The sequence below is a fragment of the Procambarus clarkii genome, chromosome 28 (assembly GCF_040958095.1).
Source record: "Procambarus clarkii isolate CNS0578487 chromosome 28, FALCON_Pclarkii_2.0, whole genome shotgun sequence".
Taxonomy (NCBI): Eukaryota; Metazoa; Arthropoda; class Malacostraca; order Decapoda; family Cambaridae; genus Procambarus; species Procambarus clarkii.
Genome location: NC_091177.1, coordinates 2,595,594 through 2,667,682, shown reverse-complemented (window position 1 = coordinate 2,667,682; position 72,089 = coordinate 2,595,594). Strand labels below are relative to the sequence as shown.

The 72,089-nt window shown below is 46.4% G+C and overlaps 1 protein-coding gene and 1 long non-coding RNA gene across 2 annotated transcripts in view; both read right to left on the bottom strand.

Moving 5' to 3' along the window:
- The window catches only part of LOC138369331 (uncharacterized), a 10,308-nt gene extending 2,940 nt beyond the window's left edge, over positions 1-7,368 (bottom strand). Inside the window, exon 1 of the mRNA XM_069332566.1 lies at positions 7,328-7,368. Within this exon, the coding sequence (XP_069188667.1) occupies positions 7,328-7,368 (41 nt within the window). The remainder of the gene's footprint in view (positions 1-7,327) is intronic.
- A 29,917-nt stretch (positions 7,369-37,285) lies between these two features.
- Positions 37,286-71,710, bottom strand: LOC138369367 (uncharacterized). The gene is made up of 5 exons (XR_011229813.1): positions 71,499-71,710; positions 67,601-67,691; positions 65,660-65,704; positions 39,216-39,411; positions 37,286-37,414 (listed from the first exon to the last, which is right to left on the bottom strand). It is a non-coding gene; the product is annotated as an uncharacterized lncRNA (long non-coding RNA).
- Positions 71,711-72,089: the final 379 nt, after the last annotated feature.

Below are 72,089 nucleotides of genomic sequence, written 5' to 3'. Positions count from 1 at the left end.
ATTGTGGGAGGGGTGCTGGGTTTGGGAGGGGTGCTGGGTTTGGGAGGAGTGCTGGGTTTGGGAGGGGTGCTGGGTGATTGTGGTAGGGGTGCTGGGTGTGGGAGGCTTGCTGGGTGATTGTGGGAGGGGTGCTGGGTGTGAGAAGGGTGCACTAGGTGTGTGTTGCGGGGGGGGGGGGTGAAAATGGGTGTCGGGGGGGGGGTGGGAAAGGGGTGAACTAGGGGTGTTCGGTAGGGGCTAAACGTTGGGGGGGGGGTTGACATTCAATCCAAGAGGGTAAACGCCGGACATAAGAGCGGGCGTGGGTGGCGGGCGTGGGCGGCGGGCGTGGGCGGCGGGCGTGGGCAGGACAGGAAGGAAGTTGGTGACACTAATCTGCATACTTGTGAGGTGATTATGCCCTCATTGTCTTCCTTGACTTTAAGCTACCCTTCCTCGTTGCACCCTTCCCTTATTCTATTCTGTCTCTTCCGTAACCTCTCTCCCCCTCACTCTCTCTCACTACTTCCTCCCCTATTCCGTCGACCCTAGAAGGGGCTTGTGTGGGAGAGGAAGGAAGGTAGGAGGAGCTCGTTCGAGGGAGGGGAAGGAGTACAATATGAGGGAAAGGGATGTTGAGTGTTTTAGGGAGGTGTGATGGGAAATGTAAGGGAAGGGGGTGATGATGGATCTTGCAGAGAAGGGGGGGGGGTTGATGAATTCTACAGGGAAGGGGTTAGAGTGTAATCTGTGATGGGGGTTGAAGAGGTCAGAGTAAGACTAACGGTAGACATTCCTGTATTACTCCTCTCCCATCACACACTCTCTTCCCCCCCCCCCTCACACTCCTCACCTCATCCTAGTCCCGTAAATTCGCACCCTTTTCCCCCCTCACCCCCCCTTCACCCTTACTTCCCCCCCCTTCACCCTTACTCCCCCCCCCCATCACCCCATCTTAATACAACCCTAAATTTACAACTCTCATTCCATTCAAACCCAAACCTCTAACCTGAACCCCAACCCTAAATCATCTCCTCCCCCCTCACCCTCCAAACCCGCCCCCCCTCTCCCTCTAGCCCCCCAAACCCGGCCCCCCCCTCCCCTTTCTCCCGTCCACCCACCAAAAAACGTTAACCGAAGTATGCATAAACAATACGAAGCATATGACAGCAGCTTCCTCCAGTCTCCTCCAGTCTCCTCCAGTCGCCGCCAGGCGTTACTCGCGGAGTCCCTCTGGATCCTAACTGCCGGCGCTCGTGAATTGCCCAGTTAAGCTGCCCCATGCAGTCAGCTACTGGCCCACAGAACCCAACACAGCATCTGAATCCATAAGCAACTATAAAAGGCCAAAGATTAACTCCAAATAATACAGGAACAATACCAAGATTAACGGAAATCAAAACTCATGCTTTCTGTCCGTTACTCATTTGAAGGACAGAATGAACTAAGCAAAAAAAACAGCTTTCGGAAAACCGATTAGATTCCGCAGCCTTAGCACGAACGGGGGCATTCCTGATATCCTCCAGTATCGCTACATACCTCAGAGAAAAATCGAGGTATGAGGATTGACTGGGCGCCAATCCCTAACTGTACGCCTCTGTTCACCCAGCAGTGAATGGGTGCCTGTAGGTTGTTAAACGATTTGGCGATTTCCTACGGTGTGCTCCCTCCTTCGACAGCCCAAAAGTAACAGCATATGACTCACTCCTAATTCAATAACCATGAAAGTGTTAAACCTCTTCCTGCAAGATGACCAATGGGATCAAGCAACGCTCCCAGTTAGACTCGGGGGTATAGGTATTTGCAGGACGACACAGTTAGCATTACCGGCATTCTTATCCTCGACCCTGGATCCTATCCTACAGGTGAATTAGTGAATGAAATACTACCAGAGTACCTAAGAGGCTCCATTGGGATTCATGATCCCAAATTTGCTGTGGGAGTCAGTCAGTGGGACACTCTTTCCTATTCTCACCCTCGACCAACTTTTCCAAACGACTGCAAACAGGATAAATGGGATAGCCCCATAGTGGAGAACATCGCCACAGCATTGCTGGAGGCAGCTCCTGAGAAGGTGGTGGTTGTTTAAGATTCGCTACCCGGAACAAAAAGTTCTAGGTAGCACGGGCTATGGTGAGCCCGTAGTTTAAAATTCTGAGAAGGACAGAGCGCGTCTTCTAGCTGTGCAAGCTCCCCATGCCGGGGACTTCCTGTTGGCAGTCCCTAATTCCACCTTGGGCATCTGCCTGGACCATCGGGACCTAAGTATTGGTGTTTCCCTGCGCCTTGCCGCCCCTATCTCCACCGAACACCGGTGCGTTTGCGGCCATGCACGGGCAGACCAATACGGCAGCCATGGTCTCATCTGTCGTAAGACACAGGGAAAGCTTGCCAGACATAAAGCAGTCAATGACATCATCAAGAGAAGTTTGGCTACAGCTGGGTGTCCAGCACAAAGGGAACCTCAGTTGTGCAGACCTGACAACAGCCAAAAACGCCCAGATGGAGTCACCCTGCAGCCGTGGAGGGAAGGTAAACAGGTCGTATGGGATTACACATGTGCGTCTACATTGGCTGATACCTATCTACCTTACAGCACAGCTGAGGGAGGCGGGGCAGCCACCTTCAGGGAGACCCAGAAAACCAACAAGTACAGGGACCTAGAATGTTGTTACAGGTTCGTACCGACAGGCTCTGAGACTCTGGGCGCCTGGGGTAAATGTGCACTTAAATTCCTAAAAGAGGTGGGTGAGGACCTCATTGGGAAAACTGAAGACAAGAGCGGCCAGTTTCCTGTTTCAGCGCCTCAGTGTCGAAGTTCAGAGGGGAAATACGTGCTGTATCTGGGCACAAGATTAAAGTTATAAAACAAGTGTGTGCTTCTACAACCTGTTCCTTTAGTTCATTACCGTTTGCCACTGCTCATACACTAAATGAAAACTTAACTTTCTAACATCTCTACGATTAATTCGTGTCACAATCTTCCACCCATACCCTCTTGTTCTATGGGTATTCATTGTGAACATTTCATCTTTTTCCACTCAGTCTATCCTAAGTATTTTATACGTCTCTATCATGTTTTCACCCTCTCCTTTTTTCTCGCATTGTCAGTCAGGTTTCGTTCCTTCGGTCTCTCTTCACACCACATCCCTCGCAATTCTGGGACGAACCAGATTGTTTTTTTTGGTAGAGGCTCCACGATGGGACGGCATACTCTCTAGACTGGTCTCTAGACTACTCTAAACTGGTCTTACGTTGGCGGTGACTAGCAATCAAATGCCTCCATATTTAAATTCCTGAATACTGTTCTGACTCTCGCTAGTATAAGAGTATGTTAGTGACTTTATTCTGTTATTCTATTATACAAGTCTCTAGTGTTTGCTGTTATATCCAAGTCTTTTTTTTCCTCTGGTCGTTATAGGGAGGTAGTTCCCTTTCATCGTGTACCGTCCATTTAGTTTCCTGTCTCCTGTGAGTATTTGTGTACTCACCTAGTTGTGGTTGCGGGGGTTGAGCTCTGGCTCTTTGGTCCCGCCTCTCAACTGTCAATCAACTGGTGTACAGATTCCTGAGCCTACTGGGCTCTATCATATGTACATTTGAAACCGAGTATGGAGTCTGCCTCCACCACATCACTGTCTAATGTATTCCATCTGGTAACAACTCTGACACGGGGGGAAAGAGAGAGAGAGAGAGAGAGAGAGAGAGAGAGAGAGAGAGAGAGAGTGAGTGTGTGAGTGTGTGAGTGTGTGAGTGTGTGAGTGTGTGAGTGTGTGAGTGTGTGAGTGAGTGAGTGAGTGAGTGAGTGAGTGAGTGAGTGAGTGAGTGCATGTGTGTTTTCGTTCTTATATGCGCTTGCTCGCTAGAGAACGGAACACAGCCGCTTCTGAAATTTGATGCTCCCTTTCCCCTCTGAACCGGCATCACTCTCCCCCACACTCCCAGATGCGGACCCCCCACTCTCCCAGGTGCTGCCCCCCACCCTATGGGCCACCATCCCTCCCTCCCTCTCACAGCCGGACCGTCTTCTGCTGCTAAGATATTAATCTTTGCCCGCTCTCTCCCCCTCTGAAGGATTGGCCATTACCTAATAAACCAGGTTTTTTGATGCATTTACAGATAAAGAGATAAATCTTGGCTTCTCGTGTTTGTCGAGGAGTATTTCCGAACGTCCGTAGTGTTTAATGGCTCAAGAGTATTTGGTAGGCCCTCCGTGGTATCTGACAGGCTCTATATAGTGTTTGGTAGGCTCTATTAGTGTTTGGTAGGTTCTATATAGTGTCAGGTAGGTTCTATATAGTGTCTGGTAGGCTCTATTAGTATCTGGTAGGTTCTATATAGCATCTGGTAGGTTCTATATAGTATCTGGTAGGTTCTATATAGCGTCTGGTAGTTTCTATATAGCGTCTGGTAGTTTCTATATAGCGTCTGGTAGGCTCTATATTGCGTCTGGTAGGTTCTCTATAGCGTCTGGTAGGCTCTATATTGCGTCTGGTAGGTTCTCTATAGCGTCTGGTAGGCTCTATATTGCGTCTGGTAGGCTCTATATTGCGTCTGGTAGGCTCTATATTGCGTCTGGTAGGCTCTATATAGCCAAGACCACCGATCTTGCCTGCCAATCATGTCATTAATCATCAATGTCGTCACTGATGCAAATTACAAATACCAAAATCGACCAAAAAAAAGCATTACTCCCTTTTTTGTAATTATTGTTTTTTTTGTAACAGAGGTGTGAGGAGGGGAAGGGAGGGGGAGGGGAGAGGAGGGGGGGGGGGGGTGTTGGAGGCCTACAGAGATGAAGGGGAGACGGGGGGGGGGGGGATGGGAAAGTTTTTAGTCGTAGTTTTTAATTTAATATAACCCTTAGGTTTATTGTTCTAGAATTCTTTGCCTGAAGAAAAACGTGAATATGCTAAACAGAAATTTAGGTTCTTATGGTCAGGATGGTGGGTCCCATATTTCCATAGGCCTACTGAACAAGGTACTTTTTTTTTGGATTACGTATATATATATTTGTTTTTCTGTGAACTTCTAAAAAGTACGAAGGCAAGCAAGTGGGCCCAGAATAATTTAAAAATTAACGGCAAATCATATAAAAAAAAAAATTTAACACTGGCACGCACAGTTATACTATCGGACATATATACCAGAGTTGAGAGGTTTGAGCTACGAGGAAAGACCAAAGGGAATTACAGCTTACGTTACTGAAAGAGAAGAAACCTGAGGAAGAGAAGATCACCACAAAGAAAATTCTCATGAGAATAGACAGGGTAAACAAGGACACAATTTAGCCTTGGGAGAACACAAGGTGGTGACACAAACAATATTTCTTAAGTTCTTCTTGAGAAGTTTAAGAATGTATTCTCCAAAGTTTATTTTACAGTTTTATATGTCCGGACGCTTAGAGGTGTGTTTCATTGATCAGGTCAACATTTTCAAGGGCAGAGGTGAATGAAGTGGATACATTAGTTGTTGCTTTAGATTCAGCTACTCAGAACAAAAAGTTCCAAATAGCACGGACTATAGTGAGCCCGTAAGAACACTTTAGCTGCTGTTGTTGTTGTTTTAGATTTAGCTACTCAGAACGAAATACTCATGTAGCACGGGCTATGGCGAGCCCGTAATTCAGTTCGGATATTCGCGATAACCTTGTTACTCTGATATTTGGGTCAAACACTTTAGTTGATGTTGTTCCAGATTTAGCTGCTCAGAACGAAGTGTCCATGTAGCACGGGCTATGGTGAGCCCGTAAAAAACACACTAGAGAGAGAGAGAGAAGATTAAGCCACCCAAAAGGTGGCATGGGCATGAATAGCCCATAAGTGGTGGCCCTTTTGAGCCATCACCAGTATCAAGAGCTGATACCGGAGATCTGTGGAGGTGCAACTGCACCCTGCGTGACGGGAGATGTCTCCCGTGAACAAACACACACTAGATTGATTGATTAATGAAGATTAAGCCACCCAAAAGGTGGCACGGGCATGATTAGCCCGTAAGTGGTGGCCCTTTTGAGCCATCACCAGTATCAAGAGCTGATACCGGAGATCTGTGGAGGTGCAACTGCACCCTGCGTGACGGGAGATGTCTCCCGTGAACAAACACACACTAGATTGATTGATTAATGAAGATTAAGCCACCCAAAAGGTGGCACGGGCATGATTAGCCCGTAAGTGGTGGCCCTTTTGAGCCATCACCAGTATCAAGAGCTGATACCGGAGATCTGTGGAGGTGCGACTGCACCCTGCGTGACGGGAGATGTCTCCCGTGCACACACACACACTAGCTGGGACAACCGCATATATAGCCAAGACGGGTGCGGTGAAGTTGGGCGCCATCTTCAGTTACCCAATGTGTGCTGGGTATCTTGCCTTGGTCCTGTCGATGGTTAAATGTACCCAAGTGTGAGCTGGTTGTTAACAGCGGTTGAGACTGTTTGCTATATAGTGCTTCGGCGATGTCTAATCTTCTATTTTTGTTTTATGTGTCGATTATTTTGTTGTTGTTTAGGATTGCTTTGTGATTATCTGGTTCAGTGTAAATATTATATATTCTTTGATGGGGCCTCCTTTATGCATTGTTACGCGGCTTGAAAGAGATGTTCTGCCACCTGTGATGAAATAGCCAACCCTACAGTATCTGCCCCCCTTATTAAATTATTCCACAGCATTTTATTTTCCATGGCTCGTAAAATGGAAGAAAAAGTCCTGAAAGACATGATTGATAGATACATGATCCTTACCGACATCAACCAGATGATACAAGAGCAAGAATATCGGTAACTTGCTCATGAAGAGCTCTCGTGTCATCAAGCGAAATGCTTTGAATGAGACTGATACCGTCTATTATGCCTTCACACACCCTCTTGGGAGACTGTCAACCCCAACGATCTCAGTATACAGGTAAGACATAAATGTGCACGCACAAACCCCACCCACCCACACAGACAACCACCCACCCACACACACACCCCCCCACACACACACACACCCACAGATGCCGTACTCGGCGGGTCTTGGGTCATCCCCTGAATGTTTACAGTATGTTATTTAAGTTTTGGGAGCCCAGGTCGACTCGGTGCTTTGGATCGACTGACACCAAAAGTTATTTCAATGGGGAGTCTACCTCGACCCACCTATGGCAGTCCTTACTCTATATTTATATATTCCAAGGTCGAGTAAAGTAATAAAATTCTAGGGAACTTAAGCAGCCACCATCAATTGATTTTGTATGTGTAGGTCGCCATAGGTCCCAACCCTTTATAGTGGGGGCAATGGTGGCGATCCTGACATACCTATGACAGTCCGCGACCCCACACCAATCGTCCTGCAAAATTGCACAAGGCACTTACCTTTCAGTGCCAACTGGGAAGCGAGGTCTATATAGCTCCATGTGCCTCCGCCTACTAGCCTTGAGGTACCTGTTTAGTTATAATTTAATAATCCTGATGTTTGCACTTGAATCTGACCTTAAAATTGCTAATGTAGTTGACTTCTTCAACTTGCTTCAGAGCATTCCACTTGTGATGATAAGTTAGGACAGGTGAAGACAGGTCATGAACGGATAGGGCATGTGGAGATAGGTGACGGATGATGAAGAATGGTGAGGAAAGGATAGGGATTGTGAGGATAAAGGAAGATGGGTGAAGATAGATAAGCATATGAAAAGGAAAGGGTGACAGACACGAGGATCAGCAAGGGTGACTACAGTGACGGGTGAGGACAGGCAAGGTGAAAGTAGGGTGAAGACAGGCAAGGTGAAAGTAGGGTGAGGACAGGCAAGGTGAAAGTAGGGTGAGGACAGGCAAGGTGAAAGTAGGGTGAGGACAGGCAAGGTGAAAGTAGGGTGAGGACAGGCAAGGTGAAAGTAGGGTGAGGACAGGCAAGGTGAAAGTAGGGTGAGGACAGGCAAGGTGAAAGTAGGGTGAGGACAGGCAAGGTGAAAGTAGGGTGAGGACAGGCAAGGTGAAAGTAGGGTGAGGACAGGCAAGGTGAAAGTAGGGTGAGGACAGGCAAGGTGAAAGTAGGGTGAGGACAGGCAAGGTGAAAGTAGGGTGAGGACAGGCAAGGTGAAAGTAGGGTGAGGACAGACAAGGTGAAAGTAGGGTGAGGACAGGCAAGGTGAAAGTAGGGTGAGGACAGACAAGGTGAAAGTAGGGTGAGGACAGGCAAGGTGAAAGTAGGGTGAGGACAGGCAGGGTGAAGGCGAAGTGTGAGGACAGGCAGGGGTAGAGGAGAAAGGGGAGACCGGAAGTAAGGGTGTGGGAGGGAGGTAGAAGTCAAACAAGGGTAACGGGTTGTGGGTGAGGCCATCTGAAGAGAAGGGGGAGAGAAAAAAAAGCGATTAAGGAAAGAGGAGAAAACACGAGATGATAAGAAGTAGAGAGGGGGAAGAAGAACAGGGTGAGCCTCGACCCAGGAATGGGGATATAGGAATGAGCAGCAGCAGTAGTCGAGAATGGCGGTGAGAACGTATCTGAAGAGAGAGAGAGAGAGAGAGAGAGAGAGAGAGAGAGAGAGAGAGAGAGAGAGAGAGAGAGAGAGAGAGAGAGAGAGAGAGAGAGAGAGAGAGAGAGAGAGAGAGAGAGAGAGAGAGAGAGAGAGAGAGAGAGAGAGAGAGAGAGAGAGAGAGAGAGAGAGAGAGAGAGAGAGAGAGAGAGAGAGAGAGAGAGAGAGAGAGAGAGAGAGAGAGAGAGAGAGAGAGAGAGAGAGAGAGAGAGAGAGAGAGAGAGAGAGAGAGAGAGAGAGAGAGAGAGAGAGAGAGAGAGAGAGAGAGAGAGAGAGAGAGAGAGAGAGAGAGAGAGAGAGAGAGAGAGAGAGAGAGAGAGAGAGAGAGAGAGAGAGAGAGAGAGAGAGAGAGAGAGAGAGAGAGAGAGAGAGAGAGAGAGAGAGAGAGAGAGAGAGAGAGAGAGAGAGAGAGAGAGAGAGAGAGAGAGAGAGAGAGAGAGAGAGAGAGAGAGAGAGAGAGAGAGAGAGAGAGAGAGAGAGAGAGAGAGAGAGAGAGAGAGAGAGAGAGAGAGAGAGAGAGAGAGAGAGAGAGAGAGAGAGAGAGAGAGAGAGAGAGAGAGAGAGAGAGAGAGAGAGAGAGAGAGAGAGAGAGAGAGAGAGAGAGAGAGAGAGAGAGAGAAAATTTAGTTTAGTTCATTATGCACTATACCCATCCCGTGGGCGGTGTTGGTAAAGATTAACAATTTTACCCACGGGAATTGAACAAAAAAAAATTCATTCATCTAAGCATATTTCAGTCGTGACAGGTTAGTTACACAGTTATTAGTGAAGTATTACATCGACATTGAGTTCAAGAACGACCACAACCACAGTCTCTAAGCTAAGCAACTTACATACGCGGTGAGCTAGTTTGATAACTTGATTTGCTTATGCACACCAACTCCCCCCATCCGGTGGGCGGCGGTGGATAGGTTACAATCACTCTCATTTACTACCTGTAGTTAACAAACTGGGTATATTTGGTTAAAAGTTTGTTTGGTGAGAAATTTCCAAATAATATTTGGACCTTTGGTCAAAAATGTATGTTCATTTGGAAGGGTTATATATGATCTAATACACAGAAGGATGACAAGTAGACAAAGTCAAGAGAGGTTGACTTCCACAAAATATTGTGGGCTTGAAGGGACGCGAGGAAGGAATATAATAGAGTGATCAGGTTCCTAATGGGACATGATCGTATAGACGAGTAGGGGCGGCCCTTGAAGACGCGCTCGGCCTTCGGGGGAGGCGCTCGGCCTTCGGGGGAGGCGCTCGGCCTTCGGGGGAGGCGCTCGGCCTTCCAGTCAGAGGAACTGCTGTATGATTCAGTCGTCCAGCCATGCAACTATTCAGTACAATCATCTAATCATCAACTCTCAACTCATCTCAAGTCTTCGCTAATTGCTTTACAACCAGATTTCCAACCACTGCTGGGTGAACAGTAATATAACGGGGGGCCAATCGTCTTACTGTGCTTAGGACACGAATCCAGGTCGTTATCCAAGCGAGGCGATTGGGTGAATGCGATAACTACCACTTCGCAGTGCCGCGAGATGTTTCCAAGGATGCCAAGGGCAGTTGTTCTACGAGAGTAAGATGCTGCAGTGGAGGCTGGAGTAAGATGCTGTGTGGGGTGCTGGGATGAGATGGTATACAGGATGCTGAGAAAAATGAGTGAAAAGGGGGAGAGGGGGAGAATGGAAAGTGAGACGAAAAGAAGGGATGAAAGGGGGGATGGAAGGTGAGGGTATTGAAAAGGAAGAGGGGGCGAAGGGATGTAGAGACCCATGGAAGTAGGGAGGAAATGAAGGGAATAATGTAATGAGTCGGTAGTGAATGGAAAACTAATTATGGAGAAGCTGTAAGAGGGGAAGGGAATGCAGTGAGACCGATAGGAAAAAAGTCAAAATGTAGAAACGATGATAAAAGCTAGAGTGGACAGGTTGACAACAGATGAATGGCAGGAAAGAGGAAGGAAGAAGATAAGAGAGCCAAAAGGAGATGCAAAGGGAGTATGTAATAAACAAACGCAGCTTCCTGCACTCTGCATCACTCGTTACATGCAAACAAAAACACATGTAGTCAGACAAGTGCATTGTTTGCAACCCTGAACACCTCGAGTGAGGAAAGGTTGCGTTTCCTTATAAGAGCTGGAGTTATTAAAGGATATTGTTCCTGAACATTTACCGCCTGGATACTGAAGGGTGAGAAAATCACGAACAGAAACACAAAAGATAATTAAAAAAGGTAAAAAAAAATCACTGATGACGAAGTATAAAGGATTATGTAGACATGAAACATCTCCAAAACAGCCGAAATGTGAGATATTTTTGGGGAAACTGACAGACACGAAGGCTGATTACAGACCAGTATATATCTTTCATATACACTATACGGAACGTGGTGTGGTAGATAACATGAAGAGGTAGCTATTAAGAGATTAACTAAAGCAGCTGGAAAGCACGAGCGTCATAATGGAACATCTGAATAAGAAACATCAGCGAGAAAGAGAAGAATGGAACCATTACGTCAAAGTCCTTGACGTGGAGTACCACACGAACTGATGTATATATATAAACCAGGTAACAGGGAGGACATGATCGTATAGACGAGTAGAGGCGGCCCTTGAAGACGCGCTCGGCCTTCGGGGGAGGCGCTCGGCCTTCGGGGGAGGCGCTGTGTTACCCGCTGTGTACTGTGTTACACTGCGGGTAACACAGTACATTACGGTTGGAGTCTGAGCTGTTCTAATTCAATCCGGTTCTAGTCCGACAGAAACTCAATTGATGTGACCAAGAACCCCTTGATTCTACGACTTCCATTTCCTTACAAATCACTCTCTGCAAGCGTGATCAAAACGAGAAACCTCAATATATACTATACAAATAAGGATTGAATATACAATAAAGCTGAAGAAATAAAAGATGATAGGAATTGAAAAAATAAAGGAATGAGAACCAATGTAGTTTATCCCTCAGGGAATACCAGACATCAAGAAATTAAACAAATGGGAGGAAGAGAAGCAGCAGCACAAGTGGTTGAGACACTATGCTTTAAGAATCTAGAACGTGAAGCTTTAGTTAGTGATAATGAACTGCTTCCTAGTGAGCAAGAGAAGCTGGAAAAAAAAGGCAATTCGATAATTTGACGATGCAAACAAAGCTTGCTTCATATTAATCATAAACACAGTGATGACGACCGAGAGGCAAAACAAAATCCTTTTAAATTAAAGTTAATAACTTCACCATAACTTTCAATGACGAAAGTTAAAAAGTCACCACCAAAAAGTTCACCATAACAAAAAGTTATGGTGAAAAAATCTATAATTTTGGGTACCAAGAAGAGGTGAATAGTCATGATACACTTATGTAGACATGACACTTTCAAACACGAGATATCAACACAGGAAGAAAACAGAGACCCAACCATTAAAACCTGATTTTCAGCCTATAAATAACAGAATAAAATATTCGTCTTTCAAGGTGTAGCGATCACTGTGTTACGGCAATTCATTACTTTGTGATGGTGAAAGGAATTATGGGAGAAGAGTGGAGTGGGATAAGCTACGAGCATACAGCAAAGAGGAATATGATAAAATGAGAGATTGTCATAGATCTAGGAAGGAAAAACAACAAAAAGAAACAAGTCACCAGGACATTACTGGAAAATGACAAAAGAATCCTATACGTTTCTGCAAGAAAATTAATATGAAAACAAATGCACGCACACAATGAGTTACAAGGCAAGGAATTAGGCTTTGAATCACTGAAAGGCAGAAAAAAATTTGAAATTTTGAAATTTTGTAGGTGGTGATCATGTCTAGACATGATTACCACCTACAAAATTTTCAGAGGAATTAGGATGGTAAAGACAAAATATTAGCATGGAAAGAACACAAACGAGTGACACAGGTGGAAACTTAGTACTTAAAAGAGACAGAGACATTAGAAATAATTTGTTAAGTGTAAGAGTAGTTAAGAAATGGAATACACCAGTATGGAGGCAGACACAGTTTCGAAGCTAAATATGATAGAGTCCAACATGCCCAGGAACCTGTATACCAGTTGATTGGCGGGACCAAAGAGCAGAAACTCAACCCAAGCAAGCACAACTATGTGAGTGTACACACACACTTACACACTTAGACACTTACACACACACACACACACACACACACACACACACACACACACACACACAACTAGGTAAGCACAACTAGGTAAGTACACACACACACACACACACACACACAACTAGGTAAGTACACACACACAGCTGTGTTTGTTCCGCTGGAAGAGCGGAAAAACGAAGCTTTGTAATTTCTTCCCTCGTCAAAACATCGACACGGAAAAAAAAATGGGTAAATTATTTACGTTTCAGCAACCCTTCACGGCTGTGAGCACTCATCACCGCGTCATCATTCACAACAATTAGAATCTCCCGACACATAAGGGGCGGGGAAGGATTTAGGTGAGGCAGCTCTGTTGAGGGGAAATCCTGGAAGGAAAACTAATGGTGAAAACGGGAAATGGGTTGGGAGAGAGAGATGAAAGGGGGGTAAATAGAGTGACGGTGAAAGTTGGAAAATGTAAGACACTGGGCCAGTGGAAGAGGAGGAAAAGGGATGGATAAATATAATGTTCTATTAAACACAGGTGTTCGTACCATGCCCAAACGTATTATGATGTTTGATATTAACAGGTGTTTGTTTACGTAGCTGAACCCACTCTGCCCCAAGAGATGAGCTTGCCACTGGAGAAGGAGGGGAGGAATGTGCTGCCCTCCTGAGCGCTGGGTGAGAGAGAAAGTGAGGCAAGGTGAGACACAGTGTCTCCTGAGCGCTGGGTGAGAGAGAAAGTGAGGCAAGGTGAGACACAGTGTCTCCTGAGCGCTGGGTGAGAGAGAAAGTGAGGCAAGGTGAGACACAGTGTCTCCTGAGCGCTGGGTGAGAGAGAAAGTGAGGCAAGGTGAGACACAGTGTCTCCTGAGCGCTGGGTGAGAGAGAAAGTGAGGCAAGGTGAGACACAGTGTCTCCTGAGCGCTGGGTGAGAGAGAAAGTGAGGCAAGGTGAGACACAGTGTCTCCTGAGCGCTGGGTGAGAGAGATAGTGAGGCAAGGTGAGACACAGTGTCTCCTGAGCGCTGGGTGAGAGAGAAAGTGAGGCAAGGTGAGACAGTGTCTCCTGAGCGCTGGGTGAGAGAGAAAGTGAGGCAAGGTGAGACAGTGTCTCCTGAGCGCTGGGTGAGAGAGAAAGTGAGGCAAGGTGAGACACAGTGTCTCCTGAGCGCTGGGTGAGAGAAAGTGAGGCAAGGTGAGAGACACACTATCTGCCCTTCAAGTGCAACTGTTAGAAACTGTTCTTGCTTGCCTGTCTGAGTAGTCTGTCTGCCTCTGTGCTGCCTCTTATGTCTCTCGACCAGTGCTGTTTCTCTCTGCCTGTGCTGTCTACCTACCTGTGTTGTCTCCCTCTCTGCCTGTGCTGTCTACCTACCTGTGCTGTCTCCCTCTCTACCTGTGCTGTCTCCCTACCTGTGCTGTCTCCCTACCTGTGCTGTCTCCCTCTCTACCTGTGCTGTCTACCTACCTGTGCTGTCTCCCTCTCTACCTGTGCTGTCTCCCTACCTGTGCTGTCTACCTACCTGTGCTGTCTCCCTCTCTACCTGTGCTGTCTCCCTACCTGTGCTGTCTCTCTCTCTGCCTGTACTGTCTACCTACCTGTGCTGTCTACCTACCTGTGCTGTCTCTCTCTGCCTGTGCTGTCTACCTACCTGTGTTGTCTCTCTCTGCCTGTGCTGTCTACCTGCCTGTGCTGTCTCTCTCTGCCTGTGCTGTCTACCTACCTGTGCTGTCTCTCTCTGCCTGTGCTGTCTACCTGCCTGTGCTGTCTCTGCCTCTGCCTGTGCTGTCTCTGCCTCTGCCTGTGCTGTCTACCTACCTGTGCTGTCTCCCTACCTGTGCTGTCGATCTGCCTATCCTGAACAGCACTCAATATCAAAACACACACGAGTCCCCTCAGAGCATTTGCTCATTTATCATGACGAAAAGAAGGAGAATGTGAGGGGGGGGGTAAATGAGGATTATTATTATTATTAATAATAATAATAGAAGAGAAGATTTACTACTGCTTAATCTCCCCTTAGAACAGGTTCCTCAGAATATTAGGAAAAAACAAAGACTATTTACATTGTCAATCTGGTTTCATCTTTTCCCGTTAGCGTGAGGGATTTTCCCCTCACGCTAAGGGGAAAAAGATGAAACCTGCTAAATTAAGCACCATAGAACATATTCATAATATACAAGCTGAAAACAACATAGCACAGACCATATACACTGACGGATCACTCAATATAGCTACAGGGAGGGCAGGAAGTGCTGTTATTGCTCATCAGCCCGTTGGTAGCACAATTCAAAGGAATATAAGAATTAGTAACTTGGTATCCCAATGCAAGCTGAGTTGGTAGCAATACTGGTAGTACTCGAAATTATTGACAACACTTAAGTAAACAGCTTAATTATTTCCGACTCCCTTTCCTCACTACGAGCAATAAACAGTTTGCAATCAAGTAATAACGTGCTTGTCTTGGAAGCTAGATATATAAGATATATATAGATATATAAGAATACTTTGCAAGAGGGTAAATATAAAAATGTTGTGGATTCCTTCTCACATTGGCATGCAGGAACATGACAAAGTTGACGCCCTTGTTAAGGCTGCAGTAAATGAAGACAGTATTGAACGGAATCTTGAGTTATCAAATAGGTCCCTTAAAAGTGTTATTAGACGAGAACTCCTGGATGGATCTGAAGAAAGTAGAACAGTGCAAACTGGAACTAGCAAGTCCATTGTTTATCACAATGAAATGTGAGAGGTAAAACATGTGTATGGGGCAAGTAACAAAGTCAGTAGACTAACAGATGTTGTCACAGCTCGTATAAGACTTGGCTACAAGTATCTCTGGCAGTTCGGCTTGTATAGGGATCTAGATGAAGTAAAGTGTAAAGTGTGTGGACAAAGACAGGGACACACACTCGAACGCTATGTCTTGGATTGCAGTAAAACTGAGCCATTTAGAGATAAATCTAAGCTCACTCTGTATGATATGGCAACCTATCTAATTACCATGGATAAAATATCTGAAATCCTTGCACTGTATCCATATTTCGCTACCAGTAGAAAAACGACATATGAGATTAAGAAACAAGTAGTGTATTGTGAAGACTAATAATAAACAGCAGATCCCCTATGACTCAGTAATATCCCCATTGGTCAAATTATTATGTATTAGCGATAAGACCGACCATTAATGTATAATGACTTACTGTAAATATATACCTCTTGAAATAGAACATTCTCTGTAACTAGCTAACTAGCTGTAACTAGCTAACTAGCTGTAACTAGCTAACTAGCTGTAACTAGCTGTACTACACAAAAGGGGCATAACTGGCCGACCCCTCACAGTGTTCAAGAGAGAACTGGATAAGCACCTCCAAAGGATACCTGATCAACCAGGCTGTGACTCATACGTCAGGCTGCGAGCAGCCGCGTCTAACAGCCTGGTTGATCAGTCCAGCAACCAGGAGGCCTGGTCGACGACCGGGCCGCGGGGACACTAAGCCCCGGAAGCACCTCAAGGTAACCTCAAGGTAAGGTAACCTGGCATTGTAACTATAAGGTGTGAAGGATAGACGAAATTGTTTATGTAATAATCTAAGATGAGGTCTGATAAAGACCTTTTGTGCCCTCTGTAATGCTTTTTGCGCTACCGCTCACAGGATGAGTATGAGGTGCACAATAAACTAGCCGCCTCCGGCGGCAACAATTAAAAAAAATCAAACATTTCTTTCTCCTTATAATCGGGGTCGGAATATCCGTCCTTATATCGGAATATCCCTGGTCGGAATATCCCTGATCCTTATTGGTACATACTACTCCGTTACAATTGCAACCGTTTGGCTTAACCTGAAGCCTTAGAACCCTAACCTATCGAGGCCGTTGCATAGAAAACGTAAATCTTACAGTTCATGATTTTATTTTACCAGTACATCGCCTTTTTAACGAATTGGTTCATTCCGAGGAATTTAGTGAGAGGATCAATGAGAGTAGCCCGAGCCACTCCTGGCTAGTTGACTAGCAGGCTGACTAGTTGACCAGCAGCCTGACTAGTTGACCAGCAGCCTGGCTAGTTGACCAGCAGCCTGACTAGTTGACCAGCAGCCTGGCTAGTTGACCAGCAGCCTGGCTAGTTGACCAGCAGCCTGACTAGTTGACCAGCAGCCTGGCTAGTTGACCAGCAGCCTGACTAGTTGACCAGCAGCCTGGCTAGTTGACTAGCAGGCTGACTAGTTGACCAGCAGCCTGACTAGTTGACCAGCAGCCTGGCTAGTTGACCAGCAGCCTGACTAGTTGACCAGCAGCCTGGCTAGTTGACCAGCAGCCTGGCTAGTTGACCAGCAGCCTGACTAGTTGACCAGCAGCCTGGCTAGTTGACCAGCAGCCTGACTAGTTGACCAGCAGCCTGGCTAGTTGACCAGCAGCCTGGCTAGTTGACCAGCAGCCTGACTAGTTGACCAGCAGCCTGACTAGTTGACCAGCAGCCTGACTAGTTGACCAGCAGCCTGGCTAGTTGACCAGCAGCCTGGCTAGTTGACCAGCAGCCTGGCTAGTTGACCAGCAGCCTGACTAGTTGACCAGCAGCCTGACTAGTTGACCAGCAGCCTGACTAGTTGACCAGCAGCCTGGCTAGTTGACTAGCAGCCTGACTAGTTGACCAGCAGCCTGACTAGTTGACCAGCAGCCTGACTAGTTGACCAGCAGCCTGACTAGTTGACCAGCAGCCTGGCTAGTTGACCAGCAGCCTGACTAGTTGACCAGCAGCCTGACTAGTTGACCAGCAGCCTGACTAGTTGACCAGCAGCCTGGCTAGTTGACCAGCAGCCTGACTAGTTGACCAGCAGCCTGACTAGTTGACCAGCAGCCTGCCTAGTTAACTAGCAGCCTGCCTAGTTGACCAGCAGCCTGGCTAGTTGACCAGCAGCCTGGCTAGTTGACCAGCAGCCTGACTAGTTGACCAGCAGCCTGACTAGTTGACCAGCAGCCTGACTAGTTGACTAGCAGGCTGGCTAATTGACCAGCAGCCTGACTAGTTGACCAGCAGCCTGACTAGTTGACCAGCAGCCTGGCTAGTTGACTAGCAGGCTGGCTAATTGACCAGCAGCCTGACTAGTTGACCAGCAGCCTGACTAGTTGACCAGCAGCCTGCCTAGTTAACTAGCAGCCTGCCTAGTTGACCAGCAGCCTGGCTAGTTGACCAGCAGCCTGCCTAGTTGACTAGCAGGCTGGCTAATTGACTACCAGGTTGGCTAGTTGACCAGCAGCCTGACTAGTTGACTAGCAGCCTGCCTAGTTAACTAGCAGTCTGGCAAACAACACCAATTTAGCACGTCGGCAGTATCAATAAATGAACGTAACGCCAAACAGTTGTAACAAATAATAAAATAAAATGGACAATGAACACAAAAGAATCGCCTTTTCTTGCTGTGTTGAGAGACCAGGAATGGTCGATCAATCTCCATTACCGAGGCCATTTACAAGAGGATTGATATGATGGTGAGGCCATTTACAAGAGGATTGATATGATGGTGAGGCCAAACAAAACACGGTCACAAGAGACCTTGTATACACTGGCTAAATATGGGATCCAATCCTGTCAAAGATCTTTGTGTATAGGTAAAAAAAAAATCAATATTATATATATATAATATTCTTGATCATATGCTGTGTGTGTATGTGTGTGTGTGTGTGTGTGTACTCACCTATATGTACTCACCTATATGTGCTTGCAGGATCGAGCATTGACTCTTGGATCCCGCCTTTCGAGCATCGGTTGTTTACAGCAATGACTCCTGTCCCATTTCCCTATCATACCTGGTTTTAAAATTATGAATAGTATTTGCTTCCACAACCTGTTCCTGAAGTGCATTCCATTTCCCCACTACTCTCACGCTAAAAGAAAACTTCCTTACATCTCTGTGACTCATCTGAGTTTCAAGCTTCCATCCATGTCCTCTCGTTCTGTTACTATTCCGTGTGAACATTTCGTCTATGTCCACTCTGTCAATTCCTCTGAGTATCTTATACGTTCCTATCATGTCCCCCCTCTCCCTTCTTCTTTCTAGTGTCGTAAGGCACAGTTCCCTCAGGCGCTCTTCATACCCCATCCCTCGTAGCTCTGGGACGAGTCTCGTTGCAAACCTCTGAACCTTTTCCAGTTTCATTATATGCTTCTTCAGATGGGGACTCCATGATGAGGCGGCATACTCTAAGACTGGCCTTACGTAGGCAGTGTAAAGCGCCCTAAATGCCTCCTTACTTAGGTTTCTGAATGATGTTCTAACTTTTGCCAGTGTAGAGTACGCTGCTGTCGTTATCCTATTAATATGTGCCTCAGGAGATAGATTAGGTGTTACGTCCACCCCCAGGTCTCTTTCACGCGTCGTTACAGGTAGGCTGTTCCCCTTCATTGTGTACTGTCCCTTTGGTCTCCTATCTCCTAGTCCCATTTCCATAACTTTACATTTGCTCGTGTTGAATTCTAGTAGCCATTTCTCTGACCATCTCTGCAATCTGTTCAGGTCCTCTTGGAGGATCCTGCAATCCTCATCTGTCACAACTCTTCTCATCAACTTTGCATCATCCGCAAACATCGACATGTAGGACTCTACGCCTGTAAACATGTCGTTAACATACACAAGAAATAGAATTGGTCCCAGCACCGATCCTTGTGGTACTCCACTTGTTACTGTTCGCCAGTCCGACTTCTCGCCCCTTACCGTAACTCTTTGGCTCCTTCCTGTTAGGTAGTTCCTTATCCATTCTAGGACCTTTCCCCCCACCCCCGCCTGCCTCTCGAGCTTGAACAGCAGTCTCATGTGCGGTACTGTATCAAAGGCTTTTTGGCAGTCCAGAAATATGCAGTCTGCCCAACCATCTCTGTCCTGTCTTATCCTCGTTATTTTATCATAGAATTCCAGAAGGTTTGTTAGGCACGATTTCCCTGTCCAGAACCCATGTTGATGTTTGTTCACAAACCTAATGTTCTCCAGGTGTGCAACCAGTCGTAGCCTAATTATTCTTTCCAGTATTTTACAGGGGATGCTTGTCAGTGATACAGGTCTGTAGTTAAGTGCCTCCTCCCTATCTCCTTTCTTGAAGATCGGCACGACATTTGCCTTCTTCCAGCAACTGGGCAATTCTCCTGACATAAGTGACTCATTAAAAATCATTGCCAGAGGCACGCTGAGGGCCTGTGCTGCTTCTTTTAGTATCCACGGTGATACTTTGTCTGGTCCAACTGCTTTAGTTGCATCTAGAGTTGTCAACTGTTTCATTACCTCCTCTGCTGTCACCTCTATATCTGATAGTCTTTCATCTAGGGTAACCCCTTCCAACAATGGGAGCTGCTCAGGCTCGGTAGTGAACACTCCATGGAAACTGGCATTCAGTGCCTCGCAGATTTCCTTGTCACTTTCAGTATATGCCCCCTCTGTCTTCCTTAGTCTTGTCACTTGGTCGTTCACCGACATTTTTCTTCTTATATGACTGTGTAGTAACTTAGGTTGTTTTTTCGCTTTGATTGCAATATCGTTCTCATAGTCCCTTTCCGATGTTCGTCTTATGTTAATGTAATCGTTCCTAGCTCTGTTGTATCTGCTTCTGTTGTCCTCTGTTCTTTGTCTTCTGTACTTCCTCCACTCCCGCCTGCTGGCCATTTTTGCTTCCTGACACTGTCTATTAAACCATGGGTTATTATATTCCTTCTTATTTTTTCCCTTTACCGTTGGTATAAATCTCTCTTCGGCCTCCTGGCATTTCTGTATGACTAGGTCCATCATATCTTGGACTGTTTTTCCTCTAATTTCTTCCTCCCACTGCACTTCACCCAGATAGTCCCTTATCCTCATATAGTCCCCTTTCCTGTAGTCAGCTCTCCTTTCCCAGATCTCTTGTCCCATGGTCATAATTTTGAATTCCATCATGTAGTCAAAGACTAGGACACAATGGTCACTGGCCCCTAGAGGTATTTCATGCTCTAAATTCTCGATATCTTCTACGTTCTGGGTGAAAATCAGGTCTAATAGGCTCGGTGCATCTCCTCCTCTTTCCCTTGTGTCTTCCTTCACATGTTGTGTCAGGAAATTCCTGTCTATAACATCTACTAATTTTGCTCCCCACGTTTCATCCCCTCCATGGGGATTCCTTGATTCCCAATTTATCTCTCCATGATTTAGGTCCCCCATGATCAGCAGCTTCGCTCTCATTCTGTGGGCTAGTGTTGCTGCCTTCTGCAGTTCATCAATACATGCTTTGTTGTTGTCATCATACTCCTGCCTGGGTCTTCTACTGTTTGGTGGGGGATTGTAGATTACCATGATCACAATCTTCCTCCCATCTACTGTCAGAGTTCCATGTATGAAGCTTGTGCACTCATTGGTAACTCGATTTCCCAGGTCTTCAGGTGTGTGTGTGTGTGTGTGTGTGTGTGTGTGTGTGTGTGTGTGTGTGTGTGTGTGTGTGTAGTTGCCTAGTTGTGCTAGCAGGGGTTGAGCTCTGGCTCTTTGGTCCCGCCTCTCAACTGTCAATCAACTGGTGTACAGGTTCCTGAGCCTACTGGGCTCTATCATATCTACACTTGAAGCTGTGTATGGAGTCAGCCTCCACCACATCACTTCTTAATGCATTCCATTTGTCTACTACTCTGACACTGAAAAGAATTCTTTCTAACGTCTCTATGGCTCATTTGGACACTCAATTTCCATCTCTGTCCCTTAGTGCGTGTGCTCTTTGTGTTAAAAAGTCTGTCTTTATCTACCATATCAATTCCTCTAAGAATCGTGTATATGGTGATCATGTTTTTTCCGTAGTCTCTCCTCGTAGCTCATACCCCTCAGTTCGGGCACTAGTCTGGTGGAAAACCTTTGAAACTTTTCCAGTTCCGTCTCATGCTTGACTAGATATGGACTCCATGCTGGAGCCGCATACTCCAGGATTGGTCTGACATATGTGGTATACAAAGTTCTGAATGATTCCTTACACAAGTTTCTAAAGGCCGTTCTTATGTTGGACAACCTGACATATGCCGCCGATGTTATCCTTTTAATATGGGCTTCAGGGGACAGGTCTGGCGTGATATGAACCCCGAGGTCTCTCTCTCTCTCTCTGACTTTTGAAGTATTTCATCTCCAAAATGATACCTTGTGTCTGATCTCCTGCTCCCTACGCCTATCTTAATTACATTACTTTTGCTTGGCATAAACTCTAACAACCATTTGTTCGGCCATTCCAGCAGCTTGTCCAGGTCTTCTTGAAGCCTCAAGATGTCCTCTGTCTTAATCCTTCTTATAATTTTGGCGTCGTCAGCAAACATTGAGAGGAATGAGTCTATACCCTCTGGGAGATAATTTATGTATGTCAAACAAGATAGGTCCGAGTAATGAGCCCTGTGGGACTCCACTGGTGACTTCACGCCAATCTGAGGTCTCACCCCTCATTGTAACTCTGCTTCCAATTGCTCCCTTATCCACTGGAGCACCCTACCAGTTACTCCTGCCTGTTTCTCCAGCTTATGCATCAGCCTTTTTTTATGGGGTACTGTGTCAAAGGCTTTCCGACATGTTTGTGTGTGTGTGTGCGTGTGTGCGTGTGTGTGTGTGTGTGTGTGTGTGTTTGTGTTTGTGTTTTCAGACTTCTAGTGTTCTGCGGGTTAGGTATCAACTCTGCTTCTCAAACGATTTGACCATTTTCCTATTCGCAGCTGAAGATGTATAAAATCTATTAGGCTCTCTCAAAGGCTAATTTACACCTGTGGTATTTATCCCAAGTACCACCCTCGACAAATAGTTCATCCATATATATATTCCTTGAGAATTTGCAATGTGGTGATCATGCCTCAACAGTTTCTTCTCCCTCCAGCGACACAAGGTTTAATTTCCTTTTGATTTTTCTTGTAAAATATATTTATCAGCTTAAGGGTCTTTCTTCTCTTTTGATGAGACTAGTCACAATGCCGTTGCTGCATATACCGTAACTGGTCTGATATACGTTGTACATACAGTTTCCTAAATGATTTATGGTGTGAAGGCAGTCAACAGGCTGGCCAACCTTGCATATGCAGCTGATGTTATCAACAGACAGGTTCTGTGATGTCAACGCCCCGGTCGTTTCTCAGTTCGACTCCTGGAGGGTTCCACCCCTTCATGTGGTAACGTAGGGGTGGAGAGAGCACCAAGTGTTCACAATCATGAATAAAGAAGAAGATCCATACTTTGATTCGTAGAGACCGTTCAATTCTGCCAGTAAGGACTTAAACCTCGATTTGCTGCAATTTTCTTGAAGATTTTTTCCAGTTAACTCTATAGAGAATATCTGAGGTTCTACTTTCCGGCCGTGAGCCATAGTTTATTTCCGATTTCGAGACAAAACCCTTTATGCCCATTTGAGTTATTTGATTTCGAACGGTGTTATTCATTCATCGTGGTGAAGTCAAGGTACCTCAGCCTTCCACTCTTAAGTCAGTTCTCACAATTCCGGAATAGGCCTCGTCTCAACCTCCTAGATTTCTTTATCGTGTGGTATGGAAGCAGAGCTGTTTATTGGATTTTAGATCCTACGAAAGTTATATGCAATGCTTGAAATGACTCCCTGTCTACCTGGACGATATTCGGCCAATGTGTCCCTCTGACAAATTCATAAATTCTCTCAAATCTCCTTACCTCTGTCATCTGAGAAGTTGTCAGCCTTAATGTCTTGTATCTGTGATCTTCTCACTCCTCTTCATATCCTTATAAAGTTATCTTATCAGCGATAACGTCCAGTAACCATCTTCCTCGCCATATATAAAGTGAAATATTCTGCTCATGGAAACATTCTGCTTATGTATATTCTGGCTTTTATCGTAGACTACCCTCTTATCCGCCCACATAGTCATGTGCCTCTTCAGTTTTTAGCATTATTTCGTCTGGAGTCGCAATTCATGCCGCCTACCACTGAGCAGCATCTTCAAGTTCAAGTTTGAAGACGTGGGAATCTTTCATTGATTGGTTCCCTTGGTTTGCTACTGACTTTCTCGCCCCAAAAGGTGCAACCAACAATAAGTGTCTAGCCCCCAGGTACCCGAATTACTTTACTTGAACCGGGAGGGGGGGTGGGGACTGACACTTTATCCGGGGGGGAGACGGGGGGATGGGGGGCTGGCATTTGTACGGGGGGAGACGGGGGGATGGGGGGCTGGCATTTGTACGGGGGGAGACGGGGGGATGGGGGGCTGGCATTTGTACGGGGGGAGACGGGGGGATGGGGGGCTGGCATTTGTACGGGGGGAGACGGGGGGATGGGGGGCTGGCATTTGTACGGGGGGAGACGGGGGGATGGGGGGCTGGCATTTGTACCGGGGGGGAGGAGATGGGGGGGGGGGGCTTGCACTTGTAACTTGGATTTTCGTCTGTGAGTGGTGGAGTGAAGTTTTGATTTCCTTCCTTGCATATCCTCGATATAATGTTAATCTTATTTACTGGTACAAAACCAAAATTCTCAACTTTATGTAAGAATCTTCTGCTTTGTACTATACGGTAGTTCCCCAATTGTCACTCTCTCTCTCTCTCTCCTTAGTTTCACTGGTTTTATTATCAACAAGTATTAATTGATAAGGGGCATTATTTTTCCGCAAATGTATTTGGGTTAATAATTCCCTTCGTCTGCAACATGCCCTCTTCTTTGTCTCTACAACTCTACAAGCTTTACTCTCCACGTCTCGGATCTTTTAAAGCTATGACAATTGGCCACGCTTGTTGGCAACTGTTTTTTCTAGTACATACTGAAGGATACATCGGTAAGTGTGAGTGATTGTGAGAGTGAGAGGAGAGTGAAAGGAGAGTGAGAGAGAGGGAGAGGAGAGAGTGCGTCTCCAACCCCCATGCAATCCACTTGATAGCCTATGGTAACGAGGGAGGCCTTATCTGGCTCCTCCCTCTCCGTGATCAGCTGACCCGTGACCTCCCCCGTCGCCTAGAGTGGACACCGCCCGCCGTCCGTGACGTCACCTCCGCTATCAGCGGTGGAGGTAGACGCGGGCGGCCCCGGACGCCCTCCTGGTGTTATCGCACTGCATCGCCGTGGGTGAGGGGAGGGGGAAGTGGAGGACGAGGAGAGAGAGAGAGAGAGGCGGGAAGGAGAGAAAGATAATGGCAGAGAGAAAGATAATGGAAGAGAGAAAGATAATGGAATGGAAAGATAGTGACCGAGAATGACGAGGAAAACAGATTGAGAGATGTAAAAATGTCATAGGAGTTGGAGAGATGTGTAGATGGTAGGGGAGGGGGGGGAGAGAGAGAGAGAGAGAGAGAGAGAGAGAGAGAGAGAGAGAGAGAGAGAGAGAGAGAGAGAGAGAGAGAGAGAGAGAGAGAGAGAGAGAGAGAGAGAGAGAGAGAGAGAGAGAGAGAGAGAGGGGGGGAGGGAGGGGGGGTGCAAGCCTCACCCAGTGAGGCGTGAGGTGTTTCACTTGATGATATCTCTCAGACGAGCCTCACCTGTCCCTCTGGACCCTCACACCTGAACCCCTCACATCTACTCCCCCCCCCCTTCTCCCTTGCCCCTCACCTGCACCCCCTTCTCCCTTGCCCCCTCACCTGCACCCCCTTCTCCCTTGACCCTCACCTGCACCCCTTTCTCCCTTGACCCTTACCTGCACCCCTTTCTCCCTTGACCCTCACCTGCACCCCTTTCTCCCTTGCCCCCTCATCTGCACCCCCTTCTCCCTTGCCCCTCACCTGCACCCCCCTTCTCCCTTGCCCCCTCACCCCCTTCTCCCTTGACCCTCACCTGCACCCCTTTCTCCCTTGACCCTCACCTGCACCCCTTTCTCCCTTGACCCTCACCTGCACCCCTTTCTCTTTCATACCCACTTCCCTCCGGACCCGCACGTTTCTGTGCCCTCATCTTCCCCCTCTCCCCCCTCCCGTATCACTGGACCCTCACCTTTTCCCTTTGGATTCTCACCTGCTTCACTCTCAACCCTCACTTGCCCCCCCCACCCTTTTCCTCCTCCTGGGCCCCTAACCCGCAGCCTGAACCCCTCATCACCCCCCTCCCCCCTCCCCCACCTGCCCCCCTCACCTCCCCCACCTGCCCCCCTCACTCCCTCCCCCTTCACTGGACTAGTACTGTCCCACATATCATGTAACGCTCAGCCTTACTCCGGACTGAGGTCCCTACTTTCACCTGATGTCTTGAATCTCCCTTGAGACACACTGAACCGCCCCTTGCCCTTCCCTCCTTCTTCCTTTTCCATCTTCAAATGCACCCTTTTCCATCCTTTTATCACGCGCACAACGTGTGTTCTCTCTCCCGTTTTCGTGGTAATATAATTTATCATTTGTTCGCCACTTCCTTATCTTTTCCCCTCTTAATTCCTCTATTTATTCTTTATTCTCGCTTATTCATACTTATTCCCCCACTCTATGACCTCTTCACATTTGCCTGACAAGTCTCGCTTTCTCTGGTTCTTCACTATCCACTCCATCTTTCCCATTTCCGTGAATACCTCTTCATTTCCCCCGATCGACCACTGGCCCCTCCTCCCACTTCTCTTTCGACCCCTCTCTCCCTCCCCCCCTTCTCTCACTGGACCACTACGCCTTCCCCCCCCCCTTCACCTCTCTTTCCCATCCCCCCCCCTCCCCTTCCCCCCATCCTTGAGGTGGGCAGGGCGGGGTGTGTGGTGCCACCCTTGATATTGATCACAGGTAAACTGCTTGTCATTTAGGTCCTTAAGGCGTCATACCGGTGAGATCGTGTAGGTGCCGCTCCTGATGGGCCTTTCACGCACACGCACGCACATGCACATGCACGCGCACACACACAGGGCCCAGGGGGCCTCGTAGCCTGGTGGATAGCGCGCAGGACTCGTAATTCTGTGGCGCGGGTTCGATTCCCGCACGAGGCAGAAACAAATGGGCAAAGTTTCTTTCACCCTGAATGCCCCTGTTACCTAGCAGTAAATAGGTACCTGGGAGTTAGTCAGCTGTCACGGGCTGCTTCCTGGGGGGGGGGTGAAAAAAAATAGTTAGTGTAGTTAGTAAACAGTTGATTGACAGTTGAGAGGCGGGCCGAAAGAACAAAGCTCAACCCCCGCAAACACAACTAGGTGAATACAACTAGGTGAATACACACAAGTGTAGATATGATAGAGCCCAGTAGGCTCAGGAACCTGTACACCTGTTGATTGACGGGTGAGAGGCGAGACCATAGAGCCAGAGCTCAACCCCCGCAAGCACAACTAGGTGAGGCGAGTACACGCACACATACACGCACACACACACACATACTTACTTGACGTTAACTTTGGACCAAAGAGTCAATGTTCGTCCCCCGCAAGCACAACTAGTTTAGTATACATAACGATCCCATTATTTACCTATGGTGATGTACGAGGGAAAGGAGACGTTTTGACGCCCAACATCACCAAAGTTACGAACACTTCGTTGTATTCCTCCATTGATGAGGAGAGACGATGATGTGCCGATTGTCTTGTCTTCCTCTTGCATGTCCTTCCCTTCCTCTACTATAATATTATTTAATTCGTATTATAATTAATCAAAAGTAGCCAGCGTGCGTCCATCTATATTCAGCTTCAAGGAGAGCGCCTTTTTCTTCACGTTAAATCCCTTTATCAAGAGAGAAGTCAATGTTTACATTTTGAAACACAATCATTTCTTTTTTTAAACGATAAATGGAATGTGTGAGTTTAAGAGAATTGGCTGTGTGTAATTTTTTAGGGCAGGTAAGGTGAAAGGTAGGCGAATTATTGGGTAGTTGAACTACCTGTAGTTCAACTATTAGGTAATTGAACTACCTGGCATTTTAACTGTTGGGTAAATGAACTACCTGGTATTTCAACTGTTGGTTTGCTGAACTCTAATGTGAATTGAGCTAAGGGCAAGGATAGGACATTGAATTTTCTTTGAAGATTTTCAGGAGCAAACACACACATTCTCTCATCTTTAGCAGTTAAGATCAAGGTCATCAGACTTGTGGAAACATCGGACGTGCATACATCATGGTCACCAGGCTTGTAGAAACATTCGTGAGCGATTAACAAGCCACTGCCTTAATCCAATCATCCTTATGCTGCTGCGATCCATCACTATTGACCATCTTAAACGGGCAATTACTTTACCAGCAACTAGCAGCGGGACGTCCACACCTTGGGACGTCTTAAAGATGATGTATAATCACCGATTTATTTTTAACTCACTAAACTTATTTGAATTTGAAGGGCTCTTATCACTTAATTGTACCCCGCCCCCCTTCTCCCTTGACCCTCACCTGCACCCCTAAATGGCACCCCACCTTATGGCAATCTTTTTTTTTCCGATTAATACCTCTCGGTTATTTGTATAAATTACCCCTCGGTAATTTATTGTCAACACTTCGGCTCCTCGTGTTTACATTTTCAATGTCATAGGTTATTTGTTTACAATAACGCAGGCTATATTCTCTCAGCCATGTTATTGTGATATTCTCAGAGTACCCTGAGGTACCAGAGTACCCTGAGGTACCAGAGTACCACCAAGAGAGGTGGTGGTCGCAGAACTACTCCACTGGCACAAAGACACAGACAGAGACATAGACAGAGACACAGACAGAGAGACATAGACAGACAGAGACATAGACAGACAGAGACATAGACAGAGACAGAGAGACAGAGACATAGACAGAGAGACAGAGACAGAGAGACAGAGAGGAGGAGAAGGAGGAGAAGAAGGAGGAGAAGAAGGAGGAGAAGAAGGAGGAGAAGAAGGAGGATAAGAAGGAGGAGAAGAAGAAGGAGAAGAAGAATTGACTGAGGAGTTCTCTGGCGGGAGTTGCCCTGCAGGGCGGCAGCGCGCACAGCTACCCACCTCTGACCTAATTGATCGTTCGAATGTGGGCGGCCAGGTTAATGGCGTACATTTTTGGGGGCGTTGGGAGCTTCTCAGTGAGAGGAGGTAGAGGTGGTGGTGGAGGGAGTAAAGGCAGTGGTGGTGCAAGGAAAGGGGAGTGTGTGTGTGTGTGTGTGTGTGTGTACTCACCTAGTTGTGTCTGCAGGATCGAGCATTGACTCTTGGATCCCGCCTTTCGAGCATCGGTTGTTTACAGCAATGACTCCTGTCCTATTTCCCTATGATACCTGGTTTTAAAATTATGAATAGCATTTGCTTCCACAACCTGTTCCTGAAGTGCATTCCATTTCCCCACTACTCTCACGCTAAAAGAAAACTTCCTAACATCTCTGTGACTCATCTGAGTTTCAAGCTTCCATCCATGTCCTCTCGTTCTGTTACTATTCCGTGTGAACATTTCGTCTATGTCCACTCTGTCAATTCCTCTGAGTATCTTATACGTTCCTATCATGTCCCCCCTCTCCCTTCTTCTTTCTAGTGTCGTAAGGCACAGTTCCCTCAGGCGCTCTTCATACCCCATCCCTCGTAGCTCTGGGATGAGTCTCGTTGCAAACCTCTGAACCTTTTCCAGTTTCATTATATGCTTCTTCAGATGGGGACTCCATGATGAGGCGGCATACTCTAAGACTGGCCTTACGTAGGCAGTGTAAAGCGCCCTAAATGCCTCCTTACTTAGGTTTCTGAATGATGTTCTAACTTTTGCCAGTGTAGAGTACGCTGCTGTCGTTATCCTATTTATATGTGCCTCAGGAGATAGATTAGGTGTTACGTCCACCCCCAGGTCTCTTTCACGCGTCGTTACAGGTAGGCTGTTCCCCTTCATTGTGTACTGTCCCTTTGGTCTCCTATCTCCTAGTCCCATTTCCATAACTTTACATTTGCTCGTGTTGAATTCTAGTAGCCATTTCTCTGACCATCTCTGCAATCTGTTCAGGTCCTCTTGGAGGATCCTGCAATCCTCATCTGTCACAACTCTTCTCATCAACTTTGCATCATCCGCAAACATCGACATGTAGGACTCTACGCCTGTAAACATGTCGTTAACATATACAAGAAATAGAATTGGTCCCAGCACCGATCCTTGTGGTACTCCACTTGTTACTGTTCGCCAGTCCGACTTCTCGCCCCTTACCGTAACTCTTTGGCTCCTTCCTGTTAGGTAGTTCCTTATCCATTCTAGGCCCTTTCCCCCCACCCCCGCCTGCCTCTCGAGCTTGAACAGCAGTCTCATGTGCGGTACTGTATCAAAGGCTTTTTGGCAGTCCAGAAATATGCAGTCTGCCCAACCATCTCTGTCCTGTCTTATCCTCGTTATTTTATCATAGAATTCCAGAAGGTTTGTTAGGCACGATTTCCCTGTCCAGAACCCATGTTGATGTTTGTTCACAAACCTAATGTTCTCCAGGTGTGCAACCAGTCGCAGCCTAATTATTCTTTCCAGTATTTTACAGGGGATGCTTGTCAGTGATACAGGTCTGTAGTTAAGTGCCTCCTCCCTATCTCCTTTCTTGAAGATCGGCACGACATTTGCCTTCTTCCAGCAACTGGGCAATTCTCCTGACATAAGTGACTCATTAAAGATCATTGCCAGATCATTGTGTGTGTGTGTGTGTGTGTGTGTGTGTGTGTGTGTGTGTGTGTGTGTGTGTGTGTGTGTGTGTGTGTGTGTGTGTGTGTGTGTGTGTTGGGGGGTGTGAGGGGTGTGGGGGTGGGGGTGGACAGATGCAAGCATGCAGGCGCGTGTGCAGGTGGTGTCATCACCAGCTTCATTAGCTGCACGTTATCACCCATCATCGACACCTGCATTATCTGAACGGTGATGTTGGGCAGCATGGCGGTACCCGCATGTGTCGGTGGGGGGGGGGGTCAGGGAGGGAGAGGAGGGGGGGGGGAGAAGGGGAGGAGGGGAAGAAGAGAGAAGGGGAGGAGGGGAAGAAGAGAGAAGGGGGGGAGAGAGAGAGAAAAGAGGGAGAGAGAGAGAGAAGAGGAAGAGAGGGAGAGAGAGAGAAGAGGAAGAGAGGGAGAGAGAGAGGAGAGAGAGAGAGAAGAGGAAGAGAGGGAGAGAGAGGGAGAGAGAGAGAGAGGTGGGGGAGAGAGGGAGAGAGAAGGTGGGGGGGGAAAGAAGGTGGGGAGAGAGACGGTGGGGGGAGAGAGAGAGAGGAGGGGGAGGGAGGGAGAGAGAAGGTGGGGAGAGAGAGAGAGAGGAGGGGGAGGGAGGGAGAGAGAAGGTGGGGGGAGAGAGAGACCCTCTTTTTTCTATTATTTGTATTAATTACATTACATTGTGATACAGTTTACAGAAAACACACACCCACAACCATCACTGTTCGAAGACCTCATCCAGTTCATCGGAGGTGGGGTGCGTGTCCAAGATACAGCAAGCATTCTTAAGATGTGATGAAAAGAAACAATAAATCATATTAACACAACCTAAAATAATTTTAGAAACCACAGAATAAAGAAAAAAAAGGGGAAAAAAGAAGAATAGACCCCAAAAAATATTCGGAAAAAAAGAGAGTTCGGCGATATCTCAACTCCGTCTTCGCCACGAGAGATTATTTATATCTCACTCTTAGTGCATTATCATCGGAGTTTGGCCGGGTCGACGCCGGAGCCACGATATGCGTCGGGGTATTGCCCTATACGTCGTCCGCTGTGCCTTTGTTGCCCCCAACATTAATGTTCACCTCGCTGGCGTGGACTCCCAGCCAGGGAGAGCCCTTTGTGGCCTCATTATCAAGTTTTTATAGATTTATTATATATATATATATATATATATATATATATATATATATATATATATATATATATATATATATATATATATATATATATATATATATATATATATGTGTGTGTGTGTGTGTGTGTGTGTAAAATCCACAGAGAAATGGAAAAGAAAGATGAACGTTTCGGCCGGTCAAGGCCATTGTCAATACCAGACTGCGTCTGGTTTTGACCAGACCTGGTCAGTGTTTCGTGATCGGCAATATATATATATATATATATATATATATATATAAATATATATATATATATATATATATATATATATATATATATATATATTTACCTATTTATTTGAGCGGTACCAGCTCTGGTGCAATTGCATTAACTAATTGTCTTGCAATAGAACTCGGAAAAAAGATCATAAAGAGAAAATCTTGCCGTTTGAGTGTAAATACATACGAATATTTCCTTCACTTATCCACCCGGTTTTTACAATATTTAATTATACACGGTTACACAGTAAAAAAAAATGACTGGTTACAAAATATGAACATTAAAAAAGTGAATAGGTATGCAACGTTTATGATTGTATTACTTGTATTGATTTCTATTTTTTAGGAAACCTGGGTAATCTTTCCTTGACTTGGCTTGTGCTGTGAGTGCCAGCGTGGTGTTGAGGGCCGAGCTGCCTCTCACACAGCTGGATATCCAATTATTGTGTCCCGTAGCGGACTGAACACGTAATAAACCTGTCCTCCAGAGAGTGGCGCGTCTGAGACTTCACTTTTAAAGCCCAATGATCATCTCATTTTCCCGTGCACACTGGATATCAATTACCTCATCTTGAAACCCATTGGCCGTCTAAATTACCTTGTTTCTTACCCCATCGGCCCCCCATCTAATAATCCCATCTTGAGCAACACTGGGCATCTAATTACCCTGTCCTGAAGCACAGAGTACAGCAATCACCACCATCTTGAAGCACATTTGGAGATCTCACTCCCCTGACCTTAAGCACCTCTTCCCACCGCACATTACCCCATCTCGGGGGCCCCTTGGCAATGCACACGCCTGACCTCACAGCTTCGGAGGCATGATACAAGGGCATGCTTAAGCAACGCGTATTCCTCCCGCGCTCTGCCGGTCACGAGAGGTCAGGCCGAGGTCATCCAACCCGTCCACGCATCTAATACATCGAATTATTAACGTAATAATCCCCCAAATCACACACACACAAAATGAGACGTGTTATCATTGGAATTTTCTTTGCACCGGCCTCGATGGGTTAGGTGGGTTGCTTGGGTTCGTTCCTTTCTGGTTAGAGGAAACAGTTGTCATTTTTACGGAGTGGCAAGGCGAGAGAACGGCCGCCTGGGTTATCGTAAGGTCAGTTTGGGATCGAGAAGGCTGACCGGTCGACGCCCGTGGCGCTCTGGTTGCCGCCCACAATAGCAATGTGGGCGTTTGTGTGGAGCCATTACTCCCATAGTCTGATGGACAACGGTATAGCAGGCTGTGATCCTGGTGGACAACGGTATAGCAGGCTGTGATCCTGGTGGACAACGGTATAGCAGCCTGTGATCCTGGTGGACAACGGGATAGCAGCCTGTGAACCTGGTGGACAACGGTATAGCAGGCTGTGATCCTGGTGGACAACGGTATAGCAGGCTGTGATCCTGGTGGACAACGGGATAGCAGGCTGTGATCCTGGTGGACAACGGGATAGCAGCCTGTGATCCTGGTGGACAACGGTATAGCAGCCTGTGATCCTGGTGGACAACGGTATAGCAGGCTGTGATCCTGGTGGACAACGGTATAGCAGCCTGTGATCCTGGTGGACAACGGTATAGCAGCCTGTGATCCTGGTGGACAACGGTATAGCAGCCTGTGATCCTGGTGGACAACGGGATAGCAGCCTGTGAACCTGGTGGACAACGGTATAGCAGCCTGTGATCCTGGTGGACAACGGGATAGCAGCCTGTGATCCTGGTGGACAACGGGATAGCAGCCTGTGGTCCTGGTGGACAACGGGATAGCAGCCTGTGATCCTGGTGGACAACGGTATAGCAGCCTGTGATCCTGGTGGACAACGGGATAGCAGCCTGTGATCCTGGTGGACAACGGTATAGCAGCCTGTGATCCTGGTGGACAACGGTATAGCAGCCTGTGATCTGTGTGACTCTTATTCTCTCCAATAAGATGGACTGGAGGAAGGTGAAGAGAGTAAAGAGTAGAGCAAATGGTTTTGTTGCACGAGTGACCTGACCTGACTTGACCTGACCTGACCTCTCCTGACCTGACCAGACCAGACCAGACCTCTCCTGACCTGACCAGACCAGACCTCTCCTGACCAGACCAGACCAGACCTCTCCTGACCTGACCTGACCAGACCTCTCCTGACCTGACCTGACCAGACCTCTCCTGACCTGACCTGACCAGACCTCTCCTGACCTGACCTGACCTGACCAGACCTCTCCTGACCTGACCTGACCTGACCTGACCAGACCTCTCCTGACCAGACCTGACCAGACCTCTCCTGACCAGACCTGACCAGACCTCTCCTGACCTGACCTGACCTGTATCATTATCCAGTTGTCGCCGCTTTCAATTCTGGTTATGAAAGGTGTGCGAGATCCCTGGTGAATAACTATCAGTTATTAATTCGTGCATCAGCACATTAAACGTGCGTGTGTACGTGCGTGCATGCCACGTTCACTGGGAACACCCACCGCATAAGTTCGAACGCACATCACGGCTCCTAACGGATTTTCTCATTGATGCAGTCACGTTAGTTAATGAGGTTGTTTGGTGGTCAATAAATGCCGCGTGAGATCTTGGCCCCTGTCTAATAAAATATTCAGTAAAGCAGGTTTGAGTTCTTTTTCCCAGGAAGAGAATAAGCAAGTTAGGAGCAAGATGAGGTCTTATTTAAAACATTAACCTATCGATTATAATCCTCTCAAGAACTTTGCACACACAGGATGTCAGTGATGGGTCAAACATTGTGAAATTGACTTGGATTTACGTATTATGAGCCCCCGTGTCCAGCGGTCAGGTAAAGCACCGTGAAGGCTGAAAAACTCTTGAAATTTTATCTGGAAAACGAAATCACAATTTCAGACCTCATAGGAATTGTAATGAAACCGATTCTTCATAACGGGGGCAATATGGTGGACCCCAATCATCCTATGACACTCCCCGTGCACTCACCAGTTACCCTGCAATGTTTAATGTATGTATGGGTACAACCCACCAAATTGTGCTTGCGGGGGTTGAGCTCTGGCTCTTTGGTCCCGCCTCTCAACCGTCAATCAACTGGTGTACAGATTCCTGAGCCTACTGGGCTCTATCATATATACATTTGAAACTGTGTATGGAGTCAGCCTCCACCACATCACTGCCTAATGCATTGCACCTGTTAACTACTCTGACACTGAAAAAGTTCTTTCTGGCGTCCCTGTGGCTCATGTGGGTACTCAGTTTCCACCTGTGTCCCCTTGTTCGCGTACAACCCGTGTTAATCATTTTATCCTTATCTACTCTGTCAATTCCTCTGAAGTTTTTTAGGTAGTGATCATGTCGCCCCCTACTCTTCTATCTTCCAGTGTCGTGAGGTGCATTTCCCGCAGCCTTTCCTCTTAACTCATGCCTCTTAGTTCTGGGACTAGCTTAGAAGCATACCTCTGAACTTTTTCCAGCTTTGTCTTGTGCTTGACAAGGTAAGGGCTCCATACTGGGGCCGCATGCTCTGGGATTGGTCTTACGTATGTGGAATACAAGGTTCTGAATGATTCCTTGCACAGGTTCCTGAATGCAGTTCTGATGTTAGCCACCCTTGCATACGCCGCAGATAATATTTTTATGTGGGCTTCAGGAAACAGGTTTGATGTGATATCAACTCCTAGATCTTTCTCGTTCTGTCTGTTTCATGAAGAACTTCTCCCAATCGGTATCCTGTGTCTGACCACCTGTGTCCACCGCCTAGTTTCATTACCTTACATTTACTCGGGTTGAACTTTAGTAGCCATTTGTTGGACCATTCCTTCAGTTTGTCTAGGTCATCTTGTAGCCTCATACTATCTTCCTCTGTCCTAATCCACATCATAATTTTTGCATCTTCAGCAAACATTGAGAGGAACGAGTCTATTCCCTCTGGAAGATCATTTACATATATCAGAAACAGTACAGGTTCAAGGATTGACCCCTGCGGGACTCCACTGGTGACGCCTCGACAATCCGAGACCTCTCACAGTGACTTGCTGTCTTGTTGCTTAGGTACTCCCTTATCCAGTGGAGTACCTTCCCTTTCACTCATGCCTTCATCTCCAGCTTTTGTTCTAGTGTGTGTGTGTGTGTGTGTGTGTGTGTGTGTGTGTGTGTGTGTGTGTGTGTGTGTGTGTGTGTGTGTGTGTGTGTGTGTGTGTGTGTGTGTGTAAGTACTTGCTCTAAAATGTCAGAGAGGAAGTGCATATTAGAGCCGTGACACCACAGAGGCGGAGCACACACCGCTGCTGCTCCTCCATCACCCAGGCTGAGATGGCTCTCTGCATTATAAGAGATAAGGTCCCTCAATTTATATATGAAGGGTGCTTATGTTCAGCATATGACTGCATGTTAAATATATCTACAGACAAGGGATATATTGTGTTGGGGGAACTCTATCTATAAGAGTGAATGTGTGTGTCCAAGGTTGGATGCCAGACCCTTGGGGCTAGCCTCACCGAACTTGCAGAGGTAATGGTCTGGGGTACAGGACGGACATAGGTTGGTCGCCAGAATTTAACGGGTAACAAAGTGCTAGGGGGTTTCCTTTTTAACCTCCACGACGATTTTCTTGGCACTGCCCAGTGGGCCAAACCTAGTTTAATATTTTGAGAAAAAAAATTACAAAGAGTTTTCTTACAGACTTATACACCATTATTTACTAATCTCTGGACACACAATTTTGTTATTCATACTATGGCCATAGTAGTATAATACAGACAATCCTCCCACAGCTTTAAAGGCTTTCCCAAGCCCAGCCCCTTCCGCAAAGCAAATGAGTAACTATTATATTTTTTAATATTTAATTCTGGCTCATCCCACTGGCAAACCGCACACGAACCAATGGGGGACTATTACAATAATTTTTAAGCGGCGTTGATACGGAAAGGAAGAATGTTTCAAAAGGAAAGGAGAAGTGGGATATGTCTCTCAGAGGATGGTCACTATCAGGGGAAAGCACCATGCTATTATGACTATATAGCACTTGGAAGGGGTCTGGTTAAGGATTTGGGACGGGGGAAAGGGGTTGATAAAAGTGCCTGGTTGGCAAGGAATGTTAAGCATCCTAAGAAAATGTTTGTCTCTAAGAGGACCGAAGTGTGTGTGAGGTGAGGGAAAGCTTGAAGAGTGTGAGCCACACTTTATGTGAAGACGGACGTGGCTTTATAAACAACGATCAAGCTGGGGAGGAGAAATAATACGAAAATGATGACAAAAATTAAGATATTGTGAGCACATTCAAGTTCGAATAAGTTTATTGAGATAATAAAACAAATCCTGAAAAGGATAGCGTAGCTTAGGCCATTTATACCTTCCTCTACTAAAGGTCCCAAAGGGGCTCACAGATGCATACAGTACACACACAATTATCATAATGTGCATTTGAAATAGATTTACAATCAGTCAATAGTACAGAATATATTACACGAATTTTAGAATTACACTCCTGGGGCAAAAGTGTTTGAACCTTCTAAGAATTCTATGATACCATTATATCACACCTCCACGTGGTACCCTACAAATGTCTTGGTTTCAATGACCAAACAATTTACACTAATACACAGTGATCTCAGGTGTGAGCGTCTGGCACGCTACATAATATACATTGCTTCTCTTGTTCACCGACATCAGCACCGTTTTGCCATTAATATTTATATCAAAATCTTTAATGTCATGTACACCGAGTCCTTCCGTATGGGCTCTACACCCTGCCGTATGTGAAGGACTAGTTCGTGTTTATTATTAGATTTAGATTTTTTATTCAGGTAAGGGTACATATACTGAGTTACATACATAATGTTGGATTTAAAGATAGAGATAGTACATACAATACCTAAAGCCACTAGTACTCGGAGCGTTTCTGGCAAACACAGCATTACTGTGTAATGGTTGAGGGTGTCGCTACTGTCCATCACTAAAGCCTTCAAGGACATCACAAATACTTATGTTCAACGTAAAACAAACTGAAAAAAACACATATCAGACACTATTAAGCCTCTTGAAATTGAAATAAGTTTGCTGAGATAAAATACACACAATGGGATGAGGTAGCTCAAGCTATTCTCACCCCGTTCAGTACATCGTGTTAATACATACATAGACACACATCACAAGCAATAAACATATTACCGAACATTCTGAGAGATAAATATATACATTCTTCCTTTACACAAGTAGTAAGCCTCTTTGTAGTGACATAAGAGGCTCCCCTTGAACACCACAAGACGTGATGTGCTCTCTCGTACACCAGTGGAGGAGCCGTAGAGGCTTAAAACACTGAAAGGAGGAACAGGTTTTCTTTCAATCGGTTGATGAGTTCCACCCCTCCCTCCCCCCCCGCCCCCAAGGAGGGGGGGAGGAGCTGTGGGGAGATGAGGAGGGAGGAGGGGGGGGGGGGAGAGGGTGACGTTAAGACAAAAGGGGGCGTCTGGTTGGGACTCTCCTGAGCGCCCTCCACGTCGCCAGCCGTCATCTGATGACAGAATTGCGTCGAAATTTAAAATATAATCACGAATTATTTCATCTTATCTAATGGGCACTAGTGACGTATTATTGTAATGATCTTCTTCTAGCGCGGGATTAATACTAGTTAATGAGGGGTAATACTTCTATAGCCAGGACGAAACTACCAACGAGCCGGAAACTGCAGCAGCTTTCAACTACTACCCCTCCCCCCCATCCCCGGTTTTCAAGGGCCAGTGGAGCCGTTGGTAGTGAATGATACTTTGGTCTCTGGAATGCCATTATGATGCACGCTTTCTTAGGATGAGTCCTGCAGACGCAATCCTCCCGCCGCTCTGCCGTACGACTCCCGTTCTTAAACATGCGACCACCGCGCCTCGACGTACGATCTCCTCCCCCACCCCTCCCCAGTACCCTTCCCACACAATTATTACGAATGCAGACATACCCACAATGCCTTCGAGTGCACACCCAACCACAACAGACAAGGAGACCACAACAATATCTATATCGCTGCTATGAATACAGTTTTGGTTAGGCCGTTGAAGGTCCCGGGCATGGAATATAAATACTCGCTCCAGATATCGCCGGCAGATACAGACATTGTTTATTGACTCCAGCAGACAAGGAAACGCGCGCACGCACACATTTCATAGCCGGTAGAGAAAGTATTGGTGTTAGTGGTGGCAGAAATAGTTAGTGGCAGAGTTAGTTAGGGGGCAGAGTTAGTTAGGGGGGGCAGAGTTAGTTAGGGGGGCAGAGTTAGTTAGGGGGGCAGAGTTAATTAGGGGGGCAGAGTTAGTTAGGGGGGCAGAGTTAGTTAGGGGGGCAGAGTTAGTTAGGGGGCAGAGTTAGTTAGGGGGCAGAGTTGAATTAGTGGTGGCGGAGGTAGTGGCGGCAGAGGTAGTTAGTGGCAGTGGTGCCACAGATGGTTGTGAGGCAGAGATGGTGCCGATGGTGTGTGTTATGTTAGCAAACATAATACTGGTGATGGTGGTGGTGATGGTGGTGCAGCAACACCCCCCCCCCCTTCCCCCACCTCTGCTGGGAGGCCGCGTCAACAAAGGTTCAGTCTTCCTCCTCCCTGTATGTCCGGTCATGCTTGTGATGTGTGTCATAATTATTTATGTGCTTGCGGGAGCGCCTGAGCACATGCCACATACTTCCCAGAGTGCCTATTGGTTAGTACAACTGAGGTAGATCTAAGCTCTTGGGCCACCAGCTGTGTTAATGGGAATGTGTCTTGGTGTAACATCTTTCTAGCGTCTAAACTTTTGTAACATTTCGACCCGATTCTTTTACCTGAGTGTCGTACCGCTGTAGTGATAAAATGAGTGGTTCGTGGAACTCCACACCCTGGTGTATTGCTGCTGCTCCACACCTTGGTGTACTGTTGCTGCTTCTCACCCTGGCATACTGCTGCTCCACACCCTGGTGTCCTGCTGCTCCACACCCTGGTGTACCGCTGCTCCACACCCTGGTGTACCGCTGCCGTACTCTGGAGTAGAGTGGTTGCTGAAACTTTTATATTGACTGATGGAATGGTGGAGGGTGAGTGAAGGTGTCCAAGGCAAGGGAGAGGTGGAGGTAGGCTGGGTGAGTGGAAAGGGGGTGGAGGCGTGCTGGGATGGGTACGAGGGTGGTGTGTTGGGCGAGGAAAGGAGGTGGAGGTTGGCTGGGTGGGGGACGGGGGGGGGGGGGGGTGAAAGTGGAGTGGGTGGAAAATGGGTGGAGGTGGGTGAGGTTAGAGAAAAGTTTGGTGATGGGTCTCCGCCTCCCCGCCCACCTTTTCCCCACCTTCCAAACCCCCCCACAATCTCTGCCGTTATCATCCTCCTACACACTAAGTCCACTACGGGCTCACCATAGCCCGTGCTACTTGGAACTTTTTGTTCCAGGTAGCGAATCTTAAACAACATCATTCCCGTGTTCTGACTTGCTTCGACTGTCACTCAATATCACCGCCGTCACTAACAATTTACGGTTGTTCCTCGGTATAATATTAAATTTGCGAGAACGGGTTGCTATAAGTCAATATTGACTTATTAAATATGTGCATAGGTGACATACTTAACATAATAGATACCCTTAAAAAGATTCATAGAAAACACCGACCTTACCTAACCTTGTTAGTATCTTAAGATAAGCATCTTATTGCTTCGTAATTACAATTATTACCTAACCTATAATAGGTATAGGTTAAGCAATAATTGTAATTACGAAACAATAAGATGCTTATCTTAAGATACTAACAAGGTTAGGTAAGGTCGGTGTTTTCTATGAATCTTTTTAGGGGTATCTATTATGTTTAGTATATCACCTATGCACGTAGTTAATAAGTCAATATTGACTTTACGAATTTGCGAGAACGGGTTGAATATAGCCATTGTCGTTGTCATTATCCCACTCCAAACACATAGCTAAAATAATAATGAGGAAGTAGTTATTTTGTGTGATTTCTACCACAGACGTGGCCACACATTTACAATGCTGACCAGCATATATATACATTTTCTTCTGTCCTCCATGGACAGGATTAGAGACCTGTTAAACATATACTTCAGTGTTATATTGAACAATCAACCACAGAAGGTGATGGTAGTGCTTATAAAATGCTAATCTAACCTACATACAGAAATACATTAATACACAGATTTACGTCTGCCCTACATAAACAATGTTCGATGTGTCTTTTTTTACATGATGTCATTAATGTGCGTTTACAAAGGTGAAATGCAATTCTGAGTAATGACAGCCTAAGACACGGCTATCACCGACAGCCTCAATATGGGGAGAAACTGATTGTACCAAAAACAGTCAACTTTTTCCCCCAAATTGTGGTTGCCAGTGTTGTGGTTACTATACCTGTGTAATGTGGTACTAACCTAACCTTAACCACGGCTGTTCAATACACTTCCACTGCACATAAGGGGCATATAACTGGCCGACCTCCTCGCAGTATTCGAGAGAGAGAACTCGATAAACACCTCTAAAGGATCCCTGATCAACCAGGCTGTGATGCATACGTCAGGCTGCGAGCAGCTGCGCCACTCCAGCAGCCAGGAGACCTGGAGTCAGAAACCGGGTTGCGGGGATGTTGATCCCCGAAGTCAACGCAAAGTAAGGTAAGGTAACGGCAATTAGACGGTGACCCATTACCACAGTAATAGACAGTGACCCCTTCACCCCGATATAACAAGGCAAAGAGCCCCCTTCACCCCGATATAACAAGACAAAGACCCCCTTCACCCCGATATAACAAGGCAAAGAGCCCCCTTCACCCCGATATAACAAGACAGTGACCCCCCTTTCACCACCGTCACAGGCACGCGACCCGCCACGGGCAAGGAAGGATCCCGGGGACGGAGCAAATCAACCACTCCTCAAGGAACACGGTACCGGAGAAGTTAGTGTGGTGTGGCACCTTGGGGCGCCCTCAACACGGGACAAATTGGCCCAAAGGAGGGGATGGTAGGTGGAGCGGGCCGCCTTGTGCTGGTCACTCCCGGCCACAACCCTGATTTATGTATCCACTTGAGGCGTGGGGGTCCAGGCCAGACCTGCTCGCGCCGGCAAACATGGCCGGCTATCCTGGCTATCTGGCTCTATCCTGGCAAGACTGACTCTCCCCTCTGGCTCTATCCTGGCAAGACTGACTCTCCCCTCTGGCTCTATCCTGGCAAGACTGACTCTCCCCTCTGGCTCTATCCTGGCAAGACTGACTCTCCCCTCTGGCTCTATCCTGGCAAGACTGACTCTCCCCTCTGGCTCTATCCTGGCAAGACTGACTCTCCCCTTTGGCTCTATCCTGGTAAACAAGACTGACTCTCCCTTTTGGCTCTATCCTGGCAAGACTGACTCTCCCCCTCTAGCTCTATCCTAGTAAGACTGACTCTCCACCTCTGGCTCTATCCTGGCAAGACTGAATCTCTCCCTCTGGCTCTATCCTGGCAAGACTGACTCTCCCTCTCTTGCTCTATCCTGGTAAGACTGACTCTCCCCCTCTGGCTCTATCCTGGCAAGACTGACTCTCCCCTCTGGCTCTATCCTGGCAAGACTGTCTCTTCCCTCTGGCTCTATCCTGGCAAGGATGTGTTCGAAGAATATGCTTTGGGAAGACCTGGTGGATAATGAGATGGGTGGATGATAGTGTCGGGCGGATGGTGTGTGGATGAGATGGTTGCGAGGGTGGGGTATGGGGGGGAGTGGCGGATGAATGCACGCGATTCGGGTGGTGGTTAGAGTGACAGGATGAGTAGAGGTCTAAGACCTGTGTAAAGTATCCCTCTATATATACGTCATCGCTACTTAATCAACAAATCTGACCGAACCCCGTGGCGCAGTGGTAAAACACTCGACTCGCGCTTCGCCACTGATTTGGCCTGGGTTCGTATCCTGGCCGGGGAGAAGGAAAGGATTGTCTTAACGCCATTCCTTAATTGTAGCACGCACACACACACACACACACACACACACACACACACACACACACACACACACACACACACACACACACACACACACACCGGGACAGGTGTGTGTGTGTAGGCAGGTGTGTGCACATGTGAAGGCCACGCTGACCGCAGTCAGTGGACGAGTGAGGGGAGTGGATACGGTAGCGACGAGGGGATACATTAGCGGTCAAGGGGAGGGGTTGACGGGAAGAGATTGAGGGAGGGGGGGGCGTGCGGCCCAGCATGAGGGGGGCGTGCGGCCCAGCATGAGGAGGGGGCGTGCGGCCCAGCATGAGGAGGGGGCGTGCGGCCCAGCAGGAGGGGGAGGGGGCGAACATATAGAAATTTGATGCTAGTGAGGAACGGTCATCGTGGATGGGTTGGGTGGGAAGGGGAGGGGTGTTTGGTACCTTGTATGGGAAGGGAGGGAGGGAGAGAGGGTATGGACACTTGGATGGGAGGGAGAATTAGGAGAAAGAGATGGGTGGAACAAATGGTGATTGAGATGTGACGTTAACGAGAGGAAAACAGATGGCGAGTGATGACGGGACATAAACAGGAGACGTGAGTGAATGTTTCCTCAAGTGAATGTAAATTGGCCAATGAATAAATGAATGAATAAATGCATGAATGAATTAATGAATGGGTGAATAAATGCATGGGTGAATAAATGCATGAGGTGAATAAATGCATGGGTGAATAAATGCACGCGTGAATAAATGCACGCGTGAATAAATGCACGCGTGAATAAATGCATGAATGCGCTAATTCATGAGAGACTTAATGAGTAAATAAATATGAAAAATATTTCAGTGAATGATAAATAATGAACGCGAGATTGAATAAACAAATAAATGAATTAATGCATGAACACATGAATGAAGTAACGAGTTATAAGGGCGGATTTGCATGAGTGTAAAATAGGTGAGTACACACACACACACACACACACACACACACACACACACACACACACACACACACACACACAAGAGGAAGGACCCCCTGGAGTAGAGGGAGTCGACTAATGTCCACAGAACAAACAGCGAGTGACCCAACCATTGTGCCATCGGTCAGTTCCCGGCCACCTCAGAATGGACACTGGACACCAGTCATTGTCCAGCCTTCTCGGCCACAAACAAGGCTCTTTGTTAGTCTTTGTTTGACCGTGTTTGCCGTCCAGATGAGCTGTTATTGATATTAATGCCCATGAGTTGACTCTGCTGGGAGGGATGGGGCAGCGGTGGAGGGCGTGTGGTGGGATGGGGCGTGTGGTGGGATGGGGCCTGTGGTGGGATGAGGCATGTGGTGGGATGGGGCGTGTGGTGGGATGGGGCGTGTGGTGGGATGGGGCGTGTGGTGGGATGGGGCGTGTGGTGGGATGGGGCGTGTGGTGGTGGGGGAGGGCGTGTGGTGGTGGGGGGGCAGGGCGTGTGGTGGTGGGGGGGCAGGGCGTGTGGTGGTGGGGGGGCAGGGCGTGTGGTGGTGGGGGGGCAGGGCGTGTGGTGGTGGGGGGGCAGGGCGTGTAGTGGTGGGGGGGGCAGGGCGTGTGGTGGGGGGGGGCAGGGCGTGTGGTGGGGGGGCAGGGCGTGTGGTGGGGGGGCTGGGCGTGTGGTGGGGGGGGCTGGGCGTGTGGTGGGGGGGCAGGGCGTGTGGTGGGGGGGGGGGGGCAGGGCGTGTGGTGGGGGGGGGGGCAGGGCGTGTGGTGGGGGGGGCAGGCCGTGTGGTGGGGGGGCAGGGCGTGTGGTGGGGGGGCAGGGCGTGTGGTGGGGGGGCAGGGCGTGTGGTGGGGGGGCAGGGCGTGTGGTGGGGGGGCAGGGCGTGTGGTGGGGGGGCAGGGCGTGTGGTGGGGGGGGGCAGGGCGTGTGGTGGGGGGGGGGGCAGGGCGTGTGGTGGGGGGGGGGCAGAGCGTGTGGTGGGGGGGGGCAGGGCGTGTGGTGGGGGGGGGGCAGGGCGTGTGGTGGGGAGCAGGGCGTGTGGTGGGGGGGGGCAGGGCGTGTGGTGGGGGGGGCAGGGCGTGTGGTGGGGGGGGGGGGCAGGGCGTGTGGTGGGGGGGGGGCAGGGCGTGTGGTGGGGGCAGGGCGTGTGGTGGGGGGGCAGGGCGTGTGGTGGGGGGGCAGGGCGTGTGGTGGGGGGGCTGGGCGTGTGGTGGGGGGGCTGGGCGTGTGGTGGGGGGGCAGGGCTTGTGGTGGGGGGGGGCAGGGCGTGTGGTGGGGGGGGGGGCAGGGCGTGTGGTGGGGGGGGCAGGGCGTGTGGTGGGGAAGGGCGTGTGGTGGGGAGGGGGGTGTGGTGGGGGAGGGCGTATGGGGCGGAGGGCGCAAGGTGAAAGGTACCCCATCTAGAGTGTGTGTGTACTCACCTATGTACATTCCATTTATTAACTACTTTGACACTGAAAAAATTCTTTCTAACGTCTCTGTGGCTCATCTGGGTACTAAGTTTCCACCTGTGTCCCCTTGTTCGTGTCCCACCCGTGCTGAAGAGTTTTTCTTTGTCCACCCTGTCAATTCCCCTGAGAATTTTGTAGGTGGTTATCATGTCTCCCCTTACTCTTCTGTTTTCCAGGGATGTGAGGTTCAGCTCCTTTAGCCTTTCCTTTAGCCACACACACACACGTGTGTGTGTGTGTGTGTGTGTGTGTGTGTGTGTGTGTGTACGTACGCACACTCACACTAGAAGGCTCGTCATGAATAATTAATATATCTCAGTGAACAATACAAAAAATATTTGGAAGATTACATTAATTATTACAGATGCTAGCCGGCAGAGTGCCCCCATCCCAAGCCAGGACTCCCACCACCACTCCCCCCCCCCAGGCGGGAGAGAAGCTACACCCTGTGGTTGCCAGCTAAACAGTGTAAGATAAACTCTTATCTTACCTTACACTATAAACAAATGTGTTTCCTCTCCTGTAACTCTTCTAGCAATTCACAGTCATTATCTACAAGGTTTCTCTCTCTCTCTGGCTGTTCGAGGCTGGAGGCCTCACTCAACTTTGCAGGGGAATTGGTCTGTGGTACAGCACGGAGATAGGCTGGTCAGGGTCGGTCTAAGTTAAATGCTTCATGGGAACAAAGGCATCAGGTGAAAGACACCGAACCTTTATTTGTTTCGGCCAGAAATCGACCCGGGGTTCATTGATTACTAGTCCCGTGGCTTAATTACTGTTCGGACCTGTGTGTGTACTCACCTATTTGTACTCACCTATTTGTGCTGGCGGGGGTTGAGCTCTGGCTCTTTGGTCCCGCCTTTCAACCGTCAATCAACTGGTGTACAGGTTCCTGAGCCTGCTGGGCTCTATCATATCTACACTTGAAACTGTGTATGGAGTCAGCCTCCACCACATCACTTCCTAATGAATTCCATTTGTCAACCACTCTGATACTAAAAAAGTTCTTTCTAATATCTCTGTGGCTCATTTGGGGGCTCAGTTTCCACCTGTGTCCCCTAGTGCGTGTGCCCCTTGTGTTAAATAGCCTGTCTTTATCTACCCTATCAATTCCTTCGAGAATCTTGAATGTGGTGATCATGTCCCCCCCTAACTCTCCGGTCTTCCAGCGACGTGAGGTTTAATTCCCGTAGTCTCTCCTCGTAGCTCATACCTCTTAGATCGGGTACTAGTCTGGTGGCAAACCTTTGAACCTTATCCAGTTTAGCCTTATCCTTGACTAGATATGGACTCCATGCTGGGGCTGCATACTCCTGGATTGGCCTGACAAATGTGGTATACAAAGTTCTAAATAATTCCTTACACAAGTTTCTAAATGCCGTTCTTATGTTGGCCTGGCATATGCCGCTGATGTTATCCTGTTGATATGGGCTGCAGGGGACAGGTCTGGCGCGATATCAACCCCGAAGTCTTTTGCTCTCTCTGACTCTTTAAGACTTTCATCTCCCAAATGATACCTTGTATCTGGCCTCCTTCTCCCTACACCTATCTTCATTACATTACATTTGCTTGGATTAAACTCTAACAACTATTTGTTCGACTATTCCTTCAGTTTGTCTAGGTCTTCTTGAATCTTCAAGCAGTCCTCCTCTGTCTTAATCCTCCTCAAAATTTTAGCATCAACAAACATTGAAAGAAATGAGTCTATACCATCCGGGAGATCATTTACGTATATCAAACAGGATAGGAGCGAGTACAGAGCCCTGTGGAACTCCACTGGTGACTTCACGCCAATCTGTGTGTGTGTGTACTACTTCATGGATCATGTGGAAGTCCGGGTACCTATAAAGTCCAGAGATGAGAGTTCGATCCCATAGATCGACCGTAACAGTTGTTATCGATTGCACAACAGGCAATATTTTATAATAAAACAAATCGTTTAACATTTAGCTGAACTTGCAGTGCTGCGAGCACCTACTGTGTAAGTCAGGCACTCGCCTCTAAAACAACTTACGGCGCTGCTGTTCCTCATTGCCCATACGCATACATATTCCTAGAAGCCTGAAGTATACGTATCCAGCTACGTGTACACGATACGTGACGCGCTATACATAAAACTCTTATCTGTATTATTGCCCACATGCTTCTACTCTAGAGCGTCACCGCTCCTATCTAAATGTTCTCTATACGACCACAATTATCCTGTCAAGTGGTCACTGAAGGGATTGAGAGAGGTGCATAGTATGCAGTATTACTTATATTCTGTTCCGAATACAAATAATACCATTTTTTTTAGATATATACAAGAGTTGTTACATTCTTGTACTGTTGTTGTTATTGTAATAATACTGTTGTGTTGCAATACTGTTGTCGACTCGTTGTCGTTACTGTTTATGTTGTCGACTCTCTTTTGTTTTCCTAATGTTTTTGGTAGGAGTTTATAACGCCTTTGACAAGGCTTTTGGTTTAATAAACAAGACTAGACGCTTCTTGTTTTCTTCCTCTCTAAAACACAACAGCCATCGTCATCTTCGTTCTTGGAACTGGTTTGACTATCTACCGATATAATTGTCTTGACTGTCACAAACATATTATACTGTACATAATAACAGTATATAGCGGTCCATAAACTTGACTGACACACACTTGCGCGTCAGTCCCAGGGAACGAGAAGGTCAACTTGATTACATGGGAGTAAAAGTTTTAAGAGCTAAGCATCAACATGTGGACCACTGGCGCCCGTAATACGCAGAAGAGGCTGCTCAACGGAGGTGAAATATGATCTGTGTGGGGCAAAGATGGACTGGTGGGAAGGGTTGAACTGGTGGGCAGGGCTTAGCTGTTGGGCCGGGCGAGGCTGCTGGGTTGGGCTTGTGACTGGGTTATGATTGGTAGATTGGCGAGGGCAAATCTGCCCTGTTGGAGAGGGCTTGATTGGTGGGTAGGTCAGGGTTGGTGGGGGAAGACTGGGACTGGTCGCTGGCTTTGGTGCAACGATAGCAATAAGTGATGGTGGGAATCTTTCGAAGTGAATTAATTCTACTTCACAGCTTGCCAGGACTGTGCCGCAACAGCACGCCTTGCGTGATGGACAAGAGCGCCAGAAGATCACTTCTCCCGAAGCCTGGAAGAGTTCGTTGGACTATGGCGCAGTTATTACCCCCCTACAGCAGGGATTAATCGCCTCGCTGCCCTCTGGAGGAAGGGACGTCCGGACGCTGCGGGCTTCACTCTACACCGTCCTACTTCAAACCACTTTTTTCGTTTTGCAGGGTTGCCTTAAGGTTAAATTGGATCTAATTGCTTGTTAAGCAAAGAGAGGGAAGGAGAGGTGGTGAGCTTCTAAGCGGTCTAGTTACTTGCCTTCAGAATCATTTTGTGTGTGTACTTGTTTCATAAGCAAACATTCTCTCCCTCTGCCTCAATATTTACTAATAAACCAGTTCCGACTGGACCCTGACTCTTACTACGTACACTAAAGAACGTACCTGCTCGGTTCCTTCATTTGTAAGCATTTACGACCAACAGGCGGAGCCGGTCGGCCGAGCGGACAGCACGCTGGGCTTGTGATCCTGTGGTCCCGGGTTCGATCCCGGGAGCCGGCGAGAAACAATGGGCAGAGTTTCTTTCACCCTATGCCCCTGTTACCTAGCAGTAAAATAGGTACCTGGGTGTTAGTCAGCTGTCATGGGCTGCTTCCTAGGGGTGGAGGCCTGGTCGAGGATCGGGCCGCGGGGACACTAAAGCCCCGAAATCATCAAGATAACCATCTCAAGATAACATGAAACATCCAACACAAAAGTTAGATTACAATGAATCCTCGCGAGGATCGGAAGGAGCCCCAATCCGGTACCGATCAACATTGAATCTTTGTGAATCAGTCGTGTTCGATACTAGTTGATTCCTATGGGTAAATTAACACACAAAATGTCTCTGATCAACCTGCCTCTCAACTAATACGTCTCACTTTGTAAGTTACGGTCCCCCAACGTGCAAATTGCAGAGTACTATGAACAATAGCGGCTCAGAAACATCCACTTTTCTATGAACAAATCCACAAGGGCCGTGACGAGGATTCGAACCTGCGTCCGGGAGCATCCCAGACACAATCGAGTGAGCTACGACAGGGTTAAAAAGAGGTGAAACCGAAGTTCTACTGAACTTACTGGATCCCATAGCTTATCAGTGGATTGTGGATTTGTTCATTTGATGCATCACGTTAGTGTGATCTCTGTGTGTAATCCACATTTCTATGTATCGATAGCTTAGGTTAGGTTGGGAGGCTCGGGTTCGTACGTTTGTAGTTTCGTTAGCACTTTGTATTCTGTACGTTGTGGCAAGTCAAGAGAACATATCTGAACTGAATCAAAGTAGCAGTTAAATAGGTACCTGGGTGTTAGTCAGCTGTCACGGGCTGCTTCCTGGGGGTGGAGGCCTGGTCGAGGACCGGGCCGCGGGGACACTAAAAAGCCCCGAAATCATCTCAAGATAACCTCAAGATAACCTCAAGAAAGTCTAAAATATACCAGCATGCGATACACGAACCTTTGCGGAGATCCGGATTGAACAAAGGAAGCAATGATCTAAGAAGCCTACATGAATCCCTGACAAATACCACAGTCTTGCGGCTGCAGGCCAAGATATCAGGACCAAGCACTGTTCAACAGCCAGCTAGACGCCTGGCATCTCATGATGTTCAGATTGTTCAAATGTTCAAGATGACCAAGTGGAGTTCACAGTTCGCCGCCTTAATGTCAATGTTGCCAATGTGCGTGGTGCTAAGTGTCTTATTTACTTGAAATTAAAACGCAAAAAAGAAATAAAGGCAAAGTTTTGTGGTCGTGATGAAGCCAATGTTTTGCTTGGTTAATAAAAGGAAGCTTTGTGTTGGTGGTGGTGGTGGTTGTTGTTGTTGCTTTTGTTACTGTTTGGTGTGTGTGTGTGTGTGTGTGTGTGTGTGTGTGTGTGTGTGTGTGTGTGTGTGTGTGTGTGTGTGTGTGTGTTTTGTATGTCGCTATAGCCAGTGCAGAAAAACGATTTCATTCTTAAATCTTTTGTTAATAAATTATTTAAATGAAGAATGACCAAACATCAGCTCAGCCTCCACCCCCACCCCCAAAAAAAGAAGAATGAACATAAGACATACTAAAAACACACACCTTGAAATAAAGAGAAAGAAGCCGTTGCCACGAAACATGTATAAGGGAAAGGGGGGAAAGGGGGGAAAGGGAGAGGTGGGGGGGGGGGGGTTTGTACCACCAGTCAGAGGCTGTAGTGGAGATGGGAGGAGGGGAGGTGGGGAGGTGGGGAGAGCAGTAGTGGGGTAATGAAGAGGTTGGAGTGGGTAGTGTTTCCCAGGAGTGGACGTTAAAGACAAAGGGGGGGGGGTAGGGGGGCAACCCACGTTGGTTCCCAGGCTACCCTTGCTTCCCCTACTTCACCCCCCTCCATCCCTAGAGGGGTCAGGGGAAGCCCTATACATCCCTTGGCTCAACAGGGCGAGTGCTGTCGATTTCAACGACTCATTGGATGGATTTTTTAAGCAAATGTACGTGGGTCAATATGTCTCTTAGGCAGAGTAATGATTCAACTAAGTCGTTAGAGACAAAGTGTCTTAAGTCATAATGACCCCTTCCCCCCCGCCTCACACCGGAAGGTCAACACTGTGCTCTGGGTATCAGTTCACATATCTCTGCCAAAGTGGTCCTATGTTTGTTGATAGTTTGGCCCAATGTAACAACGTGATCGTAGTTCAACTCCAAACAAAAATATATACAAATTCGTATCGAGTTGAAGATTATCTTTACACTTAGATCATAACAAAAGTGGTATCTCTCAACTTACTGGATCAATTAGTTGGGGTAATGGCTTGTAAGCGTACAATTAGTTGTTGCGTGTGGCGCGAACTGGCAAGGCGTGTCAGGTGTCGTGTGGTGTAATGTGTCATAAGAGGTCAGGGCGGGGTCAGACGGGTGGGGGCGAGGGGTCACGCTGCCAGTGTCCCCTCACAGCGGCCCCTGTGAGGGGACACTGCCCGAGGGGAAACAGGTTCACGACCCCGACACACGGACTGTAAGGGTGTAAGTGCCGTTAGAAGCAATATTATCATGCATACGTGTGTGTGTGTGTGTGTGTGTGTGTTTGTGTGTGTGTGTGTGTGGTGTGTATTTAATATTTGTGCCTGACGTATCGAGCTGTTAGCTCTTGGATCCCTCCTTTCTATCTAACCTTTGGTTGTCTAAATATATTGACTCCTGGCCTATTTTTCTTCTATTTACTACACACACACACACACACACACACACACACACACACACACACACACACACACACACACACACACAAAGGATGGATTATTTAATACCGGTGGTACCCGCACAAGGGGACACAGGTGGAAGCTGAGTACCCAAATGAGCCACAGAGACGTTAGAAAGAACTTTTTCAGTGTCAGAGTAGTTAGTAAATGGAATGCGCTAGGAAGTGATGTGGTGGAGGCTGACTCCATACACAGTTTCAAATGTAGATATGATAGAACCCAGTAGGCTCAGGAATCTGTACACCAGTTGATTGACGGTTGAGAGGCGGGACCAAAGAGACAAAGCTCAACCCCCGCAAGCACAACTAGGTGAGTACACGTGCGCGCACGAGCACACAAACACACACACGCACATCCATCCATCCCCACTATGCAGTCCATTACAGCCAACTTGCAGATACCTATTTACTGCTAGGTGATCAGGAGCATTAGGTGAAAAAGCTAAGATTGATACGTAAAGTCCCTCACCAACTGCTTGCCAAGCTTCCATGGGTTTTCTGTGATCCCATCGGAGCAACATTCAGAGTTTCGGGGCTTGATTAAATCCTGTTCACGTGTATTATGGTACTTGAGACCAAGCGAGGCGAGAGTACTATATTTTTAGTGTTGTATTAATAACGAAAATTATCAGAACATTTAAACTTAAATCAATTTCCTTTTTACTGTCAAAAAATATAAAAACGAAAAATTGCCTTGTTTGATTTCCATCTCCAACACTGTTGGAATTACGTGATGTGTAACGAGGATAATCTGTTGTTTTGGTCTCATGAACTACAATAATTACGAAACATGTTTTAATCTCGCCCACTCCTTGCTAGTTGAAACTTACCGTATTTCCCGGCGGACAGGATACCTGTTTGGATCCTCCTCCAACTGAATAGGAGATATATATATATATATATATATATATATATATATATATATATATATATATATATATATATATATATATATATATATATTATTTTTACCCCATAAAATAGTCTAAATTAGGTGTGTCTTATATACACACACACACACAAAAACAGTAATTTATATATACTGCCACCTACCAATCCCATCTATTAATGTATTATATATATATATATATATATATATATATATATATATATATATATATATATATATATATATATATATATATATATATATATATATATATAAACTAAGCCAATCTGAACAAATATTCGCAAATGGACGGAAATATCATATATACTGAATTAGGAAATATAGAATTGTACTAATCGTTGATTGCAATGACGCCGTTTTAAATGTTGCAACAGCGTCCAGCCTCCCTGCTCTCTCATTGGTCAGGACCATCAATCGCGTGGTTACGAGGCGTGTAATTGGCAGAAGCGGAAGCGGGATTATAATCCCTGATTAGTTCACACGGCCTCGACCCGTGTTCTGGAAGGGTATATATATATATATAAATATATATATAGAGAACTGTGTTCTCTGTTCATCCTGTTACTTATACTCAACGCCACTTATACCAACGGCTCGCTGAACCGTTTCAGGTAAACAGATCGTTGAAAAAAGGGTCACCAACAGGTGCTGTTTTAATGGCCATTTCCATATCTTGATGTGTTGCGTTAGTTTAGTACCGTTTATTTCAGGTAATTATAAACGCTACTTTGCTGACGTTCATGCTCCTGTAAAATTGTTTACAGATTATGTAAGTACTCCCACACTCGCATACACACTCCCACACACTCATACACGCTCCCACACATTGATCCCACCAGTTGATTGACAGTTGAGAGGCGGGACCAAAGAGCCAAAGCTCAACCCCCGCAAGCACAATTAGGTGAGTACAATTAGGTGAGTACATTCATACACACTCCCACACATTCATACACACTCCCACACTCTCATACACACTCTCCTTCACCGGACCCTTGTGTAACCGTGAGGGCTGAAGGCGGGTCAGGGAGGGGTCAGGGAGGGGTCAGGGGGAGGAATGTGTGAGGGGGGGGGGGGACATAATACGTCATAACTGTCGGTGGGCGTCCCACATGGCCCCCTGTGTTTACCCTGGGGGACTATGGGAACACGCCCACCAGTTAACACCACCTGACCCGCGGCCAGCGAGGGCGTGGGCGGAGTGTGGGAGCGCTTCTCCACGTCAGCGGAGGCAAGTGTGGGTGGGTGGAAGCATAGCGTGGGGGGTGTGGGTGGAAGCATAGCGTGGGGGTGTGGGTGGAAGCATGGGCATGTGGGGGGGAGAGGGGGGAGGAGGATGGCAGAATGCACACTAGAGTTGTCGGAAACTGGGTTTGGGATGCTTCAGGAGATCTGTTTAGGATGCTGTGGAAGACCTGCAGAAAAGGGGGTGTCGAAGGATGCTGTGTGGGCGGACGCTGGTATATATAGTCCAGGGGTGGCGGGGAGTTGATTGTGTGGGCGGAGGAGCAGGGTGGGGGGGAGGGGGGAGTTGTTGGAAAGCGAGGTGGTCAGCCCCTTCCCACCCACCCGTGTGGGTGGGAAGGGGTTGGTCTTTAGGTGGGATGCAGGAACGTTGGAAGGGGGCGGGGGTGGAGGCTAAGCCAGATTGCTTAAAGGTTGTGAGGGTGGGAGATGGGCGAGTATGGGTGGGACATGAGAAGGGGTGGGGTTGCTGATGGAGAGTATGGGTGGTGGTGGAGCACATGGGGGCGGTGGGCGGGGTGGCGCACATGTGGACATAGGCAATGGGGAGGCATGGGTGAGTGGGGTGGGGGGGGGGTGTAATGGGTCAGGGTGGCGGGCGGGCAAAATGACTGTGTGTGTGTATTCCCCATTTCCTCTCTAACACTGTGAAATTGGTGTTTACTCTTCCTTAACCTAATGGGATAACCGCCTTTATTTCCTCCACAATTCGGCTTTCTCAATTCAACAACTGATTTTTTTTTACTTCTTTTAAACCATCTAATTCAACACGTAATACTTCACCAAGTAAAACTCAATATCTTTATTTAACGAAGATTATCATAGCACCTCTAAAGAAGAACAATTCTTCAGATACCCCTTAATCATTACATCTTAATGTGCAGCTTTTGTTCTCTACCACATCGTCTCGAACTCTTAACATTACTTCTTATGTCAAGCATAAAGCTGTTGGCCCGGTGCTCGACCCGTCCCAAACGGCCAAAACCGTTCCGCTGGTCCCCGATACTGAACGTGGAGTTTTAGATTTAGGCTGCGCAAGAGGCCTGCTAAGAATCGGTATTTACAACCACTTCTCTATGAGGCTCGTTGAAGAGGATAATAGACCTCGCGGCCCTAGAGGAGCAACAGAGGGGATATGATCACAACATTCAAGGTAGACAAGGACACTAGCCTCTTTACAGCTAGAGAAAATAGGACGAAAGGCCCTAGGGAACACACGTGCCTAGTGCGACGATCAACAAGGGAATGTACTGATTTATATTGTGGAAGCCGCCTTCATCCACAACCTTAAAGCCAGATTTGTCGAAGAATACGGACGTTAAAATATTTAAGTTATAGCGCAACAGGGCCCCGTAGACGGGACAAAGAGCCCATACCCATACCTCGCGTACCCATAGACACTGAAAGGTAAGTTCTAATAGGTAAACTCTTCCAGATAATTTTTTTTTACGCAGGAAGGTACAGGAACAGGCGGCTTCTGACTCCTGTTGGCAAGCTGAGAGCTTTTCCATCCTATTGCTCACGGTAAGTCTTATTATCACTAGTTTCCCTGTAAAACGATTCTCCAATCGGTTAACAACCAAATACTCAGTTACTGCTGGGTGAACAGGAGGCGAACAGTTATAGCACCCAGTCCTCACCAGCCAGGACTCTACCCAAGGATAGTACTCACAAGGCCAGCATGGTACGACTGCGCCTCCTGGGACCGTGTCTATCTACTTCCAGGAACTGCTCCAGTCTTGGGATGTGTTTTCACACCCAGATACTTCGGTTTCCATAAACATAGAACAAAACGTCGACCAGACTGTGCGACACAGTGGTTGCCAGGATCAGGTTGGATTATTGTTACCCGTGGCAGGTGGCTACAAGTGACGATCTCCCGATCCTGAGCACTCCAGGTGCAAACTCTGTGAGCAAGAACTGGGGTATGATCTCCCACACTACGTCACTGAATGCCCAGTTATTAAACCAGACCCATTGGCATGAGGTACCTGGAGCTTTGCAATTACTTTATTAACTCTCGTGTTCTTGAAGATATCCTCATAATGCACCCGGAGTCTGCCAGTGCAGACTACTGATCACATGCCTCTGTGTGACTAACCATCCTGTGTGATGGGGATTTTGAGCATCACGTAGCTAGTTCTTGACACACAATGTACTCCCCTTCGTATAGTCTAGGGCAGCTGCACAAATGCAGTTGTATAAATATCTGAGTAACAATAAAAATATATATACAAAAAGTGTGTGTATAAACATGAATTAAAATTCCTTAAAATCTGAAAACTGTTTAAAATCTATTCCAAACAGGGGTCGAATAACAGTAGTCATGCTCATGTATACACCTGACCTTTAACCTCTCCACATCACTTTGGCATAACTGTCATTTGAACCTCATGTAGGTCAGTCTAGAATTCCAGGTTTGCATATGCCTATGATATAGGCCAAATTTAGAAGGCACAAGTAGGCGCACAAGCCATACATCCCACTAATGCCACGTAGAGGTCATATTATGGTCACGGTCAGGTCCAACTTAGATTACAGATGGAAGAGGAATTGAAGGAGAAAGAAACAAAGACTATAGCAGGGAGTCGGAAATGGAATGAATTTCAAGGAGAGGGGCGGGAAGATGAGAGGAGCATCAATTAGCTGTGGACATACGACGGAGGCTGTGTTCTTGCTTCCGCCCGACTCCTCTTCCCCTCCCCCCCCACATCACTCTCTCACCCTCATCCCTCTCCCCTGGCGCTATCACCCCCACCTTCACTCCCCACCATCTCCCCTTACTATTAACGTTCTCACCTCACACATTACCTGCACCATTCACCCTTACCCGTCACCCCATACCCTTCAGTCCTCACACCTCACTGCTTACTATTCACACTAATATCTTACGTTCACCTTACATTCACCTAATATTCAGGGGAGTTTACACAGGTCCAGGGGCAGTATACACAGGCCCAAGGGCAGTATACACAGGCCCAGGGGCAGTATACACAAGACCCACTTAACATCCGGTGGGGAATTAGGTCATAAGACCAGACCAGCCGTCACAGTGTTTCTTGGTAACACTGTGGGAGGGAGGGAGAGGAAAAGGGAGAGGAGAGAAGAAGGGAGAGGAGAGAGAGGGGGGGGGATACCTATATACAAACATTCAACCTTTGGACACACACACACACACACACACACACACACACACACACACACACACACACACACACACACACACACACACACACACAAGCAGACAACCTACACACAGCGCCGCACAACCACGACACAAACATACAGCCTACACGCAAAACATACAAACATCCACCCAACGCACAAACATACACCCAACACAAACATACACCCAACACAAACATACAAACATCCACCCAACGCACAAACATACACCCAACACAAACATACACCCAACACAAACATACACCCAACACAAACATACACCCAACACAAACATACAGCCTATACCCACCCCCATACACAAACACTAGGCCTACCGAGGGCTCGCCACCTGACACCACCTTCACCAGTCATGACCTAAGACTTACCCAACACCTCACAACAGGTCACAGGCAGGCAGGAAGAAGGGCGACCTGGGTTGACCTTTGACCTGACGCAAGCCTCCTTGTTTCCCTGGCTGATGAGAGACGCTTGAACCACCCTATTATAGCGGGTTTTCTTCCTATTGGGGAGTGTTGTACATTCTGGTATGGCGGTATGTTCACTCACAAGATGAGTGGCGCTGCCCAATAAACTCGCCCCTCGGGGCAAAATTTAAATTTAAAAAATTGTGGGGCACTCTGGTGGTCTGTATGTTTGCTCTTCCTAAACAAGCCACATCTGCTTTCTATCCAAGAGTGTTCTTCAAAATACACAAACTGTGTTCTTCAATGTACAATACATATTTTTTCCCCTATACATATGCATTGTTCTTCAAGCAAAGATGTTCAGTATACACAAAACAAAACAAAAAATTAAGAAAGTGCAGGCGGCCGTTTTTTGTTTTGTCCCATACGAGGTAGTTCTTATTTATACTCATACAAGCTCATTTATATACATGTCTAACCTACGCTTGAAACAAACCAAGCGATCCCATGTCTTCAATGCTCAGCCAGTAATGTGTTCCAAAAGCTTCATTCAGCCGTCTGTCTAAAATAATACCGATCCAAATTTCTTCTAAATCTTAACTTATTCAGTTTGTGTCCAGTGTTTCACGTTCTAACTTCGTGTCGATATATTCATCGCATCTTCATCAGCCTGCTTTTCGTTATTCCTTTTTTTTTATCCATATTGATATGGAAAAAAATTCCTTTTCATCCATATTTTATCCATTTATATTTTCTGCAGAGACGAAGCATGTCACATTTTTCCTTCTCAAAAATATATATGAAGTCAATACTATCAAAATGACATTAAAAATATGCGAACAGTATATTAATAATAATAAATTTTCAGATTATATTCCGATAAGTGAAAAATAATAATAATAATATTTAGCTAAATTGAGACAATTATTTAAGCATGTGGATGCATCTAATTAAACTACTGGTAATATTTTTTAATAAAACAATAATAATAAAAATAAATAAATTATAAATAATAATAAATAATATTAAATTATAAATAATTAATAATAATATATAATAATTGTAATAAAATAACATAGCGAAATCACATTCTGGAACGAATGATGCTGTTGAACACACAGAACAACCTGATGCAGAGTGAAGGCGCCTTTAAACACGAGAACATCGCGTGACACACATTAGAAACATGTGTGATGGACGTATTCAAGAGAACATTTTTGATACGTTCCTGCAAGAAGTACCAGACCATCTGGGGTTGTAGGGGAAATTTGAACAAATCCACAAGGGCCGTGACGAGGATTCGAACCTGCGTCCGAGAGCATCCCAGACGCTGCCTTAGTGTAGTGTAGTGTAGTGTAGGGGATATTTGTTTGTGTCTGCCTGCGGGCCGGTCAAAGCAACAGCCTGTTGGACCAAGTTATCACAAGTCGAGCCTGGCTCCCGGGGGCCGGGCTTCGAAGGAGTACAAGAGCTGCTTCTGGAACTTCCTCCAATATTGCCATATATATCTTAAATTGGGAAGTATCTATTAAAACTCGGCCGGAGACGCTTCCACCACCTCGTTTGGCAAAGCTAAACTGGCTGTGATCTCAGTCGAAGAGTATTGACCTCTCAACCTGACCCGTTATATTGACCCTTCTCGCCCTGACCCCTCTCGCCCTGACCCATCAACCTGACCCCTCTCGCCCTGACCCATCAACCTGACCCCTTGCCAATTTTGCCCTTCGTCCTCACCCCCACAGTCCCGATCCCTCGTCTTGATTAATCATCATGACCTTTGAAGCTAAACCCTTAAGCGTGACCCTTATACCTTGACCCCCACAGACTGACCCCAAAGCCAGACCCCCTCAACTTCAGGCGGAACAAGAAACAGAGGGGAAAACAAGGGTAAGAGGGAAAACATGGAGTAAATGGGAAAAACATGGGGTATGGGGGGGGGGACATGGGGTTAAAGGGGTGGGGGACAGCCAGACCCCTCAACCTGATCCCCTCTCTCCACCCTCCTCGTATAGCAATTTGCTGGTCATTTCCTTTAGGTCATCTCCTACTTCCATCCCCTCTCCCACCTGTCTCACTCTAAGTTCCACTCTCACCCCCCCCCTTTCCAACCCCAACTCCCCTCTCTTAACCCCCCCACCTCCTCCCCTTCTTCACGGAGTCGCACCTGTTTGTCCATTCTTCTTGTGGTCAGCAGAGTGCTTCCGGAAGGTGCGCGTCTCTATAGGCAAGGGAACCCAAGGGTGAAGAGTAGGGGGGAAGGAAGAGTATAGGGGGGAAGGAAGAGTATAGGGGGGAAGGAAGAGTATAGGGGGGAAGGAAGAGTAGGGGGGGGAAGGAAGAGTATAGGGGGGGGGGAAGGAAGAGTATAGGGGGGGGGAGGAAGAGTATAGGAGGGGAAGGAAGAGTATAGGGGGGAAGGAAGAGTATAGGGGGGAAGGAAGAGTATAGGGGGGGGAAGGAAGACTATAGGGGGGGAAGGAAGAGTAGGGCGGGGGGGAAGGAAGAGTAGGGCGGGGGGGAAGGAAGAGTATAGGGGGGGGAAGGAAGAGTATAGGGGGGGGAAGGAAGAGTATAGGGGGGGAAGGAAGAGTATAGGGGGGGAAGGAAGAGTATAGGGGAAGGAAGAGTAGGGGGGGGAAGGAAGAGTAGGGGGGAAGGAAGAGTAGGGGGGGAAGGAAGAGTAGGGGGGGGGGAAGGAAGAGTAGGGGGGGAGGAAGGAAGAGTAGGGGGGGAGGAAGGAAGAGTAGGGGGGGAGGAAGGAAGAGTAGGGGGGAGGAAGGAAGAGTAAGGGGGGAAGGAAGAGTAGGGGGGGGGGAAGGAAGAGTAGGGGGGGAAGGAAGAGTATAGGGGGGAAAGGAAGAGTAGGGGGGGAAGGAAGAGTAGGGGGGGAAGGAAGAGTAGGGGGGGGAAGGAAGAGTATAGGGGGGGGGGGGATGGAAGAGTATAGGGGGGGAAGGAAGAGTAGGGGGGGAAGGAAGAGTATAGGGGTGGAAGGAAGAGTATAGGGGGGGAAGGAAGAGTATAGGGGGGGAAGGAAGAGTATAGGGGGGGGGAAGGAAGAGTATAGGGGGGGGAAGAGTAGGGGGAGGGAAAGGAAGAGTAGGGGGGAAGGAAGAGTAGGGGGAAGGAAGAGTAGGGGGAAGGAAGAGTAGGGGGAAGGAAGAGTAGGGGGAGGGGAAGGAAGAGTAGGGGGAAGGAAGAGTAGGGGGGAAGGAAGAGTAAGGGGGAAGGGGAGGGGAAACAAGGGAAAACAGAAGGGAGATGGTGAGAGTGACGTAGGGGTCACACAACTTGGACGTGGCAGACCACGCCCCCTGGGAGGGGGAAGAGACGTGGTAGACCACGCCCCCTGGGAAGGGAAGAGACGTGGTAGACCACACCCCCTGGGAAGGGAAGAGACGTGGTAGACCACACCCCCTGGGAAGGGAAGAGACGTGGCAGACCACACCCCTTGGGAAGGGAAGAGACGTGGCAGACCACACCCCCTGGGAAGGGAAGAGACGTGGTAGACCACACCCCCTGGGAAGGGAAGAGACGTGACAGACCACGCCCCCTGGGAGGGGGAAGAGACGTGACAGACCACGCCCCCTGGGAGGGGGAAGAGACGTGACAGACCACGCCCCCTGGGAGGGGGAAGAGACGTGACAGACCACGCCCCCTGGGAGGGGGAAGAGACGTGACAGACCACGCCCCCTGGGAGGGGGAAGAGACGTGACAGACCACGCCCCCTGGGAGGGGGAAGAGACGTGACAGACCACGCCCCCTGGGAGGGGGAAGAGACGTGACAGACCACGCCCCCTGGGAGGGGGAAGAGACGTGACAGACCACGCCCCCTGGGAGGGGGAAGAGACGTGACAGACCACGCCCCCTGGGAGGGGGAAGAGACGTGACAGACCACGCCCCCTGGGAGGGGGAAGAGACGTGACAGACCACGCCCCCTGGGAGGGGGAAGAGACGTGACAGACCACGCCCCCTGGGAGGGGGAAGAGACGTGACAGACCACGCCCCCTGGGAGGGGGAAGAGACGTGACAGACCACGCCCCCTGGGAGGGGGAAGAGACGTGACAGACCACGCCCCCTGGGAGGGGGAAGAGACGTGACAGACCACGCCCCCTGGGAGGGGGAAGAGACGTGGCTGACCACGCCCCCTGGGAGGGGGAAGAGACGTGGTAGACCACACCCCCCCTGGGAAGGGAAGAGACGTGACAGACCACGTCCCCTGGGAGGGGGAAGAGACGTGACAGACCACGCCCCCTGGGAGGGGGAAGAGACGTGACAGACCACGCCCCCTGGGAGGGGGAAGAGACGTGACAGACCACGCCCCCTGGGAGGGGAAGAGACGTGGCTGACCTGAACAAAGGGTATAAACATGTTTAGGGAAAGGGAGGAACAGGAAAGTATGGAAGAGAGGAGTAACGAGGGAGACTAAGGGTGTGGAAGGGGAAAACAAAGAGGCACAGAAGGAGAGAGGAAGGGTCATGAGGCAAGGGGAAGGAGTGAGGGAGTTTTGCCTCACACTTAACCTCATACTTAATTAACTTGACAAATGAAACCGAAAGTGAAATAAAACACCTCACAAGTTACTTTATGACGTCAGAGTGACGTCACACCTCGTGCACGACATGTATAGAACACATTGTCTCTTATTATAGTTGGGTTATTGGGTAAGGTTAGCTGGGTAGATGGTAGACCGATGGGTAGAGTGGGATATTCACTGAGGGTAGATGAAGGTGGGTAGATGGCAACGCGGAGTGGCCAGGTATAGGGTGAGTGAGTGGCCAGGTATAGGGTGAGTGAGTGGCCAGGTATAGGGTAAGTGAGTGGCCAGGTATAGGGTGAGTGAGTGGCCAGGTATAGGGTGAGTGAGTGGCCAGGTATAGGGTGAGTGAGTAACCAGGTATAGAGTGGGTGAGTGGGCTGGTGTGAGACGGCCACTCACTGATAATGTTCATGTCGTGACGGAGTGATGAAGCCAATCACGCCCACGAGTGAGTCCTGACGCCCACGCCCGCGATCTCACGCCCGCGATCTCACGCCCTCACCCTTAAGTACATCCTTGTGTAGGCAGCTATTTTATTCCAACTACAATCACACTCCAACCACAACCATCACACACACTAACAAGCACACACTGAGTACCTCAGAGTGAGGAGGAAGCAGAGAGACAGTATGAAAATGACATCGCGAGTACCAAGACCCAACCAAAGCTGCTCCACAGCCACATCAGGAGGAAAACAGCAGTGAAGGAACAAGGGATGAAATTGAAAAAAGGGGAGAACAAATAGAGAATGACAAGGTGTGTGTGAAAAACTCAACAAGAGATTCCAGGAGGTCTTCACAATAGAACAAGGAGAAGCCCCTGCACTAAATGAAGAGGCAAACCAAGCAGCCTTGGAGGAATTTGACCTCACCAGTGATGAGGTCAAAAGGTGTCTGCTGGAGCTGGATGTGACAAAGGCTGTTGGGCCTGACAATCTCACCATGGATACTAAAGGAACGTGCAGAAGCACTAAGTGTGCCACTCGCTATGGTGTATAACAGGTCACTGGAAACAGGAGACCTACCACAAAGTTGAAAGACAGCTAACGTACTCTCAATATACAAGAAGGGTGACAGGCAAGAGGCACAGGCACTGAACACACACACACTACCACACACACAACTGGTGTAATCAGTTAGTTCAATCTGGTGCAATCAAATGGTACTGTCAAACAACTGGTGTACAGGTTCCTGACTCAGGAATCTGTACACCAGTTGATTGACAGTTTAGATGCGGGACCAAAGAGCCAGAGCTCAATTCCCGCAAGCACAAATAGGGTTGTGAAAATAGTTGAGTACACACATAATAGGTGAGTACACACACAAACACACAGGTTTACAGGAACCTGTGTAAGGAAGCATTCAGAATCTTTTATAACACACATCCAATTTATAACACATATATAACACACATATAACACATTTATAATCCAATCCTGGAGTACGCGGCCCCAACATGGAGCCTGTACCTTGTCAAGCACAAGACGAAGCTGGAAAAAGTTCAGAGGTATGCCACTATACTAGTCACAGAACTAAGAGGCATGAGTTACGAGGAAAGAGTGCAGGAAATGCACCTCACGACACTTGAAGACAGAAGAGTAAGGGGAGACATGGTCGCTACCTACAAAATTCTCAGGGTAATTGACAGGGTAGATAAGAATAAACTGTTAAACACGTGGTACGCGAACAAGGGGACACAGGTGGAAACTGAGTACCCAAATGAGCCACAGGGACGGTAGAAAACTTTCAGTGTCAGAGTAGTTAACAGATGGAATTCATTAGGCAGTGATGTAGTGTAAGATTAGACCTTTCAGACCAGTTGGCATGAGGTACCTGGAGCTTTGCAATTACTTTATTCACTCTCGTATTCTTGAAGATATCCTCACAGTGTACCCAAAATTTGCCAGTGCAGGCTACTGAACATATGGCCCTGTATGACTAACCATCCTGCGAGATGGGGACTTATTACCACTGCTGCCTTATTCAATCTTGTGTTGATATCCTCAAAATGCATCCAGAGTCTGTCAGTGCAGACCGCTTATCACATGCCTCTGTATGACTAACCATCCTGTGTGATGGGGATTTTTTTTTAGCATCACGTAGTTAGCTTTTTTGACACACTGTACTCCGCTTCATATAGTCTAGGGTAGCTGCACTAATGCAGATGCACCTCATGTATTAATAATAAAAAAAAGTGATGTGGTGGAGGCTGACTCCATACACAGTTTCAAATGTAGATATGATAGAGCCCAGTTGGCTCAGGAATCTGTACACCAGTTGTTTGACAGGTGAGAGACGGGACTAAAGAGCCAGAGCTCAACCCCCGCAAGCACAACTAGATGAGTACAACTAGGTGAATACACTACCACCCACCCACACACACACACACACACACACACACACACACACACACACACACACACACACACACACACACACACACACACACACACGCACACATACGGCATCTAAGTATAAGGGCATGAAGAAACTACTATGCTTTATTTTTGTAGACGAATATACTTTTTTTTTGCGCTACCGCTCACAAGTAACAGTATGGGTTGCACAACAAACTTCCCGCTTCGGGCGGCAACAATGAAATAAAAGAGGCAAATGGCGCAGCTATCTTTAAAAATGGGTTTGATTGATACGTGGTTGAGAGGTTGTATCTAGACATACACCGCCCAAAATATGGTTTCGTGATCCTGTATCGAGGAACCAATTACCGCGTAGCGTGGTGGAAGTGGGGGTGTCCCCTGATTATTTCGAAACGTGGGTTGGATATGTATATGAGTGGGATTGGGTGGTTATAAATAGGAGCTGCCTCATACGGGCCAATACGCCCTCTGCAGTAACCTATATTCTTATGTTCTAATCCTGGAACAGCTGAAATCTGAGTACCAATTACTGATATAGATCTAAAAAAAAAAAAAAAATGTGATACAAAACTAAGACACCCAACCCACACATTTAAAAATGAAGAGACGACGTTTCGGTCCATCCTGGACCATAATGAAGTCGACTTTATAGTGATGCAGGACGGACCGAAACGTTGTCGTCACATTTATTTTTTAATATATGGGTCGAATATTGACTTGCACCGCTCGTCAACCTGTATACACTGTAGGAGAAACACCTGACTTTACAAGCATTGTTATCGCTTAAATATTGTATTTATTACAGGCGATGAGTCACAATAACGTGGCTGAAGTAGTTTGACCAAACCACACACTAGAAGGTGAAGGGACGACGACGTTTCGGTCCGACCTGGACCATTCTCAAGTTGATTGTCTTGACTTGATTGTGATTGACTCACAATCGACTTTAGAATGGTCCAGGACGGACCGAAACGTCGTCGTTCCTTCACCGTCTAGTTTGTGATTTGGTCAAATTTTATTTATTATTTTTTATTAGCACTAAACTAAAAACTGCAATATTTAATTAGATTACATTTCGCAGCATCACGATAGGAATACGTTTGAAAGCCCAGAAAAAAATGTAACATTTGTATACAATGTCTTAATACCAAGAAAACATCTGAATATGAAACATTAATACTTGTAACTTGCTAATTCAACAAAGCTGAAATCGAGAACTCGACAATTTAACACACACATCTCACTACTTAAATCACGCGACTGTTATTAACGTTAAATATAACATGTAGAGTTACGACTGATTATAAAAAAAACAGAACTTCACAATTTAGAGTATCGAGTCACTTTACTGCGTTAGTGGTCAGTGGGTGTTTATATTCCCACGTGGCTATGGTTCGTGACCTCAAGGCCACTGTGACAAATAAAGGGTCTTTGATTTCTCTCCCATTATGAAATTAGTAATTTCTTTAAATAACAAAATCCTATTTTAAGAGAAGGAAGTAAGTAATTATCAAAGAAGGCACCAAGCCTGGAAAGCTATTTAGCAGCCCGTCCTCTTGAAAATTACGTCGCTTTTCGCTCGTATGCGCCACGGTCGAATATCTACGTAATTCAAAATGGAAATTTATTTTCCAATTAAATTTTTTAATTTTGTTTTTCCAAAACAGCAAGTTAAGTGCCCTCTGGCAGGAAGTTCTCCCAAGGTTACAAAACGTCATGAAAACAGTTAATAAAAAGTTTCCTCTCCTAAGCTAACCAGGTAAGCCGGAAGACTCAAACAGAAAACGGGACAGTACGTCACTTTGTCACTTTTGTGAGCCGAATTCATTTTGAATTACGTCGATTTTTAGCTTGAGTGCGCATACGAGCCAAAAGCGACGTAATTTGTAAGAGAAAAGGTAGTTAAGACGGAAGGTAATGGGAACGTACCTTACGACCTGGCGAGCATTGTCCCACGAGGAGCTGTGATCTTACCTGTAATGGCATGAAAGGGAATTAGTACTATTCATTAGTACGATATTATATACATTACAACTCTTATTCACGACAAATACAATCATCACATGTTAAGCAATATAATAATATATATATATATTATATTATATATATATATTATATATATATATTATATATATATATATTATATATATATATTATATATATATATTTTATATATATTATATTATATATATATATATATTATATTATATTATATTTATATATATTATATATATATACTGTGTTGTTTACTAGGATTTCTCTGGCGATGGTTTGGTTGTGGGAAGAGATTATATGTTCCTTAATGGAGCCCTGTTGCTTATGCATCGTTAAACGCCTAGAAAGAGATGTTGTTGTCTTGCCTATATACTGTTTTTTTTGGAGCTTACAGTCCCCAAGAGGGCATTTGAAGGCATAGACGACGTTGGTCTCTTTTAAAGCGTTCTGCTTTGTGTCTGGAGAGTTTCTCATGAGTAGGCTGGCCGTTTTTCTGGTTTTATAGTAAATCGTCAGTTGTATCCTCTGATTTTTGTCTGTAGGGATAACGTTTCTATTAACAATATCTTTCAGGACCCTTTCCTCCGTTTTATGAGCTGTGGAAAAGAAGTTCCTGTAAAATAGTCTAATAGGGGGTATAGGTGTTGTGTTGGTTGTCTCTTCAGAGGTTGCATGGCGTTTCACTTTCCTTCTTATGATGTCTTCGATGAAACCATTGGAGAAGCCGTTGTTGACTAGGACCTGCCTTACCCTACAGAGTTCTTCGTCGACTTGCTTCCATTCTGAGCTGTGGCTGAGATATATTAATAATATATGTCTACAGGAAAGACTGCTACCAAAATATACTAATATATTATATTATATTATTTATATATATATATATTTTATATATATATTCTGAGCTGTGGCCGAGATATATTAATAATATATGTCTACAGGAAAGACTGCTACCAAAATATACTAATATATTATATATAATAAATACATTATATATATATATATATATATATATATATATATATATATTATATTACATATATATATTATATATATAATATATATATATTATATATATATTATATATATATTATATTATATATATATTATATTATATATATATAATATATATATTATATTATATATATATATATTATATATATTATATTTTATATATATATATATATATATATATATATATATTTATATATTAGTATATTATATATATATTATTATATTATATATATATATTATATATATATTATATTTTATATTAGTATATTATATATATATTATTATATTATATATATATTATTATATTATATATATATTATATATATATTATTATATTTTATATTAGTATATTATATATATATTATTATATTATATATATATATGTCGTACCTAGTAGCCAGAACGCACTTCTTAGCCTACTATGCAAGGCCCGTTTTGCCTAATAAGCCAAGTTTTCATGAATTAATGATTTTTCGACGACCTAACCTACCAAACCTAACCTAACCTAACTTTTTTCGGCTACCTAACCTAACCTAATCTATAAAGATAGGTTAGGTTAGGTTAGGTAAGGTTAGTTAGGTTCGGTTATATATCTACTTTAATTTTACTCCAATAAAAAAAAATTGACCTCATACATAATGAAATGGGTAGTTTTATCATTTCATAAGAAAAAAATTAGAGAAAGTATATTAATTCAGGAAAACTTGGCTTATTAGGCAAATCGGGCCTTGCATAGTAGGCTGAGAAGTGCGTTCTGGCTACTAGGTACGACATTATAATATATATATATATATATATATATATATATATATATATATATATATATATATATATATAAACAGGTCAGATGAAGGCGAGCTTTACCTTTTCCTGAAGGATGGTGGCGCTGGGTACCTCGGTACCTCGAAAAGTAGAAACATTTACCAATCTTGCAAGACGTCTTAAAAACTCAACACTGGACAAAAAATACTGTATATACGGATGACTGAAGTTGCCGTCAAGCACTTAAGTGTTGCTACACCAGTAAAGGGCCTGTCTGTAACGACTATTTCCAGCTGGACACTAAACTTCCAATAAACGAGTCCACATTTAGTTCAGGTACGTTTATTGAGACAATAATAACAAAATCCATCTCAAAAGGATAGCGTAGCTTAGGCCATGTCTATCCTCCCAATTCCAAGTTCAGAAATGTTCCATTTAGAAATGGAAAACATTTCCAAATGTTCAGAAATCTCATTTAGTCCAAGATCAGAAATATCAGCGTTATCTGTCCTGGCTATTTCACTAATTACCAAAATATATATTTTAAGATTTAGACAAGAAACGAGTAAATGAAGTACTCGTGCCAGTTATAACATTATAACCGAACACATTTTGTTCTTATCCGATCGCTTCCTTCGCACGTATCGAAACACAACCGACACCTACCATAGGTGTCGCTGTAATGAACTGACCCGAGGAAATCCAGGGTTGAGGCGGTCCTCTTTTCTGAGCTGGAATGAACCCGCCCGTGAACCTCTCGAAGCCAAGTGGCGTCTCGTCACAGCCAAACCTCAAAATAATTAACCAAGGGCTTCGCCCACGTAAATTAAATGCAGGTAATTCAACGGTTTGTATCAACCAATCCTCATAAACTGGTCTAAATGCTCGTTACTCCACCGGCCAAACGCCTTGTTGATAACTGATATACACTTCACACACGTTTGACCACTGATAACCTTCAAATTCTCCTCGACCAGAGCTTCGCCCACCTCCACTGTTGCCAAAGGAACATAAAAACCATAACCTACCTTCATTTAATCCTAACTTACACCAAATTGTAATATATATAATAATGTTAATTTATAGATGAGAAAATACACATTTTTGTTGTTGTTTACGTGCGTTAAGACTTATGAATGCGTCTTTTGGGTCTAGGGGTTGCATAGCAAAGCTTTAACGTGAGGATTGGTCTCACGGGACGGCCCAGCCACACACCTCAATGATCCAACCACAGCCTGCGCTTGTTTACACACCCACCGCCCCAAAGAATGGGCTCACCATAGTCCGTGCTACTTGGAACTTTTTGTTCCGGATAGCGAATCTTAAACAACAACAACGCCCCAAAGACCCAGTCGAACATGTTAAACACACTGTACGTAAAACCTTTTTCTTTCTTTTGTTTTATAAATTAACATAATTATATATTATAATTTGGTGTCCGTTCCAATATTACAATTTGGTGTCCGTTTTGGCCTTAATTAAGTTAGGTGTTTGCGTTCTTTAGGCAGTTTACATTTGTTGTATTTTGGTGAATTATTTACAAAGTTGGGGATCAAACACAGGACGGCAGAAAAGTTCTGTTTGAAAAATGTATGAACGTCATCAGTTGTGAGTTGTGCAGCCCGTCCTCTTAACAAAGACCCAAAAGTGATTCCATGCACCCGTCAAACCTCATGTTTATGAATGAACAACCCGAATGAACAAGAACCAACTAGGAAGGAGAACACTCTGGACCTCATTTTCACTAATAATGATGAGTTGATCGGGAACATAATGATTACAAATACCTGTTACTCAGATGACAACTTAATTGAAGTTCTGACAACCATGGGGAATGGACCTTCAAAACCAGTCCAGATTCCCGGTAGAGGAGATTTCAGCAAATTCAACTTCAATAATAAACGGATAAACTGGGAGCAAATAAACCAGGACTTCACAGAAATAAACTGGGAAGAACAGCTAGGAAATGCAAACCTGAACCAGTGCCTGGAAAAAATAAGCTCAGTAGCACTAGAAATATGTTCAAACCGCATACCCCTAAGAAAAAAGAGAAAGAGATGCAGATTGGAACGGGAACGTCGTTCCCTATATAGGCGAAGAAAACGAATCGCGGAACAACTTGAGAGTCGCACCCTATCTCAAGAACGGCGAAGAAGGTTAGGTAGAGAAATAGAAACAATTGAACTCAAGCTACAAGAATCATACAAAACCCAGGAGAGGCAAAGAGAGCAAAAGGCCATCAGTGAAATTGAGAGAAATCCGAAATATTTTTTCTCCTATGCAAAATCAAGATCAAAAACCACATCTAGTATCGGGCCCCTGAGAAAAGGAGATGGAACTTTCACCGATGACAACAAAGAAATGAGCGAGTTACTGAGAAAGCAGTACGACTCTGTTTTCAGCGAGCCATTAAATGCACTAAAGATTGATAACCCAAATGAATTTTTCATGGATATGATACCAACATCAAATCATATATCAGACGTCGCCCTATCCCCACTAGATTTTGAAGAAGCCATAAACAGTATGCCTATGCACTCTGCACCAGGCCCGGATTCTTGGAACTCCATATTCATCAAGAACTGTAAAAAAAACACTATCGCAGGCCCTTCACATTCTGTGGAGACAAAGCCTAGATACTGGCGTTATCCCTGACATACTAAAAACAGCAGAGATAGCACCACTCCATAAAGGAGGAAATAAGGCAGAGGCAAAAAATTACAGACCGATAGCACTAACATCGCACATCATAAAAATTTTTGAGAGAGTGCTAAGAAGTAAGATCACAAAATACATGGGATCACAGCATCTCCATAACCCCGGACAACATGGTTTCAGAACAGGGCGCTCTTGCCTGTCGCAGTTGCTGGACCACTATGATATGGCATTAGATGCTATGGAAGACAAACAAAACGCTGATGTAATTTACACAGATTTCGCAAAAGCTTTTGATAAATGTGACCATGGTGTTATTGCACATAAAATGCGTTCAGAAGGAATTACCGGGAATATAGGCAGATGGATCTACAATTTCCTGACTAACAGAACCCAATGTGTAATAGTCAACAAAACAAAATCCAGCCCATCAACCGTGAAGAGCTCAGTCCCCCAGGGTACTGTGCTTGCTCCAGTACTTTTTCTCATCCTCATATCGGACATAGACCAGACCACAACCTATAGCACTGTATCATCCTTTGCAGATGACACTAGGATTTTCATGAGAGTTGGCAACATAGAGGACACGGCAAACCTCCAATCAGATGTAGATCAGGTCTTTCTATGGGCTACAGAAAATAATATGGTGTTTAACGAGGATAAGTTCCAGCTCATGCGCTACGGAAAAATTGAAAATATAAAAACAGAAACCACGTACAAAACTCAGGCAAATCATAACATAGAACGAAAAGGCAATGTAAAGGATCTGGGTGTACTCATGTCGGAAGACCTTACCTTTACAGAACACAATAAAGTAGCCGTCACAACTGCAAGAAAAATGACAGGTTGGATAACAAGACCTTTTCACACTAGAGATGCTATACCGATGATGATACTTTTCAAAACGCTCGTGCTCTCTAGAGTGGAGTACTGCTGCACAATGACAGCCCCTTTCAAAGCTGGAGAAATTGCTGACCTAGAGAGCGTGCAGAGATCCTTTACTGCTAGAATCCACTCAGTAAAACATCAAAATTACTGGGACCGGCTAAAGAGCCTAAATCTGTACTCCCTTGAGCGCAGGCGGGAGAGATACATAATAATTTACACGTGGAAAATAATTGAGGGGCTGGTCCCAAACCTGCACACAGAAATAACACCACATGAGACCAGAAGACATGGCAGGATGTGCAGAATACCCCCGTTGAAAAGCAGAGGTGCAACAGGTACTCTGAGAGAGAACTCTATCAACATCAGAGGCCCGAGACTGTTCAACACGCTTCCACTACACATAAGGGGCATAACTGGCAAACCCCTCACAGTGTTCAAGAGAGAACTGGATAAGCACCTCCAAAGGATACCTGATCAACCAGGCTGTGACTCATACGTCAGGCTGCGAGCAGCCGCGTCTAACAGCCTGGTTGATCAGTCCAGCAACCAGGAGGCCTGGTCGACGACCGGGCCGCGGGGACACTAAGCCCCGGAAGCACCTCAAGGTACCAAGGTACCAATGTACCCGTCTTCGACTCAAGTCCATTACATCCAGCGGTCGACCCCACAGATGCATTCATAAATTTTAACATGCTGTTCATTCAAAACAATAATTTTCTCAAAAATAAATTAATATTATAATACATTACCATATTGTACATATATAGGCATAGGTTAGGTTAGGTTAGGTGTATACGTTCTGTTGGCGAAAATTTGTATTTGTAGTACGTGGGTGAAACATCTATAACGACGTGGTTCGAACAAAATTCGTCAGTGAAGCACTTGTTCCGGAAGTGTTTTAACGAAATCAATCGTGAGTCGTGTGTAAACCGTTTTTCATTCATAAACAATTTGAGAGGCTCTGGCGCCAGGCAGTAAAATTGATGAGTGCGTCTTTGGAGTCGGCTGCAGGATGGAATGAACATAGCCGAAGGACGGGTTGCAATAA